This window comes from Oryzias latipes, chromosome 17 (genome assembly GCF_002234675.1).
Source record: "Oryzias latipes chromosome 17, ASM223467v1".
Lineage (NCBI taxonomy): Eukaryota > Metazoa > Chordata > Actinopteri > Beloniformes > Adrianichthyidae > Oryzias > Oryzias latipes.
In genome coordinates, this window is record NC_019875.2 from 7,010,241 (window position 1) to 7,082,329 (window position 72,089).

The 72,089-nt window shown below is 40.7% G+C and overlaps 2 long non-coding RNA genes across 4 annotated transcripts; both read right to left on the reverse strand.

Moving 5' to 3' along the window:
• Positions 1 to 12,921: 12,921 nt before the first annotated feature.
• Positions 12,922 to 18,678, reverse strand: LOC111949101. 2 transcript variants are annotated; one of them, XR_002875144.1, is made up of 4 exons: positions 17,533 to 18,678; positions 15,476 to 15,613; positions 14,928 to 15,057; positions 12,922 to 13,301 (listed from the first exon to the last, which is right to left on the reverse strand). It is a non-coding gene; the product is annotated as an uncharacterized LOC111949101 (long non-coding RNA). The 2 variants fall into 2 exon arrangements; XR_002875143.1 differs by lacking the exon at positions 17,533 to 18,678 and having other exon boundaries at positions 15,476 to 15,813.
• Positions 18,679 to 19,414: 736 nt separating this feature from the next.
• Positions 19,415 to 24,067, reverse strand: LOC111949092. Of its 2 annotated transcripts, XR_002875134.1 has the most exons (9): positions 24,053 to 24,067; positions 23,427 to 23,532; positions 23,214 to 23,285; positions 20,454 to 20,950; positions 20,289 to 20,371; positions 20,079 to 20,163; positions 19,885 to 20,001; positions 19,657 to 19,803; positions 19,415 to 19,574 (listed from the first exon to the last, which is right to left on the reverse strand). It is a non-coding gene; the product is annotated as an uncharacterized LOC111949092 (long non-coding RNA). The 2 variants fall into 2 exon arrangements; XR_002875133.1 differs by lacking the exon at positions 19,885 to 20,001.
• Between the last annotated feature and the right edge of the window lie 48,022 nt (positions 24,068 to 72,089).

Genomic DNA, 72,089 nt, shown 5'->3' on the forward strand with positions numbered 1-72,089 from the left:
GGGAAGAAGCTCAAAAACTAACTTCATTTTCCAATTTTTTTTTAGCAAACAACATTTTCTCATCATCAAAGAGCAAAATTTCCAATAATATGATTAGAGGAAACCTGTAATGTAAATAATTATTACTAAAAAATATGATTTCAAAGAAACTACTGACTTCAAATTCAAGTTTTTGTCCCAAGAAAAGAAAAAACAACTGACATGAAAAGGAAGAAAAAACTACAAAGATGAATGAATAATTGTTGCCCTCCGGTGATTTGACATGTGAGGAACGTGAAGATTCAGACTTCTGAAGAGATGAATAAATAGTGATGGAATTCCACGTAATGTTCAGCAAAACTGTGCAACAAGAACTGTTTTCCTTTCCTACCTCCATAGTTTTTTCTATTTCAAAGTATTGATGATCAAAAAACTGTCAAAATAGCAATCAATCTGCTTCAATCCTCCATATTTGCTCTTAGTTTTTCCTCAGGATTAACCCTCTTTTTTTCTGCCCTGGAGCACTTCTGCAAGATATTAAAATTCACTTGAAGATTCTTTATTTGGCTTAACAGCATGCAGCTCTTCTCTCAGCAAAAATTGACTCCAACTGCTGATCTCTGATTAAATCACTGATATGAAGGACAGCTCTGACGTGGAGCAAAAAGTAAAAGCTGCTTAATTAGAAAACGTGTTTGCGTTAATTCATTATGAGGAGGTGTTAGGAGGTCTTTTCTACAACAATCCAAAAGTTTGAAGTGTTCAACCCTTGAATGTTGCTCGACTTCATATGAATCCACTTAATGCTCGGAAACAGACATTCATGCGACACTTTCCATGAAAAACCCATGTAACCGTGCGAACAAAAGCATTTTGGGCTTCTCAAAACTTTGCACGAGTATCAGGTAGCGACAGTCCAATCTGAACACGGTAAAGCACGTTGAAAAATGCCTGTTTAGAGTGTTCTTGCTTGTGTACGTAGCATAAAAGGCAAGTGTCTGATTTTTCAGCAACTTCTTTGAACTTCTTTTGTTTTCCCCAAGTTGCCATGTTTGTGGTTTGCAGAAAATCAAACCTTGACTTATCATCTCTATTTCCAGTGTTGAAATTACCAGCAGGAAAAATGAAAGGGGGATGAAAAGGGAATAAGATCTGGGATACAACAGTGTGATCTATCTGTTACAACTTCACATGGAGTATAATCAGCTGGACATGAAACCACCCAAGATTACAGCATGCCCTTGTTTGGACACTAATGATCCAAATTTGAAGTTTTACAAAACTGGATAGTCTTAGAAATCTGCTGCTTGCATGTGATCTAGTGTCTGTGAGCAGAAATGTCAGAGTTTTGCAGATATTACTAGACTTTGCAAAGTTCTGTCACCAAAAGATTAGAGTCTCTGCTGTTGAATTCCCCGATGCAAACTTCCTTCAGTTGAAGACAGAAGAGATTTTGTTTTTCTGGGAAAACAAAGGAAAAAGTGAAGGAAATTGAGGAGCTGTAGAGCTGAGCTGCTGATTAGCTGACTCACGTGTCCCACATTCAAACCGACTGAACACCTGATCCAGGTAATCAACAACCAGCAGTGCAGGGGACCTTGAGGAGCACAGATGCTCTGATCTAGATGCAGAGAGACAAAAAAAAAGTCTTGATATAAAATATTTATACCTGAGTTTCAAAGGTCCAATCAAACTACCGTCGATATGCTTTTTTTTTATTATTCCAATCAAAGACTCAGAGTTTTCACGTCCAGTTCACAGGATTGTCATACACTAGGGTTGTGCATCTATTGCTCTGACAAGATTCATCTGGATACATGGTCCATCAATCGACAAAATACATTTAGCCAACTTTCTTGGAAACAGAATACATTCTAGTTCTTTGCCTAAATACGTACAATCTAGATAATTTTTTTAAATTTCTTTGGCATTTAAACTTTATTTAAAAAAACTGCCTTGTTGCAGAAACCTTTTTTTTCTTACTGGTACTTTTTATTTTAACCAACAAAAATCAGAATATCGGACACAACAGATTCAAATTTAAACCTGTCATTTTTGGTCTTTTAGACGGTTTATTTGGTGTGGTATTAAAAAAAGTGTCATATGAATTTATCCAGGTATTGTTTGGAGTGCTGTAAAAAAGGTTTGTGTTTAGTGAACACAACACAGCCCTTGCTAGAGTTTGCCTTCAGTCAACTGGAATTGACCTGATGTGGTAAAAGTGAGCTTGTGATTGGACGTCTTTTTGTTTGCATCACATAAATAGGCAAAGACAGTAGAGAGACACAACAGGAAGTGAAACTGACAGTATTTGAATGAAACTAATTATTAAATTCCTGATCAATTTCATATATCAGGTGCAGCTCAGGCGGACACAATGGTTGATGGAGTCAGGGAGTGGCAGAATCAGAGTCTTTAATATAAATCAGGGCAAAGGTTCAGGTCCAGGAGGCCATCCAAAAAGAGGAATAAGAACAGGAACTAAAGCACTAGGAACTCTGGAGAATTATGGGCTAGATTGCTCACAATGAAAGAAAGACAATCTGACTCTGGCTTGAGAAGAAGCACTGCTTACATGGGGAAGACAATGAGACACAGGTGGATAACATTGGGGAGAAAGCAGATCACACAACAGGAACTGGAAAGGAAGACAGGGGAAAGACAGGACTACAAATAAAACAGGAAGTAACAACAGAAAGCTAACTAGTCCTTACAGTTTATGTCTGTGGTTTTCAACTAATACTGCTGTGACTCCCAGATATGTACAGATTTTTTGATACAGAGAGTAAAACTAACCTGTCTCACGACTGTCTGAAGCCAGCACACGTTCCCTATCATTATTATTACATTCCTATTAAAAACCCTAAAGACGGATGAGCTTGGACATCAAGCACTGGATTCTGACGCCAGAAGTGTGAAGGGCACGGCACCCAGAGCTTTCTCAATGACCTTCTGCAGATGGCAATTGGGCGCGACACTCATTATTCCACCCACCTCTCGATCAAAAAGACACGCCCCTAAGTTGTGCAAATATGTGAGCTTTAACAAAATAAAAGGAAAGAAAGAAAAAAATCCAGGCCCCTAAAGTGGTCATAAATAAAGCAACAAACACCTAAAATCTTTAGAGCCAGAACGACTGAAGTAACCTTAATGTAGAACGTGTTGAAAGTGTTACACGGACAGATGGGGAAACAGCTTCTTTTCCTCATGTGACCATAATAGCCTTTATTTTCAAATACTGTAGAACGTGTGGTTCCCACTGTGTTCATAGACATTTTTAACTATTATCCCTTGATGTTAGTCATTGTCTGCTCGAAATGTTGTGCCATTTGGGCTAAAATGTCTAAATAAATCATCTAGAGAGAAGCATCATCTCACTTCAAATGGCAAAATGTGCAAAGGATGTTATAATAGCCTGTTTTCCTAAGATCTCTGTTCTTGTGTGCAGCAGCGGTTCTCAGGACTCCCAGGGGACCCGTGTTGCAACAAACCACTGTGCGCCATATAAACAGCGGCCCGGCTTAACTTGTGTTTACCCCACAGCCCGTTTAGGTCATTTGTGCGTCCCCCCCACATGGAAGCAGATGTCAACGCCGACAGGCAAGCAGGGGTGGAGCTCCGGGAAGGACTTCAGGTGAATTCAGAGCTGAAACGTGAAGTTAGAAAGAACTGTGTGTAACGACAGCTGTCTGCATAAGTAAAGCCAATGCATGCAGGTCATTTTTCAGCTAGAAAGGTTTCCACTCTCACAGAGATATTTTAGGGTTTCAGGGTCACAGGCAGGTCATTTTTACTCCATTAGTTTGATTGACATTTGGTTATTTATAGGTGTTTTTTTCAGTGCAGAAGCTAATGGAAATTTTTTTTACTCATAAGATCTTCCTGTTTTGTAATGCACCACTGATGGAAACCATCTGTCTAAATAAAATCGGAGTTTTTATTATTCTTTTCCGCTTTATTTGATACAAACTGTATCCTTGATAAATGAATGGTTCTTAAAGCAACCGGATGTCAGTATTTCAGTGTCATAATATGGGCACCACAGCTAAAAAAGCCCAACACAAAAGCTTATGCTGGTAAACATCTGGCTTCGGTTGCCACAGTTTATAGACTAATTCGTTCCCAAACCAAGGAATTCAAACCTACAATTGGATTTTGCCGTGGGAGGCTGTAACTGACAAGCGCAAAGCAATATTTTTGCTCAGCGCCAAAAACTGGCTGTGACTCAGACAGTGTTGTTTTTCTTCATGTATGCAGTCTATTCCACTGGGTTTTTGCTTCTATTTTCAACCAAAAAAATACAAAACAAAGTTCTTGTAAAGAGGAATTAAAACCACCAAACCAATGCTTTTTTTTATATCTTCAAATTTTTTTATGTCTTCTTTGTTTGTTCTTTCTATTTGGGGGGGATTATTTTGCAGATGTACCTTTGTAAACAGTTTAAATACACAAATATCCCTAATACAACTAAAGCACAGCCATTGTGTCATTCTCTGAGGGTCAGACCAACAAAAAGGATCTTTTTACATGTAAGTTTGCTGAACAAACACAACATTTTACTGTTGGCATCAAAGCAATTAGCTCAACAAACTGGATATTTCTGTGGAATTCATTAGAAACTATGACCTAGTTTTTCTATTGTGCATACTTGTATATGTAAACATTATTTTTTTATTGTTTTGGTTATTGGATTAATTGCAATTAAATAATTACAGACAAATTAGCACATCATTTTTTTAAGTCTCATTTTTAATCTATAATTGTAATCTATTATGTAAGGAATAACCGATGAGGGGTCCATTTTTATAAATTAAATAATGATCATCTGCAAAGTCCATTCATTTCCGATAATAGACACGTCATCTGGTATCAGCTCACTGATGATCGCTTACAAAATAAATAAATAGAAATCAATGACTAGAACTTTAATCTTATTATATTTTTAAGTTTAAATTATTATTTTACGGAAAGCGGACAATTCGTTCTGTGGTGTGACACGTTGTCATGGTAATGGCTACAGCACCTGCACCGCCTTGGCTCTGCAGCAGCGGAGGAAAGTTGTATACATGGTGATCTTCATTATAAGTTCAACAAAGCATCATTTCAGAGGGAAAGTTCACCTCTTATCGCTTTTTTTTATGCCAAACACGCAAACGAAACTAAGTCTAAAGTCTAAATTGTTTAATTCGTCTCATCTCCCCCATCTGATATTCTCTTCTCTTCTGTTGCATCCAAAAATTATCAAATTCACCAAGCAGGTTAAATGAAACTATAAAATCACTCGTCTTTTCTTCTGGCTTGCTGTTGTGATAAACTGTAGAACAAGGTATGTCCACATATGTATTATGTACATTAGTAGGAAGTTCATAATCAATCATTTTTGGATTGCTCAGAAAAGTGTTCCAACTGTTTTTTGACGTGTTAAATTACAGCTCTCTGCAGCTGGTGTTTTGATTTATTCTGAATTGTTTGACATTGAAAAAAATCCCTCTTGGTGATGTAAACCTAAAGGTTGGAAGTCTGTTATAGCAAAACCGAGTTCAGAAATCCACTTTTTAGTTGAATTTTGTACTTTTACTGCACCACAATGTCACAAATTTAAAGAAAATCATAATGAGGTCTTTCACAGCAATTGTTTGGTTAGATTAAGAATGGAATAAATAAAATAATCATTACAGGTCACAATAAATTAATCACACCAAAAAAATAATGCATGGCAACACTAGTTTTAGTTACGTTATAGTGTTTTAAAAAAAGAACTAAAACAAGTGTCAGGACTTAAATCCCTTTAGGTTTTTGCCTGTTGGCATTAGGTAAAAATCAAATTGTGCATAAAACCCCACAACGTCACACCTGATATTTGACCACTCCCACCTCAACATTTGGCCCCCATCTGACTGTCAACAGCAAGTCATGTTTCTGTCTTTTGATCTCAGTGTTATTCGGAGTGAACCTCATGAGGTTTTCCAGTGAGGAGTACAAGGTGCAGAGGCTGTAACGACACGCTTCGCTTTTCATCTCCATTACCCTTTGTGCTTTAGGATCGAGGCCGAGAAAGGGAATAATAAAACGACTGTCAGCTAATTGGCAAAAGAAGCGCGCTGTGGTAGATCGAAATAAAACCAAAAAAAAAACAACAAAGTGATCCCACATGGGAAACATATAAAAAGTACAGAGCAAGCTCATAGACACATGTGAGCAAAGATTTGGTTTAATCCCTAGATGAAGACTTTTATTATTTAATTTCTCAGTTCTCAATGTTGTCTTGCACAACACAGATGCCGTGTGCGTACTTGTGCTGCAGAAGTCTTCATCTAAAGACATTCAAACTTTTTTTGTGTGTGAAAACTTTCAGTTATGACTTTCCAAAGATTCTTCGGGTGCTGTCGTTTTCACTTTTTAATTATGACTAATTGGCAGGTCTGTTTGGAATATCAGCAGTTTGTTTTTCCCATATTTGACTTGAGGCTCTCCGCATTTCACTACAGTTTTCATGCGTTTGCAGCCCGAGTTAGAACTGTTAGGCAAAAATGCGGTCGCCTCCAGGGATGAAGAACTTCTCAACCTCTGCAGCATAGAAAACTCTGGGCCAAAGAACTGAGGTTTAAGAGGCCCTAATGATTCAGAAGAGAAAACTTTAAAATCCCATCAGAATTCAGGCTGGTTCTTCCTCGTTAAAAATGTCTTTTGAGGGCTGTTCAGGCAGAGAACAAAAGAAAATACAAGTTTCTCTCAGTAGGAACAGTTTTCCTGATTACTCTTCACAAATTAGACATTATATGTCCTTGTATGTCTTATGTAAGGGCGGGTGGATTAAATAAATAGTTGAACCTAATCATAAATCCAACCACCTGAATAAAGTTAAATTCAGTGGGTGTGTCTGTGATTCTAGTGGGTCAAACACTTAACAGGGTGTTCTAGAAAGACAGGAAAAGCAGGTTAGTAGCAGGTTCAAGGGGGGATGGGCACTCTAGAGTATGAGCTTACAGTGGAGGAGAATAGGGGGCAATTTACAGGAGTGTCCAGTGCAGGGGTAAGTGAAGAAGAAATAGCATTCTGTAGTCCGAGCCAAGTCCGAATCTAGAGATCCAGTAGGGAGAATCCAAAAGGTGAAAGCAGAGGCAGGCCTGGGGGACAGAAAGGGAGTCAAAAGGGTCAGAGGCAGACAAGGAGGATCCAGGGAATCAAACCAGAGATAATCAGAGCTGGAGAGTTGATGAAGAGCAAACAAGAGTTGCAGGAAGACAGGTCTATTTAAGTAGGGCAGAAACAGGTTAAGATAACAATAGCAGTGCAGCTTTGGTGAGATTTCCTTAAGGCAGATTTACCTCAATTCCAGGTGTGCTTGGTTGTTACGTCACTTCACACGCCATCATAAATTAGGTCTTCACTCTGAACTTATAGGCGCCCTTCTTCTCAGCCAATAAAATCATATTTTTGCCTTTAAATTCATAGATGTTTCTCTCGCTACCTTCCAGGTGTTTTCCCTGGCTGTTCTCCACATGGATCACTGCCTTGTCATGCTCTAGCCATGAACCAGCATCAGGCGCTGGGGTTTATACATCTATGGTCCGAGCTTATCCCATTACCCCCAAGATGTCATCAGTCCAGAGCCTCAAAGGTCTATGGACTTGTTTTATTCACATCTGTCTGTATCACAAATAAATCTTAATTTGCATTCTAAATATCTCTCCTGATTGAACTTGTGTTGGTAAAAAACAAAGCCACGTTGAGAGGGGTGAAACAGGAAGTCCGGATATCCTGCACCCAGCTTTTTATGCAAAAGACACAATTACAAATGTACAAATTTAAACTACTAAAAGTCCTCTAACAGCTGTGCAAAATATGAAATACAGGACAACAAAAACCAAGACATGGCATCAAAACGCTTAAAAATAGCAAAGGAAGAATTCTTGATTAGGAATTGCGTGTGAGTGTATATTTATTAGAGCAGCCAAGTTCATTATTAAAACACTGTTGGATTACAAAAATAAAGGAAAATTAAAAAGAAAATTATCACTTTGGTTTCAGTATTGACACTGCTCCAATGATGTGATGGGATTTTTGCACCTTCTCGAGGAAAAGATGGTTTGCTGTCCCTCTGCTGAACCCTATCAATGACCAGCTCATCTGTTTTATATTTCAGTTTGTTTTAAAATCAAATTGTGGAACATTTAGTCTGATTTTTTTTGTGTCAAAAATAATACTAAAGTAAATTTGAATTGTTTTGGTTGTCTGTACATTTAAGTCCCGGCTCACACCTCCCGTCACCTATCTGTTTATGTGCTCCACACTAGCTGCGGTTACATAGACAAAAGTTATCAGAACAAACGCCTGACCAAAATAAAAACGTGTTGTGTAAACAGGCCGTTCGGAATTCTCTGCCCCGATCGGACTCATTTGGATCTAAATTTCTCTCCGATCGAGATAGGTGGGGCTAATGCCGATTGCTGATCCGATCTTGGTGCATACAAACGGTTTATTCCAATTGTGGGTCACTACTGCGCTGATTTGACGTTATGCGTAGATGGTGTGGCGATTGAGAGAAGACTTTGGACCAGAAACAGGACCGGTGTGCGCTCCAGAAGAGGCTTTGGACCGCAGTCCGTCTGGCTGCTCTGTGTGAGTGAGCTGCAGGACTCAGGAGGACCGTGTCTCCCGTGAGAACTGTGTTTTCGAGCAGAGGAGCGACTTTGGGACGGGGCATGAGCTGGTGGAAATGAATGTGGAAATGTTGGTCCCGCACTGTCCTGAGGAACCGTGCAAATAATCACGTGAATTTGTGTTTCCAATCATGTCCAGAAAAAAATAAAGGCTGAAGTTATTCCCACATATTTACGTGCAGCCTAGATGCAAATTGATTGCGGCATTGCCCACACAGATTTTTTAAGTTCATCCACATCTAAATGTTGTTGGCACGTATTAACCTAATCCTAACCCTTCTTCTGGGTCCGTTCGGCCAAGAATAAAGCACTGGCCGCCTGGATTTGAAAAATTAGGAGCGAACAAGCCCTTAATAATAATCATAACAATAATAAAAGCATGTTTAGAAAATTATCTTTCTCAATGCCACAGCTTTGTTTGTTTGCAACGGAACTCGCTGTTTCTACTTCTATGGCTGTTTCCGGTATTTTAAAGAGCTGTGCGCATGTCAAAATGATTTATTCCAACCGAAAGCCTAGGGTGTGTAAACGTATGTTATAATCGGATAGAGTTTTTCTGGGATCGTGTACACAGTTAATTTCTAATCCGATCTTTGATCCGATAAAAAATATTTTGCAGATGTAACTCCAGCTACTGGCTTACTACTACTTTAAAACCCCAACCTAACATTACCAATGCAACAAAAATGGCGAGCAATATCAGAGCTATCCAGCCGTACAGTTTTGAGCCAAATGCCATCTCAGACGAAAACAACAAAGATCTACATGGATCCATTTGTCTGCAAGTGGATGCATCAGAATGGGGCGGAGCACAGAGCTTGCGGCCTGCGGATTATATCACCTACGTCTCAGCTGCAAGCTTTTACAAATGACATTTTTTTGTCTGCTTCTGAGTCACAACAATTTGCATAAAGAAATACTCAAGAACACAATTTTTAAGACTAACTTTTTTCATAAACATCCTCCATCATGAGAACAAATTCCACACGAGCATGTTAAAAACACCAAAGACCCCAATTTTCATCTTTAAAGATGTAGCCTAAATGTTTTGAGTGAATTTTTATTTTAGTTTATTTTTAAAAACCTTTTTATTGAAACCATTCTTGGACAAATTACTCCCCAGATGGGTTCAGGTAGTCAGTAGCTCAGCTCTTCTGCTGGTTTCCTGAATTTTCCCAACAACCCTGGCTATTTATGATATAATCGGAGTGAAGCACAAACGCAGCGCTCATGGTCATAATCTTCTTGTCAGCTGTTGGACTTGGCTGAATGACGTTCAGACACTCCTAGTCATTTGGCATGTAGGCCTTAGATGTGGGAGCTCTGCAGTAATTGGATTTTGAAATGTGGCTCCGCAGTCACCTCTAAGTGCACGCACAAATGCAACGATATTCCAGCACATCTGACTGTTTTCAAACAAGAGCAGGGGGTGAATGCACTTATGCATGAAATATTGCCGTTGTGAGAAAACCTCACAAACTGCATCTTTTTATGCACAAAGAAAAGCTGCTTTGATCTTGAACAGCTCATGTTTAGACTTGATTTATTTTTTTTTTGAAACTTGGTCTCTGACCTTCTGGATTTTTTTTTTCTTTGCTGAAAAGTGGAAAACGAAATAACTTCTTTCGTTTCATTAAAGATGCAGGGATGAAAAATAAATATAATAAAATACTTTGCTCTTTCGTCCTCTGGCAACCGGATAAAAAAAAGGAAAAGATAAAAAGGCAAAACTAAATAAATATGTAAAGACACAATTATCAATCTGAGAAAAAAACACGATTGTCCATTAAGGAAATAAATAAATAAGTTATAGATGAAAAGGATACCCCCCCCCCCCCCCCCCCCAAAAAAAAAATATCTTGGTGTTTTTGTTCATTCAAATTTGGTGAACAAAACCATTACTTTTATGTTATGCCCCTCTACCCCTAGACCACAAATGGGGCATAACACACATGCATGCTAAATATTTCACAAATGCACAATAAGTGTTTCAGACATGCATGCTGTTTCTCACAAATGTACATTATGTGTTTCACAAAATGTTGTGGTTCTGTTGGGCATGCCTTTTCTAGGGGCACAACACCTTCTGCTCATACCCACAATCAGCACCTCCACACCTGCTGGCCATCAAGGACTCTATTTATAAACTGAACTTCTTCTGATAGGCACCAAATCCACCCTGAGCAAGACCAACCATTTCTCTCTTTCCATTGACGGCTCCACCCTCTCTCCCTCCCCTCAGGTAAAGAGTTTGGGTGTCATCCTCGACAGTAGTCTCTCTTTCACTTCTCACATAAACAGCGTCACCAGATCAGCTTACTTCCATCTACGCAACATCCAACGTCTCCGGCCCTCCCTCAGTCCCCAGTCCACTCGTACATAGTCTTGTTACTTCCCGCCTGGACTATTGTAACTCTCTTCTATTTGGTCTCCCACAAAAAACCCTCCATAAACAAATGGTTCAGAATTCAGCTGCTCGTATCATCACACGCACTCCCTCCATCAACCATATCACACCTATCCTTCAACAGCTTCACTGGCTCCCCATCCCATTCCGCATTCAATACAAAATCTTGCTCTACACATTCAAAGCCTTTCACAACAACCCAGTCTCATCCTAAAATGTGTAGTAGCTACATTTGTCCACATGGAAATGCGTGAGAGTTTTACAAAAACGCCCCCTAAACTGTGAGGGGGATACGTTTCATTTTTCTATTCATTTTCTACGAGCCTTCTCAGGATCACGTGACTTTGGAGGTTTGGCCTGCCGTGAGCAAAAAACATGGCGGATGCACGTTCATTTTTCGGTGGAATATCCCATAAAACAAGATATTTTGAGGACTAATTTTTATTTTGACAACATTTCTAGTGAGAAATATACCATTTTCTTTTAAAATATGCTTTCATTTTGTACATACATTTTGTAGTTTGCTTGTTTCGTTCAACTTTTTCTCCCAAAGGCTCTGTTACGTTGGAGAAACACGTTAACTTTCATTCATATCTGCAGACGTGCGCGTGGGTCACGTGACTAATATGTTTCTCTTTTTTTCCGCAGAAAATGCAATAAAATAGGAGTGATTGTGGACTAATTTATTTTTGAAAACATTTCTAGCATTATATATCCCCTTTATTTTCATAATATCCATTAATTGCAGACATGCAGTTCGTAGTTTGTTTGTTACGTTCAACTTTTCCTCAAAGGATCTGAAGGCGTTTGATCTTTTCCATAAATATATGCGGGCTGACGTGGGTCACGTGACGTGACGTGAGTTTCTCTTTTTTCATATAGAAGATCTCGTAAAAAGGTACGTTGCTATTTATTAATTATTTTTATTTACATTTCTACGGACCCGTGTATAGGTTTCATGCTGTGTAGTTGCGACTTTGAAGGACATTTAAACAAACCGGAAGAATGTTGTTCAGGAACGGACTGGAGAGTTCTCTAAATTTACTTAGCGATTTATTTTATTCAATAATCTTTTACATGTTAAAGTATTCACACTACAAGTCTAAATGCTGTGTACAATGTCTGATCTTTCCCATCATATCTGTGGGCTGACGTGGGGTCATGTGACACGAGTTTCTTTTTTTTCCCGTGGAAAAAAAATCTCGTAAAATAAGATCGTCTTAATAAGATCTTAATATTTACGTTTAATAACATTTCTAGGGACCGATGTACTCTGTCGTAACGTCCATGCAAGCGTATTTTTTCAACATCAACTAGTTGAGTTAAGAAATACACTGTAAATAATAAAAAAAAGACGTTTGGCTCAAACTGGTTTTGTGATTGCTCCCACGTTTATCGGGAAGATTAAGTTTTAAAAATAAGCCCAGCGACAAACAGGTGTTTATTTTTATTTTTTACAGAAATTAATGTTTCCATTACTAATGCAAACTTTTTGTTTTGCAGGTACTTAAAGAAACAAAACATCAAATGTTTTTCAGAGCGAAGGTACCTTGTCGCATGACAGATTGCAGTTGTTTTTTATTCAAACTTTATTGACTGTAACAATTCAAAACAACAATTCCAAAAAGCAACAAGAAAGAAACAAACCAGGGGATTATTATGAAATTTTTCACAAAAACATTGAAACTGACGCACAGATTGAATGTTTTAAATGCTTTCTCATTGTCAGAGTTTCTTATTGTGTTCATGTTTTGTTTGAACTCATTGATAAAGTTAGAAAAATGGGGGGTATGATTTATAACTTTGTATTTATGAATGTGCCATATGAATAAAAATAAAAAAAGGTTAATGATGTAGAATTGTTCTTTTTTATGGGATGGACAGTGGGTGAGGCACGACAGATTACAGTAAAACAGTCAAACTGCTACCACAATAGCGTTGAACTTCTGTTGAGAATAATTCATTCATAAATCTGTCTATATATTAGAATATCTGCATCTGGATCATTTACGTCTATTTTAACATAAAAGGGGCTAAAAATAACTAACATCAACAAACAACAACTACTAATAAATATTATAGGAAATAAGGAAACTAAGTATAAAAAAGTAAAACAAAAAAAATGTACATAGTATATTATTTATTATTGTAAATAAAAAAAATAAACATGTCTGACTAAGAGTGGGGGTTGAGGTCGGGGGGGTTTTTTGTCTCTTTTTTGGAATCCAGCGTAGAGGCCATGACCCCCCCCCCTACAAGAAAAGTAGAGAAGGTTCAATCAAACAGTGATAGACAATGGGCTACAGTTTGTTCACTCAGTGCTTACAGGACGACTGTTTTAATTTGATTAGTGTCAATTATCCTTTGTAGGAAATATTAGTATTATTCAAATATTCATGAATTATTACAATATTACATTGATTTTTAACGCATAGCACAAAAGCATCAAATAATCAATATCTAACAACTTGTAGAACATGAATAATAAAACTTGGACATGCATCCATCATCTACCCCTTTTGTCCTTTTATTGACAAAATTAGAAAAGATTTATATAATTTTAAATAAACAAAAAAACAAATTAGGCTGATTATTATTTGGACTTATTTATTTGCGACCAAGCAAAAAAACTGATGGAAATTCATGTTGAAGAGGCACGTTGCTGGATTGTCCGCACGTATTTTAACCATAACCCCGCCTTCTTTACTTGCAAATAGGCACTTCAAAATAAATAAATAAATTCATTAATAATATATACAACATAAAACATGACGAGCACTCCATTAACTCCATCTGGGTTTCATAAATAAAATAAAAACGTTTACCACTCAAAACAATCATCAGAACTCTAACACAGTAAATATGCCAAACAAATTAATAAAAAAGCATTTATATACATTAGAGTTCTACTTTAAAATAGTAATAATGTAAAATAAAAACTGCTCCTTTTTTCTTTAAATGTCCTCATTGCATATTAATCTTATCCTCCAATCACACGGCTGCATTCTGAAAGATGAAAAGTGTAAACTTGTTTAAGAGACGTTTAGGAGAACTACTGTAAACTAAGATAAATGTGTTAGTTAAAATAAAGTAATAATGCATAGTTATTTTATAATAAAAGACTAAAAAAGGCAAATTAATAATACAAAATCCAAATCTTTACAAATTCTGCAAGCATTTTGTCGTATTACTTTTTACTGGTGGAAATGCAAAGAAAAGCGACAACTTAGAAGAACTGGTTTGAACATGAATTATTGCACAAAGACGGAAAGGTGGGCGTGTCTCCAGGAAAGAGATCCTCATGACAACCAACATGATTTTTGATACGGAGGCTGATGCTTCAAGGAGAAAAGAAACATCAACAGCCAGTGCTGATCAGAACACAATCCAATGTTCTCATCATTTGAATAAATCCTGAAATGTTCATCTGCTGGTGTTTGTCTGCATTTCTTGATGAAATTTCGCCGCAAAATAAACCCATTAACCATCACTGTGCTGTCTGTGATGGAATAAACGCCAGGGCTACTATGGGAAGATATACGGTAGTCAACATTTTCTTGGAAAGGATTCTTTTTAAATAATATTTTATAGAATCTTTTAATAGTGTGTAAAATGTTTTTAACTACAAAGCATTTTAATTGCATGTTATATGTTTTATATCAACTGTAATGCCCATTAAAAAGAAAAGCTAAAGTAAACTTGAACTGAATTATTTCTTTCTTGTTAAAGATTTGAGGAAAATGTAAAAATAACCACCAGATGAATAATTCTGTATTTTCACATTTCTTTGGAGAAACATTTGTTGAGGATAAAAAAACACAGGAATATCTTAAAAAACATATCATTTTTGCTAACTGTGCAGAAAAATAAGATTGTACCAGGATAGTAAAATGTCAGGAGTTGGGACACTGGTGGACGGCTGTGGGGCTGAAGTGGTGGGAGGATGGATGTCTGAAACGGTTGATGGTTGGACGGCTGAAGCACTGGAGGGCTGCTGGTTTTTCCAACCTTAATGGATGAAAATGATAAAATGATTAGTGTGGTTGTTTTGGTGAGACATGACCAGATCTGCTGACGGTTCACAAATGACAGTTTCTAATCAAACTAGAGTTCAAGCAGATTGAAGATGTCGTGTCATCAAGCTTCCATGAATAATGAGGAACAACAACAGACTGAGGTGAATGTAAAATTATTATTACCAGTATACCTGATACAAGGCCTTCATCCAGTCAAAGCACGTTTCTGCTTGATCAGGGAATTTAGGGCAACTTAGGGGCACAACATGTGTGTGGTGAGAGACGGGACTTTTTGGCAGGTTGGGCAGCAATTTTTGTATCGTCATCGTCAAAATTTAAATTATCATATAACACTGTGAACAGATCGACAATTGGTTAATGACTCTGAGTCACAGATGGTAAATACATACCAATACAGACACTTCATCACATGTGAGGCGTTCTCTTTTGGCCTGAAATCTTTGTAGCCCGCCTTACATTTGGATGTTTTGGCGGCCACAGCGTTCACAGTTGATGGAAGACGTTGTCGAGCCTCGTGGCAGAGTCAGCTGAAAATAGGAAAAGCAGAATTTTTATGTCTCCAGTTCCCCATTCTGATAAGATTTGGGGAAAATATTGCCATATTAATGACAATGGTTGTTAGTTTTACAATTAAATTAAGGTAGCAATTGAAGTCTAACAGTTTTGTAAGAATGTGCAGGTTATTATTTCTGAATTTTAAAAAGAAAAGTTATAAAAAAGGTCATGAAGATTTGGTTTTGAGCTGAAGATGTCTTTCCTCTTATCCAAAATGATTTCTGGAATAAAACTGGTAAAAAAGCAGTTTGACTGGATCAGAGAAAAGGTTTGAGCGAGTGTGACGTCACCCATTTCCTTCCAGATCCATCATAACAAATTCAATTCTGTCGTCGTTTCTCTGTGATAAAGACGTCACCACGTTGGAGCCAGTTGACAGTGATTGATCTGAGTATCAATTCTATGGCAACTACTGTCGCCAATCAGGAGTAAGCTTGTTGAAAGTCCACACTGCTTCCACTGAAAGTGAGCTTGGTGGAATTTGTCAAACAAACATTCAAGGTGGCATATGCTATTACTGAGGCATCTGTTGGTCAGTCTATAATTTGAATAACTTGTGATAAAGAAACAGTTTTGTAAAACAAATAACTGGAATTAGCAAAAACATGTTGAAAAGGGTATCACAACAAGAATAGTTAATCTGACCCATAGAATGACTGAGTAACAGCTGTTTGTTTCTCTTTAGAAGTCTACAGGATTTTGGCTCCTTGGAGCCAGCGGGTACTTCCTGTTTGGAACGTGAGGGGGAGGAGTCAGTCAGTCCAGGTCTCTGAGACAGAGACTGTTTTAAAATATTTACAAAACCAAGTCGAGATGATCGTTGTTGCAACGTTTTTTGTGTAAATTTGGAGAAAAACCCTAAATAGGTCAATCATAACACTTTAATATATCAGTAAATTACTGTTCCTTTTTTTTGCCGGGAAACCGGCGGTGGCGCGAGCGCTGCCATAATTATTAGCTAATGTAACCCCGATTCTCACAAACCTCCCTTCCTCTGCTCCACCACAATAACTATACAGTCGAAACAAATAATTAATACATTTTTCTATGACGATCATAGTAACCTGCAGTCGTGTTACGTTCAGTCTCTCGATGGAGGCCGTTGTAGGTACCGGATGTTCTCGGGTTGCCGGATGTTCTCGGGGTCTTTCAGGGTCCTTCCAATGAGTTATATCACTAGAGGAGACATCACGTGGTTCCTCATGGGAGGAGAGCACCGCCATCTTGGTGAGGTCAAGTTTTGAAGACCAAACCACTTTTATAACATTTAATAAAGAGCTCTGTTTTTGCTTTCAATCACTTCATTATATGAAAAAGAAGAATGGCTTGAAATTGCTTAGTTTTGTTCAGAAATAAAAACTTCACGAGTACCCCTAACTTAACTAGTATTAGACTACTTAGATTTTTTTCTATGTTCCTTTATTTTATTTTACTTATGTTTTTATTTATTTGTGTGTTATGTTCATTGTTTCTTTTTTTCCCCTTTATTCTTTATTTTCTATGTCAATATGTTATATTTGGCAATGGTGACTGATCTTCGAGGCAATATTGATTACATCGTTATTGTTCGTTGTTAACGTTTATGTCATTGTTAATGTATGATACCGCAATTGTCAATAAAGTTTTTAAAAAAACTTAGCGACGTTAACTCATTGGTCGTGGCAACTTACAGCCAATCAAATAGTGTGACGTCATCATTGGTCGAAGGACCCCGAAGGACCCCGAGAACATCCGGCAACCCGAGAACATCCGGTACCCACACCGTATTTTTCAGCACCGCTCTTCTGTCACACTCAGTGATAACAACAGCGGCATTCATCTGTCAGATGAAAATACATTCAGATGACCATAAAGTATTTTCATTACTGCCTCTTGTGTTTACATTTCTTACCTTTGAGACTTCTTTAGCTCGTGCAGAGATGCAGAACGCGCGACAACCAGATTACCTTTATTGACGCCCAACACCAACCGACCGGCGCGCGGATACGTGGGGGTGGGGTGGCTTAATGTGCACGGCGCGCACGCATGCGTATTTGCACTAAAATTTTCACATGGCCTCTTTGACATATAAACCTAACATTTCTATCATTTGTGTCTAAATTACGAGCATTAAATAACACAACTTGATGTGTGTCTGTCATAAAATATTCCATGTTGGGTCTAAATCAGATAAGCATTGTTCATCACATCAAATATTTACATATTTACTGTATTATACTGTTTTCATATATTTATTACTTTTATCATCTAAATTGTCCTAAGATTTATGAAAAAATGAAAATCACACACTGAAAAATAGGGTTTGCTTTATGAGTTTATTCTGCATAATGGAATGTTTGGCTCAAAACTGAGCTCTTTGGCATCAACTCAACCATTGGGTTTGGAGGAAGAGAATTGCTACCTATGACCCCAAGAACAGCTTCCCCACTGTCAAACATGGAGGTGGAAGCATTATGCTTTGTGGCTATTTTTCTGCACAGAGCTACGTCACCACGTTGATGGAGCCATTAATGGAAAATCCTGAGTGAGAACTTCCTACCCTCCTTAAGCCAGGACCCTTCAAATCAGTCATGGATGGGTCTTCCAACAGGATAGTGACCTAGAACCTACAGCCAAGGCAACCAAGGAATGGCTGAAGAACAATCATATCAAGGTCATTGAGAGGCCCAGCCCATGTCAATCCTATGGAGAGATCTCAGAGTCGCCAAGCAACAGCCACCAAATATTCATGATGTAGAAGGGTCAAAAGAAGGGCAAATACATTTATATAAATTCTTTCAACTTGATTTCTTTCTAGGTTTGCAATTCTGCACAACAAACAAAGGACAAAAACTTTTTTTCCTCCAAATAAAGGGAAAAACCTTGAAACTTCATGTGAGTTCTTGGCAACTGCCATTTCCCAAATCCTGCTCATACTAGACCCACATCTCCATGTCTTGGATATAAGTAATTAACTTGCCAATAACAAAGACTTATTAAAGGTCACTGAGGTGAACTTTGTAGACAAGTGCGGAAACTGTATAGTGTAAGGCTGATCGGCAGATAAAAGACCATGAAAGTCATCTTGGACTATAGTAGGCACAGAGGAAGGTTCACAGCTTCCCTTTCCTGAGCATCCCCATCTCAGCTGATCTAACTTGGTTTCCTAACATCCAGGACGTTATCAACAAGGCACATCAGCACGTCTGAAGCTGCTGGCAACCTACCGCTCAGCCAGTCCAACTGCATCATGGTCTGGCTCTCAGATCAAACTGAAGAAGAGCAGTAGAAGCTTCAGTGCTGAAGATACTGGAGCAGATCATCGGCTACCCCCTTCCCTACCTGTCATCCTGTCTGAGTAAAGGAACATGTCAAGGACAGCACCCTTCCTGCAGCTAACATACTGATAAATACACGTATCACTCCACACTTCTAATATTCTTAATTTCTCATGTCATTTACCCCTAATTTAAGATAACTCATTGTCATTTTGTTACATTTTACTTCAGTCTTGCTACAATTAAAATGTAGTCTGTATCCTGACAAAGGATTTGGATATGCATAGCACATTTATTATATGAGTTTAATAGGACAGTGTTTCATTCTAAGGTGTTGGACATACAAATCAAAGGCCAAACGTTTGAGTTAAAATGAGAAGTGTCTTCAGCACAGGTGTGAGCACTGAAATGTTTAGCTAGTGTTGTAGAAACTTGAACGGAGGTAAAAAACAATGTAATTGTTGAAATTTAGGTTGAAAAACCCTTCATTGGTGCAGTTCAGAAAAAAATCTCTCATTTCAATTAAAAGTCATTTATTGGTACAAAGTTGAAATGAGGTTTTCCTTTATATAAGCCTTTTTTTAGGGGTGGAGCTGGGGCTTGAACTGCAGAAAGTCTCCTCCTCAGCAGACAATTAGTCCCTCATGTTCTCTCTCCATCAATGACTCTGTGCTGCCTAAAAATGAAATGAAGAAGAAAACACATAAATGCCACAAGCCCCGGACATCCATGCAGATCACAAAGAGAAACCTCCTGACTTTGCGGGGCAGAACCTTCCAAAAGCTGGGAGGAGAGCTCTTCAACCACACTTCAAGGACCTGCAGTGCTGCTGGACTTCACCAACCACAGTCTGGTCAGCAGCATGACATCATAGAGCCTTTAGTTCTTTACCATGGCACCATAACCTGCAATCCATCACATCATGCTTGATCAGTTATGCAACAACTTTAGAAAGTGTAACCCTTGTTCTATCCTAGGCACTTTACCATTGGAAGTTGGGTCATCTAGACCCACTAGACAGTGCTCTTAACCTTTTTTCTTCAATGATTTGTGATCTTCACTGGTGTCCATGGATTCCATGAAATCTTTCCACCTTTATCCACCTTTGTCATGGTAGGGAGAACACGTCAATGTGAGGGTGGGGTCACAAGATAGCACAAGGGTTACAAAAGATTTTTACCATATGTTGATGACAGCTGATTCTTGTTTTCCTGATGCTCAGACAAAGCCCTTCAGTGTTTTTCTCTGGGTCATTTTGATTGGTCCTTGTGGGAAGAGATTAATGTATTAATAATACTGAAGAAATCAAGAGATATTCCACATCAACAGCATGAGAGTAACATGAAAGAAACAAGCCAACATTTATCTACAACATTACCACAATCTTTACCTGGAGGTATCATTCTGGTCACGTCTGCTCCAGCTTTTCTGACTTCCGCTTGTTCCAGCCACCGGCCTGAATGGTGAGGATGTCTGTGCAGAATGAAAGGATCAAAATGTATTAAACTGAGAAAACAAACTACACAAAAAGGATGCATCTTCAATGAGTATTTACCAGTTTTTGACACATATGTACTCGGAACATGTGTCTGCTGAAGAGAGGAAGCTGTTCAGTCGGTTCAGTCCCTTTCCCTGATGTTGTCCCTTCTTGATTTCATCCTCGGATCCTCATCATTTCAACCAAAATGTATGTTTGCAAACTTTTGAAACATAAGGGGTTAGAAAAAAACTCCAACAGGAATAAGGGCAGAGGCCCTAAGGGAGACCCAGGACACGCTGGGGAGACTACGTCTCTCAGCTGGCCCCGGGGTCCCCCAAGAGGAGCTGGAGGAAAGGGAAGTGTGGGCATCTTTGCTTAGACTGCTGCCCTCACAACCTGGTTCCTGATGAATGGAAGAAGATGGATGCATGGATGGAACATGTTCAGGCCTTTCAGCAAAACTCCACGACGGTAGACTGCGATCCTTCCTCATTTACTTTGCCAGAAGACTTTTTGGAGGACTCTGGTGCTGCCACAAACTTTCCTGCTCCACATCTCCCATCTCCAGGATTCTATCAAAACAAATAAATGTCGTATATTAACATGATGATATGACACAAAATACAATAAAACATATATGCAGGCATATTTTATTTCCCCATGAATGCAGTTCACAAAGGAGGTCACCACAGTGTTTTTGGTCAAAAACGCATCTTCCAAATAACCACTGAGCCTAAAAGAACAGAAAAGTTTACATAAGAAAAACATTTATACCATCAAAAATGTAGGTGGAAAAGAATTTTACACAACCCAGTTGGCTCTCAAAACAGTACATTTAGCAAGTTCCATCCACTGCTACAGCCAACATGGAGGGAGAGCATGCAGGACACTGAAACAGATGAACCTGACAGCCTCTCCATCTCAAAGTTAGCAGAAGATCAGTCCAGGAACTATTTGTACATGTTGTCTCCAAATAACTGACCAGTCTGAGAGAGGAAAGGGAAAAAAACACGAGGTTCTTTTATGTATATACATACATACAAGAATCAGGAATCAGACATTCTGTTGGAGTGGGACTTTAAGTCCCACTCCAACAGAATTTTTAGCTATTATAAAATCGTTCCCAGTGTTTCTTTTAATTACGATCATTTTGTTTTTTTTAAGACATTTTTCTGCAGCACAGCAGCTCATAAGAATTTCACCTCAGAGCTGTGGTGCAGATGTTTGCCTCTGCTAATTTCCCATAAACCATTTGTTGATTCTCTCTCCCGCTAGCTTATAGCACCTCACAAGCCCTAGCCGACATTAGCATAGCAAAAAAAAAAAATCAATGAGCAACATTGGAGCTATCCATGTGTACACTTTTGAGCCAGATACCAGTTCAGACAAGGGAACTCAGGACATTAATGGATCTACCGGTATTTGTCTGCAAGTGGATGCATCAGAATTGGAGTGGAGTAGAGACTTTGGCCCATTCATGGCAGTTAGAGCGTCACAACTATAAGCTTTTTGAGACAATCAGTTTCATCTTCTCCTGATCCATTGAGATTTGAATAAATACTCAGAAACAGTTTTAATCTTATATTATTGTGTATGTGTTTATATTTTTGTTAATGTTCTCAATAAAGAGAAAAATGTTTGATCTTAAAAACATGACTTCCATTGGAGCGGCTCTTTAACTTTGTTGACAATGCTAGGATAACTACATGTGGTCAGCCAAATCAGCCATAATTGTTTAGACCAGGGGTCTGCAGCCTGAGGCTGCACAGCCACAAGTGGCTCCTTGACCCCTCCTTTGCGGTTCTCTGACAAAAAATAAAAATGTTTTTAATTCAAACAAATATCCTATTTTTCAGACGACACAGGGCATCACGCAAAACAAAACAGTCAGATAAGTCAAACTTTACTCAACTTGGTGATCTACTCAACAGTTGAAGCAAAGTATTACTGTGCCAGGCTTCTGACTACAGTACCCATAATGCTTCAATAATCTATCAAGCGGTGATGCACAATATTTTAAGAAATTCCAGCATTTATGAAGAATTTTTTTAAACCTGACAACGTACCACAAAAAATCAATTTGAGGTCAATACGCACAATTTAGAGAGCCTATCCCATGCTAGCCATTTAGAATAAACTAAACCTCGATCTCTGAGGCTCCGCCTTTCTCTTCTTGTGGGTGTCGCCTATTTCATGACATCAACCTAGAGTCGGCGTCGGCAGCGTTTCTGCGTTTCTTCCATCCAAACTTTTGCAAAGATGGATGTGCATATTGTGCAATGAAAGCATTTTGCTGATCACCACTAGCTCCATTGAGAAAGTGGGCGTGTCTGTTAGCCTGGAGGCGGTTTAGCTGCACAGGCTCTTCCTAGAAGAGGCTGCTCCTCACTTATGATGACGTCACAATGTGAGGACCCTCTTATTGTGAATTGGGAGGGGCTGGTGCTCAGAGGGTTTCAGAGGAATGCTGAGAGATGCGTGAATGGATCAAAATACCGCTGTGGATTAGTTTTTGTGAGGAATTAACATTATAATACACTTTAAAATTTTAAAACGTTGATGTTGCATGATATAGGCCCTTAAAGAAATACTGGCTGAGATGTACTAACAACATAAAATCTACAATGTGTAAAAAAAAAAAGCCTTTGTAAACCCCAGTAGTTATCCAGTTTCCAAAATAACATAAATGCAAATGAGTGTTTGATTTTCTGAAGGCTGAAGAGAAACCTTGTGTGTCCTACTGAGTTCTGGACAGTGAGACATTTGAAAGGCTCTTAGCTGTTTAAAGGGCTGCAGACCCCCGTTTCTGGCTAAATGACCCAAAAGGAAACTTACCTCTGCGGAGACCACGTGACGTTTCCGCCCCCGTCCTCTATACATAAGAGGCCTTCACCGTGATCCTGCTGCCTTTTAAATGTAAGATGGAAAAACGCCTCGTCATTCAACGTTAATCCTAAACAGCCAACACGTTTTTACTAAAAACCCATCTCTGGTTTCCCAAATCTAAACATTACATTTCTACAGAGAAAAGTTCAAAGCATCGCCCACCTTCCAGCTGTCCAAGAGTTCTTCAGCCGCGCGCCTTCCTGCGGGTTCATCCGGGGGTTTCCGGGGGAGTGAGGTGGGGGTGCCCGTATGACGCTGCGTTCACTGGCTTTTCGAAATGCGCAATTCATGTCAATTGGGGCAAATTGAAGGCTTAAAAGCCTGTTTACTTTAGATAATATATCCTATTTAATATATCCTATTTAAAACTTTATTGAGAATTACTACAGGAAACAGTGATGAAACCTTTTTTAACAGATAAATTAGAGCACTTCATTGTAATACTATAATATATGAGATACGTCAAAAAATTGACAGTTAAAGAAAAAAGAATATAATAGATCCTAATATTTTATAAACTCCATCAAAATAATTGTTTCATCTCATTTATCATAATATTTATAGTTTTTTTTTTTATCACACACCATTAGACTCGTAGTGTAAATAAATTAAAATGCAGAAAAATCAATTTAAAGAACTCTTTGGTCCGTCCCTGAACTCAACATTTTTCCGGTTTGTTGTCACATGTCAATCAAAGCCTGATCGCCGCAACAGCAACACGGAACGAGAAAACCTATACACGGGTCCCTAGAAATGTAAATAAAACAAATTAGTAAATCGCAACGTACCTTTTTACGAGATTTTCCACAGGAAAAAAAGAGAAAGGCACGTCACGTGACCCACGTCAGCCCGCATATATGAATGGAAAAGATCAGACGCTTTCAGATCCTTTGAGGAAAAGTTGAACGTAACAAACAAACAACTTCATGTCTGCAATATTACGAAAATAAAGGGGATATATAATGCTAGAAATGTTTTCAAAAATAAATTAATGAATTATCACTCTTATTTTATGGCATTTTCTGCGGAAAAAAAGAGAATCATATTAGTCACGTGACCCACGCGCACGTCTGCAGATATGAATGAAAGTTAACGTGTTTCTCCAACGTAACAGAGCCTTTGGGAGAAAAAGTTGAACGAAACAAGCAAACTACAAAATGTATGTACAAAATGAAAGCATATTTTAAAAGAAAATGGTATATTTCTCACTAGAAATGTTGTCAAATTAAAAATTAGTCCTCAAAATATCTTGTTTTATGGGATATTCCACCGAAAAATGAACGTGCATCCGCCATGTTTTTTGCTCACGGCAGGCCAAACCTCCAAAGTCACGTGATCCTGAGAAGGCTCGTAGAAAATGAATAGAAAAATGAAACGTATCCCCCTCACAGTTTAGGGGGCGTTTTTGTAAAACTCTCACGCATTTCCATGTGGACAAATGTAGCTACTACACATTTTAGGATGAGACTGGGTTGTTCACAACCTTGCACCTCCATATCTCTCTGACCTCCTTCATGTCTCCATACCTGCTCGCTCCCTCCGCTCCTCTTCTTCTATCCAGTTTTCTGTCCCTTCTGCCCGTCTTGTCACCATGGGGAACCGGGCATTCAGTTGCTCTGCTCCCCAGCTTTGGAACTCACTCCCCCCTGACCTCCGCAACACTGACACACTCCCACATTTCAAATCAAAGCTAAAAACTCATCTTTTCCAAATGGCCTATTCACTTTAACATTAACCTTTTCAAGTTTTTATATATTTTTTATTTAATTTTGTATTTATTTAAATTGTTGTTGTTGTTTTAAGTGTTTATTGTATTTTATACTGTATACATGCTGTGCGGCGACCTTGAGTGCCCAGAAAGGCGCCTCATAAATAAAATGTATTATTATTATTATTATTATTATTATTCCTGAAGAGGACCTCCAGCCAGCGCTTTGTGCTAACAGTCTTCTGCTTCTAACATTTGGTTGCATCAAAGATCTACTAAAATCTAACTTTTGCACAATCCCTTCCAGAAAGACCATCCTATTAGCCTGCCTATCTACCTGCCTGTCAGTTTGACCACCTGCAAGCCCCTCTGCCAGCCGTGTCTCATCCTCTTTCCAGCTAAGACATAATAAATCTATTCACTTCTACCAGTTTGTGTCAGCACTTGGAATCAGTCATCCACCACCTTCTCCTGTCACAATAACACAATAAATGTTTCACAAATGCACAATAGATACTTCACAAACATAATGTTTAGGTACACTTGGAGGATGAACTCACAGATCATGCCAATTGCAGAATGTGCATTCAAAAGCCCCCTCTCATTTGTGAATGTCCCCACATTTGTAAAAGATATCCCCATAGTGAATTTTGAGACTCTCCTAATGCAGCAGGTCAACAAATGTCCTCATTGGCTAATGAATGTGTCAATCAAACTCATCAGCAAAGCAGGCTTGTTTGCTTTCAGCCAATCAAATGGCCCCTTAGGCTTTCTCCATACTTTCAAACTGATGGTAGAACTGTTCAGCAGTTGAAGGTACAGCAAACATGGCAGAAAAGATAAGTCCAGGAGAGGCAAAGTGCACTAAATGGCTGGCAGTTAAGGCCTATCAGAATTTCTGTCACGTCTGTTAAAAATGTGAGGTGCCATTTATATTCTGGGTCAATAAGCTCTGGGACCGTTTTGCCTTTCTAATAAAGCAATGCGTTAATTTCCGGTAGCAGCTCATAAAAAAGCCTCAAAACTCTGCTGCAGCTCAACCATCGGACCTCTGTGTGGTACAGCACATCTCTGTGGGCAGACTCCATTCAGACAGGAAATTGTTGGAACTGGCTGTGTTTAAGCCCATTGGCTCTGATGAAGTTTATGCATGATACAACAACCTTCATGACAGAGTCCCACTTCAGCACTTTTTGCAGCACAGCGCCTGCGGGTGAATTAGGCAGTAGACTGGTCTCGAGGTGGGAAGACCGCGTTTTTCCATCTCCTCGTTCAGACGTCCTATTAGACCCCGAGACGCAGCCACCATACATGGAGCTCCATCAGTCGTGATGCTGGGAAGCTTTCCCCGGTCCAGATCCAACTCTTCCATCGTTTGACATACTTTGTCAGAAATAATAAAAAGATGAAAGAGGCCTATAAAAAAATAAGAAAGAAAAAAAAATCCAGAAAATCAAATTGTCTGATTTTTAAAGAAATTCTTTGTAAATTAAGGTGGAACATAAGTATTTAGTCACCTTTAAACAAGCTAAATTTCTGGCTCTCACAGGCCTGTAACTTCTTCTGTAAGGAGGTCTTTCATTTTTGAGTGGGATAACTTGCACATTTGGTAGCTGAGTAAATACTTTATTGCCACACTGTATTTGCACAGTAGTTAATTCTGCTTTACTGAGGCCTTGTGACTACGTTTGTGGAAGGTTAGCTTAAATATTACATATGGTCTTAAGAGGCTAGCTGTTCTACACAATAACTGTCACAAGAACTGGAAGATGGCTGGATCCAAGTGCAACAGGTTTATTAGCTCAGCTAAAAGTCCACAAAGCTAAATCAGGGTCAAGCAGGCGGGAATCGATAACAGGCAGGAATTACATCTTCAGAGAAGAGACCGGTTGGTCAAAATCCAGGCGAGGGTCAGGGCAGGCGGCAGGCAAACAGGGTCAGGGTCAGGAGACTGAAAAGCGGAAAGAGAGACAAAAGCTCCGGAAGTGAGGGGCCCTCCAAAGCCAAGGTCGACCCAGAGGTCAAGGCGCTGGTCAGTATGGGTGGCAGCGGTGGAAGTCACCGATCAGGGTCAAGGATGTCGTCAGCGCCAACCCAGGAGCGTTCCTCTGGGCCGTACCCCTCCCAATCCACCAGACATTGTAGCCAACCCCCCCAGCGCCGGGAATCTAGGATCTCCTTGACGACATAGGCCACCATCCACCATGGTGACCCACCAAGGGGTCCATCCCGACCCCCCATCTGAGGTCCACCGGCGGGCTTCTACAGGGAGACGTGGAAGGTAGGTGAGATGTGGTTTTCAGGGGCCAACTGCAGAAAGTATGACACAGGGGTGATTTTTTTTTAAGGAATTTGAACAACCCCACTTGCCTTGGACTGATTTTCTTGCAGGGAAGCCACAGCCGGAGGTCTCAGGTGGAAAGCCAGACCCACTGACTGGGAACCAGATTAGGAACTTCCTGTCTGCACCGGTCGGCCTGCTCTTAGGTCCGGCGGACAGCTTGTCGGAGCTGCACATGAGCTGCCTCCCCTGTCTCCTCAAAGCGACAGAACCACTCGTCCACAGCTGGTAACTCTGTGGGTTCTCCTGCCCAAGGAAAGAACAGGGGTTGAACCCCCAGCACACACTGAAAGGGCAAGACGCTTTCTTCAGGGAGTTCTGAGCGTATTCGGCCCAAACCAGAAATCGGCCCCAATCCTCCTGATGTTGACTACAATATGTGTGGAGAAACCGTCTAGGGTGGGGACCGCCACTCAGGCGTCACGAGTGAGCAAAAGCCAAGTCAATGAAATTCCCCGGCACCCCATGGTCAATTATAGCTTTTGATTCCACTACGAGGTTTTTAAAGCGTAGGGTAACCGGCAGAATTAAGGTGAGCATGGGTTCACTTAGCTGATCTGCAGAAAGATGTGGTTGGCGAATGGGACAGGTGTTGCGAACGTGGCCAGGCTGGCCGCAGTAGAGAACAGAGATTCTCCAGGAGAGAGGTGGGTGGAGCAGAGTTGCATGGGCTCGTGATCGGAGCCAGCGGCTGCTGGTAGAAAGCTATGAGACGGGCATGACTTTCGCTGAAGCTGGATTGCATGTCTGCTGGGATCCCTGCAGGTTATCCAGTTTGATGCAATGAGTTGATTCAACGATAATCCATTGTTGCGGCACGCCAGTTCCCACTGCAGCTCTATTTTTCTATTACTCTTGATTTGGAGGGGTGGGGAGAAGCCGTAGGGGTAGGGGTAGAATTCAGATTCCATCAAAGTAAAGGTTGGAAGTTTATTATATGAGGAAAACTTCATAAAGCCAAAATGTAAATTGTATTTTGATCTCTTAATGCAGTACAATGTCACAAATGTAAATGAAAATACCTCGAAATGAGGCTTTTCACTGCAAAAAAAAAAGATTAATTTGATTAATAACAGGTCATGATAACTCATTTTCACAAAAAAATGAACTGCATGTCAGCACTAGTACAAATATATGCCTTTTACAATTTATTAGACCTTATTAAGATAAAGAGGACAATCTCAATGTTAACAAATATTTGCAGGAGAGTGAACAAACAAATGAAACCAGAGGGATGTTCATCTGAGGAACAGCTGTGAGGATTAGAGGAGGAACCTGGTGTGAACAATCAAGAGAAACACCTGAACACAAAGGCAGCAGAAAACAGACCAGGAGGGGAACTGAACACAACAGAAGCCGCAAAATGCCTTTTCCATCTGATCTGGCTTGATTTTAGAAATGATTAATTCACCAATCAAAATTACACAAAATCATTAGTTTAAAATAGTTTTCCCAGAATTATTCAATAATCTTGCAATAAAAAAAATCCCAAAACTTTTTCTTAACCTTCAAACAAACCAAATCATCTAAATTGAAAAGAGTTGCCTTCACTTTTGCATTTCCCCAGAGCTGGTGCCCACTCTTGCATGCATCAAAGTTCACAAGCTCTAAAATGAAAGGTATGAGATAGCTGGGTGGAGGTTTGCCAAAGTGTGAGATAGAGGTGGATGCTCCACTGCCTCTCAAAGAGACAAAGGAGCATGCGCCTTCTCTGTGTTCATCCAAACAGCATCGACTGGTTTTTACTGATTTCACCGTCCCTGCTGACTCAAAACTGGAGTCTGTGAACCTGACGGAGGAAGACGGATGACAGAATTTTAGGCTGCTGCGTCACAACATTCAGGATGCGGTTCTATGTCTCCACAAGAGAAAAGTGGAAATCCACAAAAGGTACTTGAGAAAAGAAAGGTTTTCTTTTTTGGAAATAGGTCATGACCAAAGGCCAAAGTTAAAGTTCTGAGACAATGTAAGTAAATACAGATAAATACATATATAAAGCTAAAGTTTTGAATCATTTCTGTAAAAACTTCCCAAAAAGATTTCAGTGGTGTTTCATGCTGCTTTCAGAAATAGGATTGCTAAACAGGTCTAAAAAACTCATTTAATGTGGCAAAAGAATTTTGCCCCTTTGAAAAATTTGAAACTTTTCAACCAATAGGCAGAAGATGGAGATTAATGGCAGTTGTGTTTAAAAATGCCCAAATATTTTCAACTGTATTTTAAGTCAAACTTTTATATAATGTGTATCATTAGGTTATGAAGTTTTTATTAACGAAAAAAAAAAGAAACTGAGAAGGTGTTATGAAGATGTGGCAAAAGTAAAATTCTTCAGCCTAATAAATGTCCAACTTTTTAATGATGTAATGCTGACAGTTACCATCAGTTGTTGTCATAAACTAAGTCATGATACCCTATTTTTTTACTATAAGGTAGTGTTCCCCAACCTTTATGTGGCTGCGGATCGGTCAGCCACTGGGGATTTGACCGCGGCCCGGTGGAAAAGGGTGGGGGTTGCCAGGGATGCTCAATTTTGGTCAGATTTTAAAAAGAAAAAAACCTCTGATCATCACTAAAAACAAATGTTTTAACAATAATAGTAACACCAGTGGAACATCAATCTCTAGTAACATATTTTGGCAATGAATTTTGTGAGTACTGTGTAAACAGGCTCCGTGTGGGAAATCTCCTGTTGCAATAAATCCATATTTTAAGCAGGACTCCTAGTGGCCTACTGTTGTTTTGTTGTCGTAGCCCGTTCTTCTGTCCCTGCACTAATCCCTTAACCATTTGCAAGGAAACATTCCACCTACAACTTTTCTCGTGTAGCACGCGCTACTTTTAGCGCTCAAGTGACTGAAATGTAACCAACAGATATCTGTCGATTTTCAAACCCTTTTTTTTCAGAATAAAAGATCGTTCAAATGTAGTCATCTTTCCTCCCCTGACCAGACTTTACAGCTCAAGTGATCGAAGGTGTAGCTGAGAAAATCCATCCATCCATCCATCCATCCATCCATCCATCCATCCATCCATCCATCCATCCATCCATCCATCCATCCATCTTCTTCCACTCATCCGGGAGCGGGTCGCGGGGGCAGCTGTCCAGACTTCCATCTCCCCAGAGGAGCTTGAGGTCCCCCCAGACAGGCCATGAAGGAGGCCTTCACTGAATGGTGGCACTGGCTGGAGGGGGCTGCTCAAGCCTTATTGGTTCTCACTGACTTTTTGCCAAAGCAAAAATATTTTTTGAAAGCAAAAAAAAAATTTGTTTGAAAGCACAAAAAAAAATTGAAAGCAAAAACAATATATTTGTAAAGCAAATATTTATATTTTCATTTGCAACTTAGAAAGTTTTGTGTGCAACGTGGTGGCAGAAATATCACTCCATAGTAATCTTTATCAATGGATAAGATGCATGGAAAGACAAGGAGTCACAGACTTTTTCCCAACTTTCCCCAGAAGCTATGTGTGTTTGTTTGAGTATGACTGCTGTCAGGTTGCTGTGATAGACACGTAAACAAACAGGAGGATTGCAGCTCCTTATCTCTGCTCATTTCTCCTCCCCAACAAGACAAACACCAGCAATCCTGTCATGTTGACTTTGTAAGCATGTGCGATGCGGGAGCTTTGTGTGCTTGTGTCTCTGTGTGTGGTACTGTAAAGCTTGACCAAAAAAAAGATGTGCATATTGTAAGGAGCATGATGCAAATCCAGAGAAATGGTGCTGAGGGGCTGCTGGGTCCAAAGTGCAGAGAGAGAGAGAGAGTTAGAGATGCTCTAGTGGAAATCTAGTAACTTAACATGTAAGGCCCTTTTTCCATCAGAAAAAAATATGCAGAATGGGAAATAATACATTCACAAATGTGGATGTGTAACAGTCCACTTTAAGTGCATGATTTATTGGACGTTAAAAGTCCTTTTTGATATTTTGCTTTGCAAAAAAAATATGAAAAAAATATATAGAAACAAAGGAAAAATGACACATATCCCATCAGTCTCACCATCTCTTTCAAAGTAAAAGAGACATTTCATGATTCCTCCACAGGTTAAGCTGCTTATTATATTCATAAGTCTCGTTAAAAAAAAGTTTGAAACTAAATGTAAATTTGCATGTTGGGTAGTGAACTGCTGTTGTTTGAAGAAAATAAAGCTCCATTTGCCATATGTCTGCAGGTCTCCACCCACACATGCATGCAGATTATATCAGTTGTCATACATTGTGCCGTTTCTGCATCTGGATCTTTTCTTCATCTCATGGCTGCAGAAGAACACATCTACTGATCCAGTCTGCACGTGTTCCTGAACGAGTTTGTGTTAGAATTCTTGGACTTTAAATTTGGGGATTAACACAAAGTCTTAAGCATCATCATAAAAGTTTATCTTTCTTTTTGTTTTTGTTTTTCAGAAACAACATGTTGCTATTTCAGGAGCTATTGAGAACATTATATAACCATTGGTATCATATTTGATACAGGTATTTCTGAGACTCTAATCTCATGAGCATGATCCAAACGTTCCTTAAAAACCCACTGTATATAATTGTAGATCATCATTTTTCCACTAAGGACAGAAGAAGGGCTTTTCCTGCTGATTTCAAAATGGGTGCCTCCATGAAATCTCAAGAACACTATTGGCAGAAAAAAGTTCTGCTAACTTTCCAAAGTGTGTGGTGATAATATTGATTGTTAGTCATTTTTTCAAATGACTATTTGCTTTATTGAAAGCAAGCAATTTTTTAAAAATTAATTCATTATAAAAAAGTTGAACCGAGTTCAATATATGTGGATCAAATTGGAGATATTGGATGAATAAGGCCTTTTTTCCTGAGCGCACATGTCGATATTTTTGTATTTTAAACTAACATTATTCTAAGCAACTAAATACATACTAAATAACCCTCTGGATCATAACTCACTTAATTAAAATGACATTATAAACATTTTTTGTGAATATCATCAAAATATTTACAAAGTTGAATATTCTGTCTAATATTTAATATAGTGGGCTTTACAGTGTTAAATAAAGCAAAAATTAAAATGTTATTTAAAAAAAAGGAGATTAAATGATTTCCTTTACCCTTTGAAAAGCATAACCCAATGTATTCCTTGTCAAAAGAGACATGTTTAAACTGGATTCAAGTGGGTTTCATCATAGCAACCACCTCAATATTACCTGCTTCTAAGAGCAAAAAGACAAAAGAAAAAACAAAGATTAAGACAGACTCACAATCACACCAGCTACAAACTGGATGCCAGAAGTCTGAAATCAACAGCGAAACAGACTGGCAGCGACAAAAAGTCAACAGCAGTTTAATCAAAAACACACAGTACAGACCAAAAGTTTGGACACACCTTCTCATTCAAAGAGTTTTCTTTATTTTCATCACTATGAAAATTGTAGATTCACACTGAAAGCATCAAAACTATGAATTAACACATGTGGAATTATATTCATAACAAAAAGTGTGAAACAACTCTAGGTTTTTCATAGTAGCTATCTTTTGCTTTGATTACTGCTTTGCACACTCTTGGCATTCTCTTGATGAGCTTCTAGAGGTAGTCACCTGAAATGTTTTTCACTTCACAGGTGTGCCTGTCAGGTTTAATAAGTGTGATTTCTTGCCTTATAAATGGGGTTGGGACCATCAGTTGTGTTGTGCAGAAGTCAGGTGGATACACAGCTGATAGTCCTACTGAATAGACTGTTAGAATTTGGGTCATGGCAAAAGAAAAAGCAGCTAAGTACAAAAAAAACGAGTCGCCATCATTACTTTCAGAAATGAAGGTCAGTCAGTCTGAAAATTGGGAAAACTTTGAAAGTGTCCCCAAGTGCAGTCACAAAAACCATCAAGCGCTACTAAGAAACTGGCTCACATGTGGACCGCCGCAGGAAAGGAAGACCAAGAGTCACCTCTGCTGCATGGGATAAGTTCATCCGAGTCAGCAGCCTCAGAAATGGCAGGTTAACAGCAGCTCAGATTAGAGAGCAGGTCAATGGCTCACAGAGTTCTAGCAGCAGACACATCTCTACAACTGTTAAAAGGAGACTGTGTGAACCAGGCCTTCATGGTAGAATATCTGCTAGGAAACCACTGCTAAAGAAAGGCAACAAGCAGAAGAGAATTGTTTGGGCTAAAGAACACAAGGAATGGACATTAGACCAGTGGAAGTCTGTGCTTTGGTCTGATGAGTCCAAATTTGAGATTTTTGGTTCCAACCACCGTGTCTTTGTGCGACGCAGAAAAGATGAACGGATGGACTCTACATGCCTGGTTCCCACCGTGAAGCATGGAGGAGGAGGTGTGATGGTGTGGGAGCACTTTGCTGGTGACACTGTTGGAGATTTATTCCAAATTGAAGGCATACTGAACCAGCATGGCTACCACAGCATCTTGCAGGGGCATGCTATTCCATCCGGTTTGCGTTGGATCATCATTTCTTTTTCAACAGGACAATGACCCCAAACACACCTCCAGGCTGTGTAAGGGCTATTTGACCAAGAAGGAGAGTGATGGAGTGCTGTGCCAGATGACCTGGCCTCCACAGTCACCTGACCTGAACCCAATGGAGATGGTTTGGGGTGAGCTGGACTGCACAGTGAAGGCAAAAGGGCCAATAAGTGCTAAGCATTCTGGGAACCCCTTCAAGACTGTTTGAAGACCATTTCAGGTGACTACCTCTATAAGCTCATCAAGAAAATGCTAAGAGTGTGCAAAGCAGTAATCAAAGCAAAAGGTGGCTACTTTGAAGAACCTACAATATGACATATTTTCAGTTGTTTCACACTTTTTTGTTATGTTTATAATTCCACATGTTAATTCATAGTTTTGATGCCTTCAGTGTGAATTCACAATTTTCATAGTCATGAAAATAAAGAAAACTCTTTGAATGAGAAGGTGTGTCCAAACTTTTGGTCTGTACTGCACATTATTGCAAATTCTTTTTTCAAAACTAATTGGGAGTCCAGAACACGTCAAAGGTTAAAGGGCCAAGATGGCAAAATGAGAAATTGCTGCCATTTCTGAGGCAACATTTAGCAAACAAGTGGCTGTTAATGAGCGAACCTGTACATGGCACACGGGTGGATCACATGAAATCTTCAGACTGTGACTGCTTAGAAGAGAAAAAATGTTCATGCACATTTTTTTTAATGGGCCTGCTGTGGGCATCAGGTTGGATTGAACACTTCTGGTAAGGGGGATGTAAGGGAGACGCAGGCACATTGAACAGATTTTTTATTATTCCAATCCCCCAAACCCTGCACACTGACCCTGTTAGAGCAGTTCTTGTGTTAAGTGTGTGCTCCTGACTGATAGAAATGTGGAAATTGGACAATCAGAGCATTTGTTTGCTCTGATTGTTTGTGTGGGACACGTATACGGGCACTTATATATCCCCTGCACACCACATGCGTGCAGAATTCTCAAAAAGGGTCCAGTACATGAACCACACTAATGACTAGAATGTCGTATAAGGGCACCGTATGACAGCATCTTCCAAAAACAAATTCCAGAAACCAAAACTAAAAAAAAACAAAAAAAAACATCTTGGAAAACAAAAGTAATTTACAGAAAACAAAAATTAAATGTTGAAAAATAAAACATTTCAAAAAACAATACTATACTTAGTACACTTGATATTATCGTTTGAACAACGATGTCCCATAATAATCCTTTAATTTCCCATTTATGTATTGAATCAAAAATGGAGGAAATACGTTCAAGTTTTCGTTGGAAACAGGTCACCCAGAAGTAGTATGTGTGGATGTCCAAGCTGCAGGTAAATAATAGAAGAAAAAGACGAGAGAATAAAATGTTTACTTAAAGGCTATGATCCTGGAAGATGTTGCAGATGGAGTGACTGAACGTTTTCAAAGAGGTAAAACACATGCAGTAGTATCAGCCACCCTTTACACCAGTGTCACAAGAACAGGCAGACGGCTGGATCCAACTGCAGCAGGTTTATTGGCTCAGTTAAAAGTCCACAAAGCTAAATCCAGGCGAGGGTTGGGGCAGGCAAACAGGGTCAGGGTCAGGGTCAGGGTCAGGGTCAGGGTCAGGGTCAGGGTCAGTTATAACCCTTGATGAAGGGTGATGAAGGCAGAGTGTCACACACAATACTTCACACTGAGCTAAGCTCAGTACAGCGCTTAAGTATGCTGTGGTTGATTGAGTAAATAAGAGTCAGGTGTGCAGCATTCAGGTAGCGTGGCTAGAACTCTGGAGATGGTTCCCGCTGGTGACCAGAGGGGGAGACAGAGTTGTGACGTATGACAACCAGCTAGGTTTACAAATGTTCTGAAAGGTCTGAGAAAGGATTCTGTATGAACCAGCAGCTGTGGAAAAAAGGACATGTTGAAGGAGAACATCTAGAAAACAGTCCCCTCCTCCACTGATAAGGTATGGATGTACATTTGTTTGATCTAATGCAGCAGTCGTGCAGCGTTAAACGTGATTTCTCTGTTTGTGTTCACAGACAGACCATTCTTCAGTCATACGTTAATGACAGTTTACATGTCATCAGTCAGGGTTAGGGAGGGTCAGGTGGGCAGGATTCTCAGACAGGTGTACAAGCTGGAAAACTATTGCTATGCTGTCAGGTAAACTGCAGCAGTTTGTGTCTCAGTATATAACTAATAACATGTATTAATGCTTCCTATTCACACCTATTAAGATCTGCGACTTTATAGTGTGTGGCATTACAGCAACTAGACAGACTTTCCCTGACATGGCTTCTTTCTGATACAGTCATTAACCACGAACACAGACTTTTTCCAGTTTCATTGCTTCATCTAATAAATGTGACTGACAGGTATGTGTAACGGGGTGAAATTTTAATTTTTGCTTGTTTTTTATCCTGAGGCCCCTGAAGGGGCCACCTAATTATTGGACACAGGTGTGCACTGGAGGCGTGCCCATGAGACTGCATTTAAAAACAGTAGGACATGAGGCAAAAGGAAGCTGAGCAAAGAGGCTCTGAAGGAGCAACTCTGGAGAGAGGCTCGGAAGGAGCCGCTCCAAAGGAGCAGGCTCTGGACAGCAGCAACACGAGAGCAGTAGCTCTCTACAGCGAGGAGACGGCGGGGGGTGCTTCTTCCAGCGGTCGGTTGCACGGACCAGTGGAGCCAGCGCAGCCAGCGCCGGGCCGACGGCAGAGGAAACGCGCTTGGAGTAAGGCAGCTCCGAGTCAAGTGGCGCTGGAAGACGACCAGAGGGAGCCGCCCCGCGTAGATGGATGAGCGCTGACCCGCACCGCAGGACCAGCTGAGCCAGGAGCCAGACAGCGTTCAGAGGGGGAAGCGACGTTGGAACGCAGAGGGGTGTGGTTGTGACCCGCCCCTCTTCGAGCTAAGTACCCCTCTGCTGTTTTATCTGTCTTCTTTGGATTACCCAAGAAAGACTTTTATATAGTCGCCAGAGCCATATTTTAATTGCATGCTATTTATTTTTTACTAATTGTGTGTGTGTGTTTTTGTGGGTTTGTTTTATTGAGCCTGGTGTTTTAGCTTTTTTTATGGACTTCTTGGGTTTTTACTATAGACGCAGGCTCCTGGCTCCAACGGATGGACAGAGCAACGGACTTCTCAAATATTGCCCCCCGAAATAAACTTTTTTTGTGCTCCCTGTTGAACTGTGGTCCTGGGTGTCCTGTCTCCACACAGATCCAAATCTGAGAATTCTGCGAGGCTACATATGCTGAATGTAAACGGAACATTTGATCGAATGCATGAAGAAGCCCATAAAGTAAAATCCCCAACTGTATCTTTATTTCCGTTATTGAATAACCTCTTAATGTTAAATTTGTAATAAATGTACAGCATTGCCGTGAAACAATTGTGGTTATTTTTACTAAATACTAACTCCTAAATAAGGCAAGTTCAATATGAACATTTTTAACTGCAGTTTTGGATAAATGGACATTAACTTTTTAGGAGTTGTAAATGTTTTTGATGCAATTCCTCAGTAATGTGGTTTTCCAGGTCACTTTAGACAGGAATCACAGCTCCCCTTTCACTCCCTTAGACATCCTTTATAACCAATCAGGCTTACGCAGCAGGTTGAGGAAAAAAATGGCTTTTCTAAAAATGTTGAGATTAAGGTCAAATAATATTTAATGATTACATTGTGCAACTAATTCATCATGGTCATTTGCCTACATACTGCATTGTGAAATAACTTTAGTCTCCTTTGGATTCCCATGTAGAGCTACCATCTGTTCTTCTGGCATTGCTCAAACCTTTCTGGAACTTTGCTTCTAGAAAGTTTTAACACATTTTAACTCGACATACCCTGCGACTGACTGGTGACCTGTCTAGGATGTTTCTGCCTTTGCCCATGAGGGCCAGGATGGGCTTCAGCAGCCCTGTGACCCCAAATGGGATGAAACGGGTTCGGAAGATGAATAATTGAATCAACTCAACATAGTATTTTATGTATTATTGTAGGTCATCACTTTAAGTGACAGTTTATGTATATGTTTAAAAAAATCTACAATGCACTTTAATGTTGATATTGTTTCACATATTCTTCTGTCATGTTATCACCGAAAACGGGAACGGCTAATCATGTCAAAACAGTTTGTCTCCATCGAGTTCCTTTAGCGCATTCACAAGTTTCAAATAACAATTGTCTTGTCAAAAAAGCACTTCGAGCAAATTAACATCCTCAGACTGAAAAAAGAAAAGATCCTAGAATTGATCCTTACCTGAAAAATGATAATTAAAAGCATGAGCCGTGCAGCCATAGACATTAGCGTGCAGCGACCACGGTAAGGCTCCACACAAACCAGGTGACACTTGTGTGTCAGGTGAAATTTCAAAAAATGAATTTAAATGTTTATCTGCTATCGATTTAAGAGATGAATAGGAAAATAAAATAAAAAATGACTTGTTTTTCGGCAAGGCAAGTTTATTTGTATAGCACAATTCGTACACAAAGTAATTCAAGGTGCTTCACAAAACAGAAAAATGCATTAAAATCACAATACATCATAGAAATAATCAACGTAAAATTTACTTTAAAAGAAAAGAAAAAAAAAATATTGAAAATTGATTTAAAAATAAAGGAAAGGAAAGAAAAGTGCAGATAGGACCTTTCAGTCATATACACGGCTAAACAGAAATGTTTTAAGTCTTGATTTGAACATGAACACAGAAGAGTCCTGTCTTACTACTTCAGGGAGGCTGTTCCAGATTTTAGCTGCAGAATATTGAAACGCTGATTCCCCTTGTTTAGTTCTGACTCTGGGCATCAACAGGAGGCCGGCCCCTGAGGTCCTCAGAGTACGAGATGGTTCATATGGCACTAACATGTCAGAGATGTACTTTGGTGCTCGGCCATGGAGAGACTTGTACACAAGCAGAGCTGCTTTGAAGTCTATTCTTTGAGGTACAGGGAGCCAGTGCAGAGACCTGAGCACAGGACTAATGTGATCTTACTTCCTGGTTCTGGTCAGGACTCGAGCAGCAGCATTCTGGATGTACTGAAGCTGTTTTACAGCTCGTTTGGAGAGGCCAGTGAGCAGGCCGTTACAGTAGTCTAACCTACTGGAGACAAATGCATGAATAAGTATCTCCAGGTCTGGCTTTGACACTATGTTTTTGGTTTTGGCAATGTTTTTCAGATGGTAAAATGCCGCTGATGTTACTGACTTGATATGGCTGTTAAAGTTCAGGTCAGAGTCCATGATTACCCCTAGATTTCTGACTTGATTTGAGGGTTTAAGAGACAGAGAATGAAGGTAGCTGCTGACACTTTCTCTTTGTTTCTGTGTCCAAAAATAATAACTTCGGTCTTGTTTGAGTTTAGCTGGAGAAAGTTGTTCTGCATCCACGCACTGATCTGTTGGAGGCAGTGGCTGAGTGAATCCACCGGCCCATATTCACCTGTTGTCAGTGACACATAGATCTGAGTATCATCTGCATAGTTGTGATAAGATATGTTATTGCTGCGTATTAACTGCCCTAGTGGCAGCATGTAGAGGTTGAACAGAAGGGGTCCCAGGATCGATCCCTGGGGAACACCACAAGTCAAGGCCATGTAGTCTGAGACACAACTCCCAATTTCAACAAAGTATTTCCTGTCTTCTAGATAAGACTTGAGCCAACTTAGGGCAGATCCAGAGATGCCAACCCAGTCTTGGAGTCTGTGCAAAAGGATCCCATGATCAACAGTATCAAAGGCAGCACTCAGGTCTAGCAGGATTAAGACAGTGACTTTGCCATCATCAGTGTTCAGGCGGATGTCGTTGGTTACCTTGATAAGAGCAGTTTCTGTGCTATGATGGGGTCTAAAACCTGACTGGAAAACATCAAATGAATCGTTTAATAGGAGAAAATCAGTGAGCTGTTGGTAGACAACTTTTTCAAGGACTTTTCCTAAAAATGGCAGATTAGAGATAGGTCTGTAATTATTCAGTACAGTGGGATCAAGACCGCTTTTCTTCAGGAGAGGTTTAATGACTGCAGTTTTTAAGGCCTCTGGAAATATTCCAGATTGAAGAGACATGTTAACTATTTGAGTAATTGATGGCAACACACTGTTCAGGACAGACTTTAGAAATCTTTAGAAATCATCAAGGCAGCATGTAGACGAGCTCAGACGGGTGATGGTCTCTTGGACAGTTTGGTCAGTGACAGGTACAAAGTGAGTCATCTTAGAGTGGGTAGGTGGCCGTTCGATAGTTATATGTGTTGTGGAGTTGATGGCTTTTTTAATGCCCTGAACCTTGTCATTAAAAAATACAGCAAACTCATTACATTTGGGTGTGCAAACCAGTTCTATTGGTAGCTGGGTTGGAGGGTTAGTTAATCTGTTTACTGTTGTGGAGAGGACACGAGAGTTGCTGCTGCAACTTCCAATGATTTCAGAGAAGTACTTCTACAGAAGTTTCTACATTGATAATCAAATAAAGCAGTTGTTTTTTCAATTTTATGTGTAGAAAACAAATGATTCTGTCATGGTGGAGGGTGGCTCGAGAGCCGGTTGGACCCAGACGCAGAGGTGGAGGCATGAGGATCAGAGTCTAGAGGGTTTAATGAACAAACAAAAGGCGCTGCAGAGCAGGATGACAAAACTAAACAAAACTCACTGTGGCGTGGAACAAGAAACGAGGAACATGGCATGACAAGGACAACCAGGACAGGAATACTAATGGACCAACACAGGAGGAAGGCAGAGACAAGACTTAAATACAGACAGGGCAGACAAGACACAGGTGGACACGATCAGGGCTGATGGGGACCAAAGGAAGTAAAACTCAAGAAAACAGACAAGACAGGAGACTTTCAAAATAAAACAGGAAACAGAAACAAGACAGAACAAGGACCAAAAACAAGACAAGTTCAAATCATGACAGTACCCCCCCCTCAAGGAACCGCTCCGAGGTTCCAAAAGTCACATGAGGGGGGGGCCCCCGGAGGATAAACCTCGACGGGCACAAGAGTCCAGAGGACGGCCGGGGGTCCGCGCCGTCCGGCGAGGCAGGTCCGGAGGACGGCCGGGGGGCCGAGCGGTCCGGCGAGGCAGGTCCGGAGGACGGCCGGGGGGCCGAGCGGTCCGGCGAGGCAGGTCCGGAGGACGGCCGGGGGGCCGAGCGGTCCGGCGAGGCAGGTCCGGAGGACGGCCGGGGGGCCGAGCGGTCCGGCGAGGCAGGTCCGGCATGAGATGGGTCGGGCGTGCAGTCAGGCTCTGGCGGGTCGGGCCAGCAGTCAGGCTCTGGCGGGTCGGGCGTGGAGCCAAGCTCAGGCGGGTCAGGCGTGGCAGTGGAACCGGGGACCCGTCGGGGCGCAGGCGGCACCCCCCTGGGAGCCGGGACGGGTCGGGGCGCAGGCGGCACCCCCCTGGGAGCCGGGACAGGTCGGGGCGCAGGCGGCACCCCCCTGGGAGCCGGGACGGGTCGGGGCGCAGGCGGCACCCCCCTGGGAGCAGGGACGGGTCGGGGCGCAGGCGGCACCCCCCTGGGAGCAGGGACGGGTCGGGGCGCAGGCGGCACCCCCCTGGGAGCCGGGACGGGTCGGGGCGCAGGCGGCACCCCCCTGGGAGCCGGGACGGGTCGGGGTGCAGGCGGCACCCCCCTGGGAGCCGGGACGGGTCGGGGTGCGTCCGGGACCACCACTGAACGTGGTTGTGGTGCATCCGGGACCACCACCGGAACATGACGGGGATGGGGTGCATCTGGCACCACCACTGGAAAGCGATGTGGTGCGTGCCGGACCACCTCTGGAACAGGAAGGGGACGGCGGGGACGACGGCGACGACCCCCCCTCAGGGCAAGACGGCTCCCTGTGAAGTCCAGGTGGCTCCCACTCCAGGCATACGAGGCAAACTGGGCCTGGTCAAAAACCCAGTAAGACCTCGTGCGCTCGGCTTCCTGGCAGTAAGCCTCTAGGAGCTGCATGTCCCGCTCTGCTGGGTCCAAAAAATATGGTTGGTCCATTCTGTCATGGTGGAGGGTGGCTCGAGAGCCGGTTGGACCCAGACGCAGAGGTGGAGGCATGAGGATCAGAGTCTAGAGGGTTTAATGAACAAACAAAAGGCGCTGCAGAGCAGGATGACAAAACTAAACAAAACTCACTATGGCGTGGAACAAGAAACGAGGAACATGGCATGACAAGGACAACCAGGACAGGAATACTAATGGACCAACACAGGAGGAAGGCAGAGACAAGACTTAAATACAGACAGGGCAGACAAGACACAGGTGGACACGATCAGGGCTGATGGGGACCAAAGGAAGTAAAACTCAAGAAAACAGACAAGACAGGAGACTTTCAAAATAAAACAGGAAACAGAAACAAGACAGAACAAGGACCAAAAACAAGACAAGTTCAAATCATGACAGTACCCCCCCCTCAAGGAACCGCTCCGAGGTTCCAAAAGTCACATGAGGGGGGGGCCCCCGGAGGATAAACCTCGACGGGCACAAGAGTCCAGAGGACGGCCGGGGGTCCGCGCCGTCCGGCGAGGCAGGTCCGGAGGACGGCCGGGGGGCCGAGCGGTCCGGCGAGGCAGGTCCGGAGGACGGCCGGGGGGCCGAGCGGTCCGGCGAGGCAGGTCCGGAGGACGGCCGGGGGGCCGAGCGGTCCGGCGAGGCAGGTCCGGCATGAGATGCGTGGAGTCGTCAGGCGTGGAGTCGTCAGGCGTGGAGTCGTCAGGCGTGGAGTCGTCAGGCGTGGAGTCAGGCGTGGAGTCAGGCGTGGAGTCAGGCATGGAGTCAGGCATGGAGTCAGGCATGGAGTCAGGCATGGAGTCAGGCATGGAGTCAGGCGGGTAGGGCCAGCAGTCAGGCTCTGGCGGGTCGGGCCAGCAGTCAGGCTCTGGCGGGTCGGGCCAGCAGTCAGGCTCTGGCGGGTCGGGCCAGCAGTCAGGCTCTGGCGGGTCGGGCCAGCAGTCAGGCTCTGGCGGGTCGGGCCAGCAGTCAGGCTCTGGCGGGTCGGGCGTGGAGCCAAGCTCAGGCGGGTCAGGCGTGGCAGTGGAACCGGGGACCCGTCGGGGCGCAGGCGGCACCCCCCTGGGAGCCGGGACGGGTCGGGGCGCAGGCGGCACCCCCCTGGGAGCCGGGACGGGTCGGGGCGCAGGCGGCACCCCCTGGGAGCCGGGACGGGTCGGGGCGCAGGCGGCACCCCCCTGGGAGCAGGGTCGGGGCGCAGGCGGCACCCCCCTGGGAGCAGGGTCGGGGCGCAGGCGGCACCCCCCTGGGAGCCGGGACGGGTCGGGGTGCAGGCGGCACCCCCCTGGGAGCCGGGACGGGTCGGGGTGCAGGCGGCACCCCCCTGGGAGCCGGGACGGGTCGGGGTGCGTCCGGGACCACCACTGAACGTGGTTGTGGTGCATCCGGGACCACCACCGGAACATGACGGGGATGGGGTGCATCTGGCACCACCACTGGAAAGCGATGTGGTGCGTGCCGGACCACCTCTGGAACAGGAAGGGGACGGCGGGGACGACGGCGACGACCCCCCCTCAGGGCAAGACGGCTCCCTGTGAAGTCCAGGTGGCTCCCACTCCAGGCATACGAGGCAAACTGGGCCTGGTCAAAAACCCAGTAAGACCTCGTGCGCTCGGCTTCCTGGCAGTAAGCCTCTAGGAGCTGCATGTCCCGCTCTGCTGGGTCCAAAAAATATGGTTGGTCCATTCTGTCATGGTGGAGGGTGGCTCGAGAGCCGGTTGGACCCAGACGCAGAGGTGGAGGCATGAGGATCAGAGTCTAGAGGGTTTAATGAACAAACAAAAGGCGCTGCAGAGCAGGATGACAAAACTAAACAAAACTCACTGTGGCGTGGAACAAGAAACGAGGAACATGGCATGACAAGGACAACCAGGACAGGAATACTAATGGACCAACACAGGAGGAAGGCAGAGACAAGACTTAAATACAGACAGGGCAGACAAGACACAGGTGGACACGATCAGGGCTGATGGGGACCAAAGGAAGTAAAACTCAAGAAAACAGACAAGACAGGAGACTTTCAAAATAAAACAGGAAACAGAAACAAGACAGAACAAGGACAAAAAACAAGACAAGTTCAAATCATGACAGATTCACAGGATGGAGTTTTGTTTTTTAAAAGTTTTCTTAAATGTTTTTCAATTTTAACCATTTCATTTTTTTCTGGACATGTATTTTCTTGTCTGAAACGTTTTTCCTTTTTTTTTTCTCATTATGTTTTCTGAAAATTAATTTTTTCTAAAATGTATTTCATTTTTTACCATTACATTTAGTCTTCTGGATATTATTTTGTTTTCCGAATTGTGTCTTTGTTTTTTTTGTGAAAGATTTTCTTTTTGTTTTTCTGAAATTGTTTTTTTATTTTCTAAAATGTAATGCTATTTTTTAAAATATATTTGTTTTTCTTTTTTAATGGTCGTTGTGCTGTTTTGAATTTTCTTGTGTCCAGTTGTTTGTTGATGCAATTTTGCCACCGTACAGAATGGCTCAAAGGTTTTCTTGAGGTTTTATGCAAAACCTCAAAAATCCTCAAACCAGGCCTAACGAGAAATCATAACAGCTCAAGATTTTTATTTTTACTTTCACATTTTACATCCTAATTGAAAAATGGGTATTTGAGTGTATGAATCCATTTGGTTTATCCATCGGGGGGAAAAACACCTTTTTGTTGTCTTTTGAGTCAAAATGATTTATCATGAAAAGCAAGACAGAAAAATTGAACCCCACGTCCATCAAAATGAGACGGGAATAAATTAGGTCATTTTTAAAATGACTTTTACTTTTTGGTTGATCAGTGTGTGATTAGATGAGATCCTAAATAAACATGAGCATACAAATAAAACCATAACTTATTACTGTTATTTTGAAAAACAAAAATTGTAATTCAGAATCTTAAATGAAGCAGATAAAAAATGAAAAGCATCCGGTCTGTGTTGCAGTTCTTGGTTAAATACTTTTTTCGTTATTATGGATTTTTTTCTTGTTTTTTAGCAACATTTTAGACCTTTATTTATTATGAGTTTTTATTTCTGATATTTTTTAATAATCCCTTTGACAATGACTTTTGGTTTTTTTAACTGCAGCATTAATTATCTGCAGCTTTATTAAAAGTACTGGAGTGGATTGTAGCACATGAGATAGGACTCAGGTAATTTATGCATTTCAGTTTTCAAAACTGTGTGTGTAAATACCTGAGCGGGGGGGTGTGTGCCTTCAGAAATATCTGTAATAAAAGCTTGCTCAGAAACAGGTCTGCTCTCTCCCTGTGAAGGCACATCGAGGGACGCCACCATCTGCAATTCAAATGACCCATTCGCTGATTAGTTAACAGAGCCGAAAGGTCTCAGTACAGTCAAGTAATGACTAAAACGCAATTTCCATTCAATCAATGTTTTTATTCATAATGAGCGATATGGAACTCTGTAGCAAAGCAGGGCAACCGCAAACACACACTCAGAAAACTGCACATTTTGCTCTGAATATGAGATAATTGGCAAGACATTTGGTTCTTGGGGGTGGAGGGACTTTTTTTTTTTTTTTGCTTCTGAGCCTAATTATGGAGAAAACAGTTTTATAGCTGCCAACAAGAGCAGACAAACCGAAAAGTGCACGAAGAGAATTCGGGGCTTTCTCCCTTGTGACAGCGAGGAGTTCATCTGCTGCTGCACAACAGTAAAGACGCTGACAGCTCTGCCACCTAAAGATTCGGATTGCAAACTTTAAAGTTTTTTTCCGCAGGAAAACTTGTAGATGAAGAAAGGCAGTGAAACACAGACAAGCCTGGTGCGAGGGATCAATACTTTAAGGCTTGCTTCGATCTATGGGAGGTGGTTGACGGCACTTTTGATGAAGCACCGCAGGTCAAAGGTCTCTGTTGGCATTGATCATTAACAAGTGCAGATCATCAGAGAGCCTTCCTGTTAGATCAATGGGATCTCTCAAAGGGATGATTAATGGGGGACATTTTTACTTGTCAAAGCCTCATAGCGAAAATAAATGTTAGAAATGTGTGTGAGGTGTTATACACTGTCATCTGGAGTGAATGCTGCGGGACTTCTTGTTTTAAAGTTATTCAAAGTTTTTCTGTTAAGCTGCTGGCTTTGATTGGCAGAATCTGGAAGTCTAACCTAAAGGAATCTGACTGATGTCAATCATGCGGGCGAGGAAACAAGACCAGGCTCCGAAAAGGGCAACAGTGATGGACTAGTGCTGCTTTTGACTTTTACATCCACAGTGAATGACCTCTTGCCACCAGCTGCAAAAGTGCAGTGAGTTTAGGGGAAGAAAAATTCACTTGAATGAAGAATTAAGAATTTGAACACGAACCGGGGCCAGGAATCGATGCAAAGTTAGAAGGAGCAAGGACAACACCATACGTCAGATTCAGCATAGAGACGTAACCCTTTAATAATAATAATTATAATAATTGATTTTATTTATAGTGCGCCTTTCATTAAATGAAACCTCAAAGTGCAACAAGATGTAAAAAAATAAAAAGAAATAAAAACTCAATAAAAATGTGCACATTATAATACAAAGCTAATTTAAAACTAGCACTGAACAAGCACAAAACAAAAACCATCAGCAATCATAGGCCTTTTTTTAATGAAATATCTTTAAAAGAGCTATAAAAGAGTCAGGGCCTGTAAAGTACTAAGATGGATAGGAAGGGAGATCCAAAGCCTTCGTGCAGCAGAACAGAATGCTCTGTCTCCCATCGTGCAGAGCCTGGTGGTGGGGGGGGACCTGAAGAAGGAAACTGCCTGATGAGCGGAGGGTCCGGGTATGTTTCTGTGGAATAAGGAGTTCCTGGAGGTATGGTGGTGCCTGACCGGCCATGCATTTGTAGGTGATGATGTGAATTTTATATTCACTCCGGGATGAAATAGCATCCCAGTGCAGGGATTTCAGGATGGGGGTGATGTGCTCACACTTCCTGACCCCTTTTAGGATTCTGGCTGCACTGTTTAGGATATACTGAAGCTTTTTTTAAATATTGTTGTTGGGAATGCTAAAAAAATGGAGTTGCAGTAGTCCAGCCTTGAGGAGATAAAGGCATGGACAAGTGTTTCTGTATGGGGAAGTGATAGAAGGGCTGGAGTTTGGAGATGTTTCGTAGGTGGTGGAATGAGGTCTTGTATTGATCCTTCATGTGGTTGTACTCCAAGGTTGGTGATTGAGGAGGAGACAGTGATGGAATATTGAGGAAGAATGAATCTGCTGGGGGGTGCCAAAAAGGAGTGCCTTGGTTTTGCTGCCGTTTACCTGTAGGAAATTGCTGTTCATCCATGACTTTATCTCCTCAAGGCATGCGGTGAGATGGGATGGAGCTGCAGTGGAGTTTGGAGCGGTTTTTATGTAGATCTGTGTGTCATCAGCATAACAATGGAAGGACAACCCATGATTACAGACGACACATCCAAGGGGAAGCATATGATTATGAAAAGAATAGGGCAGAGAATTGACCCCTGCGGAACACCGCATGAAACTGGAAGCGGTCTGGACTTGCATCCTCCCTCAACACCAGACTTACTTCAGTGTTGCCGTTTTTGAATTACCATAACTCTTTAATGGTCTAAGCCTCATTCACATGCACCCGTATGGGTGTTTGGGCCGATTAGGGATCATAGAGATGAGCAGCGGCATATTAAGGGGAGCACAAGGGTGTCATGCAGTTCCCCAATGGTACTTTCCATGAAAATGGAAAGTACCATTGTCGTGTGTGTTCTTAATATATTGTGAAGTATTTGTAAGGATAATGTAAGCTACACACACTAATGACGTAACAGTGATGTTGTAATTTGGTGTCCTTACACCACACTCTAAGTCAGGGGTCGGGAACCTTTTTGGCCGAGAGAGCCATAAACACCACATATATTTAAATGTAATTTCATGAGAGCCATACAATAATGTAGTGTCCCTTTCCCACATTGAGGCACGGAGACTTAACCTCTTTTAAGGTTCTTTATTCTGGTTACTGCAGGCCGTAACCAACGCTGTACAATTAATTCAGCAACTCCTCAATCTCTCCCGCCGAGAGCGCATCTCCCAACTTTGGACCCTCCCTGCTGCACCATCTCTTCCCTTATTCGGCCCATAGCTGAATCCCATTGGTCCACACTCCCCAACGACAGGCTGAGCGACAGAACTGAGGGCCAATCAGGATCTCTGCTTGATGCGTTCAATGAACTCCGGCATTTAGAACAGCCCCACCCAGTCACACTCAGTCAGCTACATGTTTAAAAGTAAAAAAATACAAGTGAATGTGTGCATTTGATGTAATTTCAACACTTTTAAAGAACAATAAGTCTGTGGATTCTTTTAAATAACATTGTTATGCTGTTGCTAATAAATGATGAGTATTTATTAGCATTAATGTGACTTCTGGTGCTGCGTGGTGGTTTTGCTGATGATCTTATCTGGTCGATACGTGGTGAGTTTAAGCTTCATGCAGGCGTTTAGACTTCCATCCGTTAAACGTGATCATAGGTTGGTCTGAATGTTCTTTAGATGTGAGAAAGACTGCTCACATGCATACGTGGAGCCAAACACACACTCACACGCTGCAGTATGTGTCGGGGTGCGTGTTTTAAGTTATGACAATCCGTGCGCGATTCACCTTGCTGCCTGTGCCCACTACCCCCCCCCCCTTCTTCCTCACACATCCCGTCCCTGCAGCTGCGCACTCTTTCTCAGATTCATAATAACTATTAAATTCACAAGTTTCAGGCCATTACAAAATCTGTGCTATAACAGATAATAATAAACGAATAATGCAGCAGATTTTTCTTTTTCCAAGCACCACTACTACGGCGCGCCCCTCTGGCATCGCATCGCGCCCGAGAAGGACTGGTCTAAAGAAAAAAAGATTTTATAATTAAATATGAGTCTGCGAGCCAGATGTGACCATCAAAAGAGCCATATATGGCTCGCGAGCCATAGGTTCCCGACCCCTGCTCTAAGTCATTAGTAAACCTGGACCCTTCCTGACCGTGCGAGAATGTTGCATGTGTTACATAACATTTCAAGTTCACCATGATTTGGTTCAAGGATGTAACATATGGTTCGGTTTTAAACCCAGAATTGTGGCATTCTATCTGCCAGCCATGTAGAGCTGTAGCTCCTTCCGCCAAATGTTTACCACCAATTAAGAAAAAAGAGAAACAGTCACTTCCCGGAGTGGTGTTTACAGCATGAGAAAAACAAAAAAAAACAGGAACTTCATTTCAACACAAAGCAGACACAATTTGTTTTCACTCGAGTGAAAACTTTAAACGTCAGTTTTTAAATAGAGCTGTTTATGCAATGGCTGCGTGCCACTAAAGCCTGCAGGATTATCAAAAATACCAGCCACTGCAGCTGTAGACCCTCTCAGCTGTCTGGTGTCAGGCAGACTTACAGCCACAAGTGGGGAGGTGGGGGTTTCTACGTGATAATCAAGCGATATGAGAACAGTTGTTGGTAATTGGAGGTGGTGATGGAGCCAAATGCAAAACCGGCCTGGATTCTGGCAGGAAGTGAAACGTTAAAAAAACTCAAACATGAAAAAAAGCAAAAATATAAGCAAAGCTCACAAAACTAAAAGCAAAATCCTGTGACAGAAACAAAATAGTCACAAAAAATTAAACTAGAAGGTGACATGACTTACAGCAAGAAGATCTGGCATAGTGCAAAATGAAACACATAAAAATTGAATGTATTGGGGGCAATTGCCTAGCGCAGCTGTGTTTGCAGCGCACCGCTCCCCCAGGGGATGGGTCAAATACGGAGAACAAATTTCACACACCTAGGTGTCTGACAGAGAGTGGGGCTTTTCTTTTTTTTTAAATAGGCAGAAAAAAACAAAATTTAAGTAACCAAAAAACTAAAAACAAGTAAATTAATTTAAAGAAAACACCAAATTTCAGAGTAAAAAAAAAAATTCTTTACAATTCTCTTATTTTGCTACTTTATTTGAAAAAACATAATGAAAGAGTAATTAAACTGATTATTTAACCAAAAAACACAAAGAGATATGTATATTAATGCTGTACATATAACCAAAGGCTTTTATTTGGTGTTATTTTATTAAAAGGTCACAAAAGCTCTGAAAATATTGAAAATTTGTAATCATCAAGTGGCATTTAACGAACATTCACTGGTTGGGGTTTTGACATTTTGCTTGGCAACATGCCGACAGAGTTCCATTCTTCCATAATTATAAGACTCAATCACATCTTCCCCCAGCAAATGGTAGTTCATTTGTGTTATAAAAAAGAGAGTTCATGCATTCAGATTCATGTAAAAGACGACTTGTTCTGATTATTTTGATTCTTGAACTTTTTGAGTAAAAGTCGTGTCAAAATTAAGTACACCGTCTAAAAGGGTTTTCTCTGAAACATAAAATTTTATTATAAAATAGTAAAAGATTAAAACAAATAGTAATTATCGTAGACCACACTAAGTTTGTATAGTATGGTGGTGCATTTATCTGTTGACATGTTATACTTCATTTTTTCTGACTCATGGCGAGATTTGAGAGGATAAAATAAATATCCTTGCATCTTAACAGATTTAGCTGTGTTTAAAATATGCAGACGGGTAGTGTGTCATAATTAGACAGAAAAAACTACAACGGGGTATGGAGCTCATCTACTACACAGCCATTTCCTGACACCTCATCATGTGATTCCCCTATTCGTTTTCCAGCTTCCTCCACTTGCGAACCGTGGATTCATTAAACATGAATTCTCTCGCAGCTGCTCGATTCCCATGTTCGTCCTCATGGCTGATGGCTTGCAGTTTAAACTGTCCTTCATAAGCGTGTCTCTTTGCATTTTCAGGGTTCCAAAATGATGTTGTTCTGGATAATGAACATACCGGCACCTTTGCACTATTTGGGGGGGTGTTTCCTTTCACATCCACACTTCCCTCTTTACGGTTATTATGCCGTCCTCTTTACCGCAGTCACGTAAGAACACATTAGGCGCACTGCACCATAGGGCACACCGTACATTTTGGAGAACATTTACGACTTTTTCATTCTATACTGTCCTGTTGTAGAAGAATGGAGAAGATGGAGATGGATTGATAAAGGTCCACAGCCAGTCAGGATGTAGAACACAAGCATGCAAATGAGCCCGGGAGCAGGAAAGACATGACACAGATCTTCAAAATAACTCAGGTTTAATAAACCTTAGTGTCTAAACAAACAGAGCATAGGGCCAGGAGAGTACAAGGAATGAACACCAGAAATCCACACCTTATATTGGATCCTAATTAATAGATGGCAGATTTGACCACAAGGAAGAAGAGGACATCTAGGATGAGTCACAGACTACCAGACTAAACAAAACAACAACCACAGGCATTTCATCACATAGCCACACAGGGGCTACCAGCTGGAAGACAAGGTTGGTCAGGGTGTTCCTGATGAAAATGATAAGGTTCCGGTCGAGGATGTGGCGATCTGGGACTGTAACCTTCCCAGTCCACGAGGTACTGCATACCCCGGCCAACCCGTCTGGGAGCAAGTAGTTCTTTCACCATGTAGACCAGATCACCATCCACGAGACCAGTACTGGAGGGGATACTGGAGTGGGCTGAAGAGGTGAGTCTTTAGCAGGTTTCAACTTACTGACATGGAACACTGAGTGGATGCGTAGCATGCGAGGAAGGTCCAGTTTCCCAGCCACAGGATTGATGATTTGAAAGATGGGGTAGAGACCAATGTAATGAGGGAGTAGTTTCTTATTTCCTCCTTTCGTCAGCAATTGAGAGCCACACCCTGTCTGCAAGGCGACCTCTGACAATTAGCTATGGCAGTGAGTCTCTCCTAGTTTTGTAGGAAGATATCTACTCCAGATGCGTCAACAGCGCCTCACAAATTCTGCAGGAGCAGTGGAAGAAGGTAATCGCTCCTGGTGGGGAAACAAAGAAGGTTGATAAGAGAGAAACAGCCCCAACACACATGCTCACTAGATGCTCAAGTTAATTCCTTTATGTGTTTAACAGAGTGACAGATTATGATGCATTCATATAAATTTTATTTTCAATCAATCCAGGAGTAAAGATATAAACTCTTTGATTATTCTATTACTGCAGCATTAATCTTGTGTAAATGAAAGCAATGAGTGTTTGAGCAGAAGAATATTGATCCTAATGGATATCGAGCCATTGTCCAATTCCAAAAATGCATATTTAATATGGGGTAGTTGTTTCCACATCTAATCATTTTCATGAATCACTGTTTGCAGAGGAAAACAGAAGTAGCTGTTGTGTTGTTGTGATTTTAGTCTATATGAATATGAATTGAATTGTTGAAACACACAAATTGTAGTTGTTGTTTTTTGTCATTGGATCTCAAAGTGTTTTATCACTGCGAAGCTCAAAGACGAGGATTCCGCTTGAGGACAAACATTCTGTTCATTTTGTATTAGGCCAAGCTCACATGGATGCAACATCTGCCTCAAAATTCACATACAGTAGTTTATGTGTATGTAGCTCACTGAGTCCTAACAACACCCCATTTAGAATTAGAAGCAGAAAAGTCTGTATGTTTAATATTGTCATCTATGGATTTATTTATTTTTTATTTTTTGCAAGTAAATATTCCCTCCTATTATTTTTTTTAAGTATAACATACATATAACATAATATGTGTTATACATATACGTATAACATCTGTATAACATCTATGTCTAACATATATGTATAACATAATAGTCTGGCCAACATGGATCCAGCGGACATTTCTTCTTCCCTGGACCCCGCTCAACAACCTGCTTCTCCCAACTCAGACCTTTTGGGACACAAGCAAAAGATACTAGCTCTGGACGACAAATCTGATGTAATCGTCGGTCAGGTTTCCCAGCTCTCACAAGAGTTTTCCCCTTTCTCTCTCACAGCAGTCCAACCTACGCCGGCCCTGCCCACTTCCGCTCCTCCAGTGAGCCTGCCAGGAGCTGCAAGAGAAACCCACATCCCGGACCCCAAACCTTACACGGGAGACCTGGGTAAGTGCAGGGGCTTCCATCCTGCAGTGTGCTGTAGGTTCTGAACAAAAACCCCTCACTTATGCAACTGACCGAGCTAAAATCTGCTACATAGTTAGTCTGCTAGTGGGAAAAGTGCTGCAGTGGGCAGAGTCTTCTTTTGATCAGCATGGCTTTGGACAACTTTCATCCACTGATTTTTTGAATAAAATAAAGCTGACTATTCCGTGGACTTGGGACCAGATCGGGAGCTTCTGGCTGTAAAACTGGCACTGGAACATTGGCGACACTGGCAGGAAGGAACAAAGACACCTTTCCTTATTTGGACCACAAAAACTTGTCTTACCTGCAAACTGGTAAGCAACTGAATCCCCGACAGTGTTGCTGGTCTGTTGGACTGTTGTGATTCTGTGGGTGTTCTCTCCTCGTCCAACGGGTGTTTACGTAAATTCGGATTTGAGTTGTTCAAAATATTTGGTTGGTGAGAATTACGCAGTTCACGCCTATTTTACATACTTCATATGCAATTACTATGTACATCGTGCACAATCATGTGTGATATACAGAAATGTGGGATTTTCCACGACCTTTTCATGTATGTTCATATATATCTAGACTTTTTATGCATGTACCACCGATATATAACTTTCATATCGCATATACGGCATACGTTTAAAATATTTAATCCGCAAACGAAGCAAGAATCAATTGCACATAAACAGTGCAATAAACACGCGTGGTTCATGTTCTAGGTTGATTTACGTGTTCTATGCGTGGTTTATTCATACTTCTTCCATGTTTTTAACGTTCTTTTGTGATACATCTTTGAAAATTTCATGTAAAGGCCAAAATTTTTCTCACTGTTTCCATGTTCACGTATGACCAATTTTCACCCGTGCAAAATGTACAAAATGTACATACTGGCTGTGTGACATTATTGTCTTTACACCATTAAACTGAATCGTGGGGAAAGTGAATCGTCGAACTTTTACTGCATCCCAGTATGTTTATGTTGAAGGTGCCAAACAATTGTACTAAATTGAAAAAAGGTTAAGTATCTATTTTTTTATCATATTACACCAAGCCTAGTATAAGCCAACTGAAAGGACTTTCTTTCTTTATTGTTACCTATTAGTAAATAAAAAAGAATTATTACAAATGTTTATTTTTTTCTTTGTTCTTTATAATACAAATCATATACTAAATTAAAACAAAATCATGACCCAAAAACTAAGGTTTAAACTGAGTTGTGGGGGAAGTGAATCGCTGCATCCCTGGTCTGATACTAATCAGGATTTTCTTCTTTTTCAGTGTTTAATTTGATTAAAAGTCAAACTCCAAAGAGAATACAAACTAATGAAGTTGCTCATAACTGACTCATCTGTCTCGGCCTTATGCTATGTTCACACTGAACACAATTTACACGTTAAATTTTTGTTGTCCGCCTGTCCCTTCAAAAACGTGACACTCCAGAAGCCCAACATGAAGCAATGTTTGTGTATATCACATTTACAAAACATGGAAGACACAAATGACGTTGGGAGATCAGGTTTATTTATTTTGAAAAGCTCTACAAAAGCATTGGTAAAACACGTCTCCATGTCTGGGTTTTATGAGATCATTCATAGACTCTCCCAGTACGGTGAGGATCACCATCTACTGCAGGAGGTGAGCATGAATAGCAGCCGCTATCACCTTTACTTTTGTCTCTTTGGGACCCAGTTTGATGTCCCGCATTAATCTGAGAAAGGAGAACAATAAGAATAAAGTTAAAGAACCTTTTCATCATCGTCACAATGCAAATAAAATAAAATGTAGTCCCAAAAAAGTCCAGTCCCAAAATATATATCGCATTTATCGCATATGTATATATATATATATATATATATATATATATATATATAAATCTTAGAAATACGATCAGTTTCAATGTTGGTTTTGAACTCCACCCAACGATCGTGTCATTGAACACATCACATGCCCAAAGCTGGGTCCGTGATTTGTTGACACGACACATCGTCTTGTCCAAAGTTTGGATTTTTGAACCGTGGACGCAAACACAAATCGCATTTGGTGTGAACATAGCTTTAGTCAATAACTAACAGTTTCAGAAAAAAACTTGAATGTTTTCAGACAGTATTATAGACTAAAATCCCACTAAAAAATGTGGTTTTGGTGTTTTTAACAAGTTCTTATGGCAGTTTTCTCATAATGATGTATCTAAAGAAAATTAAGTTTAAAATTGCATTTGAGTATGTCTTTACATAAATTGTGGTGAATAAGGAGAAGACCAAAAAAACTCATTGGAAACAGCATGTTTGTGTCATGGAAAATGTGCGGGGCACAAGCTCCCCGCTCCGCTCCTTTCTGATGCATCCACTTATAAATGACTAGACCCATGTACGTCTTTGTTTTCCTTGTCTGAGCTGGCATCTGGCTCTAAACTATAAAGCTGGATGGCTCCAACATTGCTCGCCATTTTTGTTTTACTGGTAATGTGAGTTTGGGGTTGTAAGAGACTGTGAGCCATCGGGAGAGAGTGTGAACAGATGGATCATGGGAAATAAAGGCTGGATTTCTCCACACCAACAGTCCCGCCCACAACTCATAGGCAAATTTGTAATAAACTGTATTCAATTGCAGAAACTTATCCTAGAAAATGACACAGATCTTTTTAAATCGACATCATCATAATTAAAAGACCACTGAGAACACTTTACCATTGATTAAAAAATAATCAGAGTGGGACTTAAGTGTTAAAACATCATGCAAATGAAATTTATAGTTTGTTATCACCGTTAGAAATGTATTATCATTTGTATTTCTTTTATTGCTACAGATCATTTAACACCTCATTCCACAGATTTTAAAAAGAGAAAATCACACACAGATGAGTAAAAACTACAGAGAAGAAGCTGTGAAGGGTTGAACCTACAGAAGAAGAAACATTCCAAAAATGACTTCCAGAAAATAACAAGGACCCAAGCACAAGGACATAAAAGAAGCAGAACATGTGGTAAACTCAAAAACTTGTTAAACTTGTTAAAAAAAAACAACCTTTGGACAAATGAAGATGAAGGATGAACTTTCTGAATATTGTGAGTCACTTTAGTTTTTCTTAAAAAAAATGCAATCACATCTAAAGATGCTGGTTGTGGTGTGTAGTGATGGTGTGGGCTTGCTTTGCAGTCATGTTTTGGTTTGTATTTTCAATTTCTACGCTTTTGCCACATTCAATGATAAAACATTATGCAGATTTAAAAAAAAAACACAGGGACCATAGCAGTGTTGAGATTTCTGTTAAAGGAAAACCGTTTTCAGGTTTGTTATCAGTCAAACTTCTTAACTTTAGTAATAAATGTCATTTTGTAATATGAGCCTTTGACATGTCCCTTTGTTCAGCATGTTCATGCTTTGTTTAGATCACTTCTCAAAGCTGTAATTCTCATATTTTCGGAGTATATGACATCTGCTGAAGCTGACATGGAAGGGTCGTCCTTGACAACAGCCGCAGACATGGTAGGAAAAAAGAAAATCCCCAAACTACAGTTCAAACAAAGAGGAGCCAGGAATTAAAACAGAAGAACAGGCATTATTCACACGACTACAAGTTTTCAATGAGCATCCATGAAGCACTGGATTCAGGTTGGACACCCCCCCCCCCCCCCCCGCCCCCCTTTCTTCTTACAGTATAACGTTTGAGCGATGATAAAAGTGCATTAGCAAGACGGATGTGTTTTCAGGATGAAGATTAATTAAACAAAGAAATGCTGTGGGAGAGGAACCTGCTCGTGATGGAGCTGCTTCTGCCTCTTTCCTCCTAAACCTACTTAAAATTCAACGTCAAACCGAACTGCTGTGCCCTATAATTACAACATCAGTCATTATTGATCATTGTCACTTTAATCAACAGCTCTCGACATTTCTAAGAATTTGTCAAAGATAACATGCAAGGCGACAACGCCTTGTGTTTGCATTTATCTTGAGGACATGCGCTGAACGGGACCATCAGTGAGCATTGGATTTCAGGGTCCACATTCAAAGGCAGGGTTTTGAAAAGAAGGAGCGCTGGGTGTTTGTTTGGCCTAAAGAAAAAGGCTTCAAGGATTCGGCGCCTTTGTCTGCATTGTAAAGTGGATATGCTCGTGGAAAATAGCTGAAGGGAAATGTCAGTGTCATTCTATTCTGCAGGGAAAACCGCTGAAGGATGAGAATTTATGAATTCCGGTCTGAAACAAAGGAAAAACCTGTGGGAAAAGTGGTTTGCGTTTTTTAAATAATTACGCTTAGTTTCTCAGTTAGGATTTTTACATTACTTTGGAGTGCTGTGCCAAGGGAAAGAACACAAAACAGTTTATCAATCAAACAAAATTTGGTGAAATGAGTTTGGTCATCACTGCAGCTGTGAAATAAACTGTTCAAAAAGTGAATTGTGACACTTTTTATTTTACCTCTCTTTATTGTAATTCTAAGCATTTTATTATGTGTGAAGCATTTCTGACACAGAGAAAAATAAAACCTTCAAATACTCAAAATAAGTTTTTCAGTAACGACATTCTTTTTCTTTGCTTCTCTGCCAAGGTGACATACCACATTTTTTTATTTTTTCAAACAAGATTCCACAATTAAAACAAAAAGGCAGCTTTTGTTATATTACAAATTTTGATCTTGAACTTACTCCAACAATTTTTTTTCTTAGCCTTCAGGGATGGCAAATTCTATAGTAATTCCTCTAACCCAATTTTTTTTGAGCATTACAGGTAAAAACAAATAGAGGTAAAGTTTGATGACTTTTAAAAGCTTGAAATATTTTGAATACCTTTCACTGCTTTAAAACCAAGGTACACCTTTTTTCTTGATGAAAATCACACAACTCACCACCAACCAAAAATGTTCAAAACAAAACAAAAAAGTATAGTAATAATACTGATGGGTTATGCAGCAATTCTAAGAACCGCTGGGTGGTAGGGAGTTGACTAGTAAGAGTCCACTCTCAAATGATGGGAGGCTGTTTTTTCTTTTTTTTGCTGTGTACTATCTACCTGCTTGGTGAGTTTCAATGTTAGGTCAATGGTACAGACGCAAACTGAGGTCCAGGGGCAGTCCATCAATCTGGCATGTCTGGCATTAACGCGGATTTGAGAGTTCAAAAATCTGAAGATTGGTGAGGTGGCCATGTTGCATCAACCAATCAGGAACTCAGCTTTGGACATGTGACATATTCAGTGACTCCATCAGTGTGTGGAATACATGGAAGATCAATCCAAACACTGTCATCCTGAACTTCCATCCATTTTGGCCATCTTGGCTACCGTTGGGCTTAGGTGGGTTACACCCTGGACAGGTCGCCAGTCTATGGCAGGGCCCATGAGGGTGGGACCAGTGCGCCCTCTACGCAGGCCACCAGGAGAATGACTGGCGGCGTCGGGAGCCAGCCTACTCGGGTCCCCTGAACTTTATGATATTTTGCTTATTTTCATCAGACAATAATAATGAGGATCTTTTTTTATCCTCAAGTTTTAGTTTTGTTTTTATTTTTTCCCTCTCGAGTTAATGCAGGACAGCAAGTCTTTAAACTGGTTAACTTGTGAAATAAAAAAGTTTTGTTATTTTTTATTTATTAGATCTTTATTTCATGTATTTACCCCAAGACAATATAAAAATTATTACACTTCTATAAATGAAGAGGAGCATAAAAATGTTATCTGCCTCTGTTGTTTACCCCTTAAAACAATAAATGAAAAACTTAAATAACAAAAAGTAACTTTGACAGTCTCAGGGTTTAATTTAACCTCATTCTTATAGGACATATTAATGTTATAAAAGGCAGTTCCACCCTTTCACGTGTTACAAGCTGTATTATTTCCTTTTTTTATTGCTAATAAGTATCATATTGCTTCACATTAAATCTGGAAATCAGTTAACCTGGAAAATGTTGGGGACTTGTGAGTCAAAGTAAAAAGTAACAAGTTGGATTGGGATTGTGTTCCACCTCAGCCAGTTAGAGCAGCACTAGTTCAACTCATTAGAGCCATTTCCACACTGTCTAATATTTATTCCATTTAATAAACCAATAAAAAAATGAAAGAAGATAATATACAATTTAGGAAACACTTACCCTATACATATTTATTTGAAAAAATTACAATTCCTCATCTGTTTTAATTGAGGATCTCTAGAAAATCGCCTTGTCTGACATTTAAATGTTAAATTCCATTTTGAGAAAGTCATATAGTGGTTACATATTCAAATAGCACATCTAGTTTGCTCAAGGTGTGTGCTAAATGACTACATACAAATATTGCAGGTTTTAAATTAATAATTTTACCAAAAATGCTGTAAAATTCGTGCTGCCTTTTAACTAACATCTCATGTGGCAAAAGACAAAACACAAGGTTGATTTGTGCAAAACTTCAAGACTTGAAATTTAAGAGAAACACAGTTGGACACATTTGAAAAAAAGCCAGAAACTGTAAGCAGGATCGCAGAAGTAGCCGACCAGCAATAAGTTTGGCAAGGAGAGCAGCTCTTCGAGGAGGTCATGTATATGCGGGTTTGGATCAAATGAAAAAAAATGGACAAAAGTTGAGAACATTTAAATTCTGTATGCTGTTATGTTAATCATATTTTATTGCCTTTATTCTGAAACTGACAGTATAATGGAAAAAAATTCTTACCTTTTTTTAAGCTGAAAAAAGGAAACGCAACAAATCCAACATGACAATACTTTCCTTTGTCATTCTCTGTTTGGTGATACTGGCTATTTGAGGACACCATAAGCCTGTTGGAGAGACACAGCAGGGTTTAAAGAGAAATGGGACAACTGTAGTTTGGAGGAAGACTCCAGAATGCATTATGACATTGGCATACAAGTCTCCCATATATATTCACTGACCAAAAATATAAACGCAACACTTCTGTTATTGCTCCCATTTTTTATGGTATGAACTCAAAGATGTGAAACATTTTCCACACACACAAAATAACCAGTTCTCTGAAATATTGTTCACAAATCTGTCTAAATCTGTGCTAGTGAGCACTTCTCCTTTGCCAAGACAATCCATCGCACCTCGCAGGTGTGCCATATATAGATGCTGATTGGACAGCACGATTATTGCCCAGGTGTGCCTTAGACTGGCCACAAGAAAAGGCCACTCTGAAATCTTCAGTTGTGTCACACAGCACAATGCCACAGATGTCGCAAGTTTTGAGGGAGCGTGCAATTGGCATGCTGATAGCAGGAATGTCCACCAGAGCTGTTGCTAGGGAATTGAATGTCCATTTCTCCACCATAAGCCGTCTCCAAAGGCGTTTCCGAGAATCTGGCAGCACATCCAACCGGCCTCACGACCGCAGACCACGTGTAACTGTGTTTCACGATAGTTGGTTTGAATGCATAAGTATGCGTTTGTGAACATTATTTGTATTGTGTACATGTTGACATGTGAACATTTTTTGAGCCAACATGTATGTTTTTAACATTTGAGTGTGTGTGTGTGGGCAGGCCCCGCCCCTTCTAGATTTGTATTACATCTGAACCTGACTGTAATATTATGAACATCCAGTAACTTGTTGCTGTATGCTGCCCCCCCACCCCCACCCCCTTCTATCATCACCCTCCCACCCACCCTAATATCCCTCTCTCCTCTTCCATCCTTTCTTTTTCCATCCGGTCAAACACAAAAATGTTACAAATATGATTAAGATGAATAAAGTTAGGCCTAGATTACAAAAGGGGTTTATTCAGACATACCTCTGGTTTGTCTGAAGATTCATAACCCCTGTTGTTAGAGTAAAAAATGTCCAACACAAGAGGCCTTCAGCTATCATCTGTTTGCTCAGCTGTTGTACAGGACAAGTTAAAAAAAGACCAAGCTGCACTTCTTCTGTGTGAATGTCGGTAGTAAATACTGATAGACTCATCTAAAGCACCCTCAAATGGTTGTTAGCGGGAAAATAAATCATGAGCCTTCTTTTTTGTAATTGTTTTTTAAATCATATACAGTGGTGGACAAAATTGTTGGTACCCCTCAGTTACAGAAACAAGTCCACAATGCTCACTGAATTGACTTGAAACATTTAAAAGTAACAATAAATTAAAATTTATTGAAAATTAAAAAAATCAAAATCAGCTATTACTTTTGAGCTGTTGATTACCAGAATTATTTAACCCTTGTGCTATCTTAGATGACCCCACCCTTACATTGACGTGTTCTCTCTACCATGACAAAGGTGGATAAAGGTGGAAAGATTTCATGTAATCCATGAACACCAGTGAAGATCACAAATCATTGAAGAAAAAAGGTTCAGAGCACTGTCTAGTGGGTCTAGATGACCCAACTGCCAATGTTAAAGTGCCCAGAAGAGCACAAGGGTTAAAAAAACAAACTAATGAAATAGGGCTGGACAAAATGATGGTACTTCCATAAAAGACTGAGAACTAATTCATGATGAACTCAGGTATGTCCTTTAATTGACATCACAGCTGTTTTCAAACCCATAATCAGCTCTGCCTATTTAAAGGGAGACAAATAGTCACGTTGCTGTTTGGTGAAAAGGTGTGTAGCACACTGAACATGGACAACAGAAAGCCAAGAAGAGTATTGTCCCAGGACATTAGAAACAAAATTATAGACAAACATGGTAAAGGTAAAGGCTATAAAACCATCTCTAAGCAGCTTGAAGTTCCTGTGACCACAGTGGCACATATTATTCAGAAGTTTCAGACCCACGGGACTGCAGCCAACCTCCCTGGATGTGGCAGGAAGAAGAAAATTGATGACAAATTGAGGAGACGGAGTTGGACCTGTATCCAAAGAGCCCAGAACAACCTCCAAAGACATTAAAGGAGAACTCCTAGAGCAAAGTACATCAGTGTCAGATCGCACCATTCGTGGTTGTTTGAGCCAGAGAAGAGTTCATGGTAGACGACAAAGGAGAACACCACTGTTGAAAGGAAATCATAAAAAAGTGAGACTGGAATTTGCAAAAATGCATTTTGACAAGCCACAAAGCTTCTGGGAAAATGTCCTTTGGACAGATGAGACAAAACTGGAGCTTTTTGGTAAGGCACATCAGCTCTATGTTGGTAGACTCAAAAATGAAGCATACAACCAAAAGAACACTGTCCCTAATGTGAAACATGGAGGAGGCTCAGTTCTGTTTTGGGGCTGCTTTGCTGCACAGGTTGTCTTGAAGTTGTACAAGGTAAAATGAAATCTCAAGATCATCAAGGCATTCTGGATAGAAATCTGCTGCCTAGTGTCAGAAAGCTTGGTCTCAGTCGCAGGTCATGGGTCTTCCAACAGGACAACGATCCAAAACACACAAACGAAAACCCCCAAGAATGGCTAAGAGAAAAGTGTTGGACTATTCTGAAGTGGCCTTCTATGAGCCCAGATCTGAATCCCATTGAACATCTGTGGAAGGAGCTGAAACATGCCATTTGGAGAAGACACCCATCAAACCTGAGACAACTGGAGCAGTTTGCTCATGAGGAGTGGGCCAAAATACCTGTGGACAGGTGCAGAAGGCTCATTGACAAATACAGAAACCGTTTCATTGCAGTGAATGCCTCGAAAGGTTGTGCAACAAAATTGATTGATTAAGTTATGGGTACCATCATTTTTGTCCAGCCCATTTGTTTTTTTTAAATAATTCTGTTAATCAACAACTTAAAAGTAATGGCTTATTTGGATTACTTTTGAACATTTTAAGTCATTTCAGTGAGCATTTTTGACTTTCTTTCTTTAACTGAGGGGTACCAACAATTTTGTCCACCACTGTATAAGATACACCTAAGGAGAAATCACAGCCCACGCCAAAATATGCAAAAAACTGCAACTTATTCTCCGAAACATCCGTCCATCCATGTTCTAAGCCCGTTTTGTCCCTTATGGTGTCACAGGGCTGCTCTGGTCTGTTACGGCTACTCATTGGCGAAGGCAGTGTACACCCTGGACAGGTGGCCAGTCTGATGCAGGACCACACAAATCACACATCCAAACACCAATTTAGAGTAACCAATTAACCTATGAAACATGTTTTTAGACGGTGGGAGGAAGTCCCTGGAGAAAACCCACACATGCACAGGCAGAACATCCATTGTTAAAGCACCAAATTTACATGAATAATGAAACAAAAGCCCCATCATTCTAAGTTGTTTGTTTTTTGTGCTGATGTATTTTGTTTTTTTCTAGTGAAGACTGAACCAATGAGGCAACAAAATAATAAAACAGGAACTTGAAAAACAAATTATTTTGATTAAATTCTAAGGATTGTGAACTTTGGTTTGCTTTTTGGTCAGTAGTGTTATTGTTTGGGTTATGATTTGCTTTGAAATGTCTCTGTCACCAGTTTCAGATGTATCATGATTCATATCTGTCTTCATTTCACCAAATTGCCCTAAGTCTATTTATGTGTCTGGTTTTCAGATCTTGCTTGTCAAGTCACCCTTTTTGCCACCAGTTTTGTTGTTCCCTTGGTTCTGTTATGTACACATATTTACTAAATGTGTAATTTTCTGCTGCCAAGCCCAGTATCCTGCATAATGGAGCTTACACAACCAGTTCCTGATCAAATCAGCTCTTCTCCTATTGGTTAAGAATGGTGTATTTCTTATGTAATCAACTGGGATGTCTGGAATGACATATCAAGTAATTGTTCAGATATGAAGTGACAGATTTCCCATGAATATTGTTTTCAAGCCATGTAAAGTGTCAAGACTGTCAAAGAGGCTATGACATGTCATTCCAGTATATCCATGTAAAGTATCAAGTAAACAAATCCATAAACAAAGAGAGAAAACAAAAGTCCCTACTGGGCTCTAAAGGAACTAGAGCTGCAGCCACAAATGGAAACCAAGAAAAAATGTCTTCAAAAAGAAATGTCCCAGACCTTATTCAAGCCTCATGCCGCTCCGGAGCGCCAGATGCACCGGGTGACACACCCCCAAAAGCCCGCAGAAGAAGTGGGAACCGGCTCATAAGCCACTCGTCCTCGTTTGCCAACAAGTTTCCTTGCTGTCTAAAGATGCGTTCACTCCGAATTCTTCCATTTGCCACATCTTCTAAGAGCGCAAGATCAGCCATTGTGCGTCATTACGCATTGTGATGGGGCATTTTATTTCCATCCATTTATTACATCTGACAAGCTACAGATGTCGGGAATAATCGACGTGGAAATGGTACATTGATCAGCGCAAATGTAATTTCTTGTTGCTTTCTGAATGGTTGAGACATACGCCATACATTGTTTTATCAAAAATAAAACAAACTGAAGGCATATGCATGAATACCATAATTCCGTAGCTTATGAAGAAATCTTTTACTATGAAAACAACTTTCCCCAGTGGACAATTAATGCATCTCTCTCTATCTATCCATCTGTCTGTCTGATTGCACCTATATCTGCTCCGCCAGGCGGACACATTGACGAGAATATCAGTTTTGTACATTATTTTGTTCTGTTAACTATATTATTTATGAGGATGAATTGCACAACATGCCAATATTGCAGAACATGTTTCACTTTTCTTTTTGCAAATATGTGTTCATTTGAATTTCTGTTGTAATTTCCGTTTGATTTTTTTATTTGTTTCCCTGCTGATCGATCAAACGGGTGTTGGTGTAGCTGTTAATTGTAAGACTTGCTTTGTGAAGTTTTCATGTTATTTCTGAGAGGCAGTATTGTCATTTTCACTTTCACGTGTTTCTTCCATCTGCCGACGGTGTCGCCGTTTCTCATTTCATCCGTTTTTGTGCGCTCGCCTGGGTCAGAGCTTGCGTGAAGGACCGCACATTTTCCCGTCAAGTTTGCTTTTTATAAATCTCAACTATTGCGTAGAGAGTGGCGTACGCCTTCTTTTGTACGTACGCAACATTTATAAATGAGGCCCCTGGTGTTTGGCTCCTCTGGAATCTAATAATGCTCATATATTGATCCATGTGCCTATTTATCTTGGTTGCAATGATGCCTGACATGAGCTTCCATGTTGTGGAGAGACAGGTTTTTGGCTGATAGTTAGATGGGTCTCACTCCCAGAAGGAACAATAGCAGACATTGAGAACGGTTACATGTACCTTGGAATGCCACAGACAAATGGCAACCTGAAACAGGCAGCAAGGAAAGCTGCAACAGACAAATACCTCCAATGAGTAAGGAAAGCCCTGAGAAACCAGCTCAATGGCAAGAACAAGACCCGGGCAATAAACAGCTACGCACTGTCAGTTATCAAATACTCTGCAGGAATAATAAGATGGCCAAAGGAAGAGATACAGACCATGGATGTTAAGACACGAAAGCTCCTCACCATACATGGAGGGTTCCAACACAAATCCAGCACCCTGAGACTGTATGCTAGCCGCAAGGAAGGAGGCCGAGAACTAGTGAGCGTGGAAGCCACTATCCAGGATGAAACATCCAAGATGCATGAGTACATCAAGCTCAAGGCCCCAACTGACAGTGTGCTCAGTGAATGTCTCAGGCAATGGAGAGCAGAGGATACAGTGCTGGAGGACAGATCCTCATGGGAGGACAAACCCCTGCATGGGATGTACCACCGGACCATAACTGAAGTGGCTGATATCAAGAAGTCCTACCAATGGCTAGAAAGGGCTGGCCTACAGGACAGCACTGAAGCGCTCATCATGGCAGCTCAGGAACAAGCCCTGAGCACCAGAGCAATAAAGGCTCAGATCTACCACACCAGACAAGACCCAAGGTGTAGGCTGTGCAAAGAGGCGCCTGAAACAATAAATATATAAACTCAGGACCAGTTAATTCGTCCAATGCTTTTCTATGTAAACAGTATTTTATTTCAACACTGCCAAAAGAAAGAAAACACATTGTTGACATCTTCTAGTTCCTTGACCTTAATTTGATGTTTTGTTCTTGTTAATGGTACACAAAAGGAAATGACAGGAGTAACATGGGAAAAATGCTGGTGTGAGTCATGTAAAAATATGTGCCAACACTGTGATGTCAGCATTCTCACAGACAGATAAGGAGTTGAACAAACACCTTTAGACTGAAGGTGTTCCACCGGTTTTGTTTTGATGTCGTGACAGAACTGTAAAACTGCACAGGAACATCTGTCTGTAGATTGAGACAATTTATAGTTATGGATTATTAAATAACACTCATTCTCTTCCAAGCCTTTTAATTGTCCAATTGATACGTTAGAATTTGAACTTGTTGCATTCAGGAGAATCATTTTTTAAAAGCTTCTAAAGCAGCTCTTATGGAAAAAAAACAGCAAATAATAGAGAAGAGTTGTTTTTTTCCTGAGTAATGATTTATTCTGGCTAAATGCCATTAAATAGAAGAGCTTTATAGAAAGTAGACAGAAGCTAATGGACAAAAAAAAGATTTGTGGAATTAAGTGGATTGGCAAAACTTCAGTTGAGGAGTTTTGGAGAGTTGATCTTAAATCTTTTCTGAGGCATTTCATGCAATAAATGGAAGGCACCGAAGTAACTTGAAAGCCTTGCTGTGTGGACTTAATGTAGTTTCTATTCTGATAAAAAAAAATGTTAACACCTTATCATACAACATAGTTTGCCAGAGTCCTCTAACATTGTTACAATAAACCAGCACTTTCATTAAGTCAAACATTTGGATTAACTGAATGGCTTTTATGTTACAACTTGGCAAAAACTGAGGTCTTGTGGTCAGGAAGAAAGTCTTTCTAACTCACACATACATCAAAGTGTTGATGCAAAGCCCCATGGGGTTAACTCTTTGGCGCTTGAATTTATTTACAACTATGGGGAAAAAAAGCAACTATTTTTTTTCTTACAAGCACATAATAAATCAAGGTGACTCAGGGGCTGAAGTGGTTTGATGCATATTTTGCATCATCAGGTGGCAATGGTCGTGTAAAAGGAAACGGTGTTTCCCATGAAATACAAAAATATATGTTGACATTAAAGTTGATTTGAACTAGTTAAAGTAGTTATCACAACAACTTTATAACTATGATCTCACTTTCTGGTGAATTCCTTGACTTTTTTGGGAAAGTTTTTTTTTTAAACCGCCTGAAAAAATATAAAAGGATGCAGTTGGTTTATCTTAGATTTACTTAGAATACTTAGGACCTACTTACAGCAATACATTTTCTCCATGACAGAGTGCATTTGACCCCAAAGTATAATTCGGTTGGTTGTTTTAATTTTTCTGAATCCATTTTTTGGCACAGAATGCTTTCAAAATTGCGCCACTGAAAAGTTCCCTGGATCAGAAAATGCTATGTTTGGGTATACCAGGTCTGTAACCAGTGTTGGGTATCTTTTGGATTCGACGTCAATAGATTGCAAATTTAAAGGGCAGTTTGTTGGCAATGCAGACAAGACAAGTAATCTTGTGAATTACAAGATGAGTAAACACTGCCACCTACAGTACTGGTATGCATAATAATTGTGCCCAGTCACGTAGGAGGTGATGACATTTTGTTTCAGCGGCCAGGGGTAGCACGGAATCAACCACCTGTCGCGTTTATGCCACAGTCTTTTATATATTGTTCAGCCCTTCTCACTACCCCTAGTGTTGACCCTCTGACACGAGCAATGAAGACCAGCCAATCTTAATCTGGGAAATCCTCGCAGTTGTCATAATTATTCTCAAGGTTGCATAACCAAGAGCAACATGAGCTTGCAGGTTTCCCAAAGGACAATCTTCTGACAGAAAAGCCTGAATGTGAAAGCATCTCTAGGACCAGGGAATTGTCGGTGTTTGTGAATTTTTTCCTATCACAGTTTGTTTTTGTTTTGCTCAAACAGGCTAAAGAGCAAATCTATCATTGCTAGGGTTGTGATCCAAACCAATAGACATTTAACCCTTGTGCTTTCTTAGATGACCCCACCCTTACATTGACGTGTTATTCCTACCATGACAAAGGTGGATAAAGGTGGTTAGATTTCATGTAATCCATGGACACCAGTGAAGAACACAAATCATTGAAGAAAAAAGGTTCAGATCACTGTAGTGGGTCTAGATGACCCAACTCCCAATGTTAAAGTGCCTAAGATAGCACAAGGGTTACAACATATGGTTATTGTAGTCCCCACGAAAACCCATGTATACACAAGGAGAATATGTAAACTCCACACGGAGAGGTCCCAGTTGGCATATGAACCAGGGCCTTCTCACTGTGAGGCGAAAATGCTAACAACTACACGTCTGTGGAGCATTTATGAATCTGTTTTACATGTTTAACCACAGTAGTGTTATTCTTACTTAATACTTTAAAATTAATTCAGGATTAAGTAGATAATAAAGTATTAAAGGTTGCTTGACATTGTTCAGACAAGATTTATGCATATTTAAGGGTACATGTGGTTAGCTTTATTAATCTGAAGCTAATAAAAAATCTGCTGCTGCAACTTCTAACAATAAAGAAATTACATTAGGTCTGAATCAAACAGTTGGTCTTTTTGGAGCATTAAGAAAATGGCAACAATTTATTAAGTGGAGTTTTTTTTCTTTTTTCCTCACTTATGAATGTGTCTCCTCTCCCTGCCCCACCCTCCCTGAGTAAATGGCGTTATGCCGGATGGTAGTCAAACAAAAAACACCACACTTTGACTCTTTTATTGTTGTTCCCTCATATCCCAGTGATTCATCGCCAGGCCCTCCTTGATCCCCATTGCAAATAGGCTCTTATCAGTCAAGACCCCCCCCCTCTCTCCATGTTAAAGAATCCATCCTTTTCTTCATACTCACTTGTAAAGGATTTCCAATAACACGGCGTAAATCAAGGCTAACGCGCCCCTGTTCTCAAGGCTCTGGCAGAATCAACAGGAGCTTGGCAGCTGGCCTGAAAGCAGGAGCTTTTTGTGAGGCAGCGCTTGTAAAATGAGTTATTTGATTTGGCCGGCTAGGCACAAGCAGTATGGTTATGTTCAACAATCTTTAACTAATGGCCCATGTTACAGCCACTCTGCGCTTGAAGAGCTTTAGGAGGGATGGATGGAAAAAAAGGGTCAACATTTTGGAGCGGACCTGTTCTGCCTTTTCAGACCACGCACTGACCTGTAAAAAAGACAGTTCAGTATGCACACATTATCAAAGAATCAGTACAGAACGTGATGTGAGGTGTGCAGGTTTGAGACTGCGCAAGCACAGCGTGTCCGAACAGATAGTTACATTTTCCAAAGATGAGATGAGTTGATTAATTGTTATTAGTATTATAAAATTTACGGCTTTTGTCACAAAAATGATCACTAAACTGATAAAATATTCTGATTAAAATCTAAGAGCGTGCTGTGTGAATATCCAATGCATTAGGATGGTTTTAATGAGGAGTTCAAAGGCGTAAACCTTTGTGAAAAGAGCAACATGTAAAACCGTGTTAAGATAATGGAGCTGAAAAAGTAAAAGGAAGATAATGATGCGATTCAACATTTATCATTTAATTAGACCTGCAATATATATTTTTCACATTTCTCTTCTAACTTCGGTAAAATAACCTTTTCAGAATATAAATGACCAGAACCAAAATCAAATTTGTTTTCTTAAAGGAATTCACCAAGACTGTCTCATGTGGTTAATATTAAAGTTCCAGAGCATAAATACCAATAATGCAGCAACTTTGTTTTTTTTTAACTGGTCATATCTTTTTTTTATTATGTTTGGATCTTTTGATCAAGTTTGTGGTCATTTCAGGCGACCTTCGTGTGTCTTGGACAGAGCTGTCCCCTTATTCCTACCTGCTAGTGAGTTGGATTTGCTGGTGAGGTAGGAGGCAGGGAAGACTTGGCAGTCTTAAGTGTACTAAGGGCATACTCAAGCCTCCATCAGGGAGGTCTTTAACTCCCACATCCGGGGGGGGGGGGCTTCAAACAGGTACAGAGGCAGGCCAGGTACTTTGAGTCTGATTGCACCATGTTCTCCACCTCTATTGCCTCTACTGCTGTTCAGATCTGCGGTCGCAAGGTCTGTTGCGGTGGCAATCCCCAAACAGTGGTGGACACGGAAGTAAGGGATGCCGTCAAGCGGAAGAAGGAGACCTACCTCACAGAGGTTCCGGCAAACCATCTGGCGCCTCAGAAGGGGAAAGCAGTGTTCTGCAGGCACTGTTTTCAGTGCAGGTGGAGGGCTTTTGACTTTGACTGGGGACATGTCTCACTGGGTAGAGGCTCCAGGGAAGACCCACGAAGACACGCTGGAAAGACTACGTCTCTTGGCTGGCCTGGGAATACTTCCAGGTCCCCGAGCTGGAAGTGGCATGGAAGACGGAAGTCTGCGCATCTTTGCTTAGAATGCTGCCCCCCCCCCCCGACCTTGTCCCGGATGAGCGGAAAAAGATGGACGGATGGATCTTTTGATGCAGGTTTTCAGTATCAAAGTAACATTGTCTTAAGGTTGAGTCATGGCATCTGGACCTAAAGCCTTCTCTCTTGATACACTTCACTGCACATCCAATTGACTTCCATTGACTGAGAGAACTGGACAGAGTGAGTGTGATGTCACCCATAGAAAATATGTTCCTTCTGGCTCGAGCAAAATTAAGTCAGTTTAGTGAAGCAGCTATGTTTTAACCAGAATATGTCAATAAGCAGTGATTGGTCAAAGTGAGTCACCATTTCTATGGCACACACTCTGACCAATCAAGACTGAGCTTGTTGGAAGTCCACCCACCTACCGCTTGAAATTGTGTTTGAAAGATTCTATCAATCAAACGTTTTGAAAGTTTCAGGTGGGAGCCATCAGGCACCACATACTTTTATTGAGGCAGTTTCTAACTGAAGAGGTTGCACTACAGAAATAATATCATGAAAAAAAACGATTATTAATAAGGATACCATGTTAAAAAAGGTTTCAGAGCAAGAATGGTTATTCTGATGAACAGAATGACTGAGTAACAGCTATCTATTTCTCCATAGTTATTGGAGTTTTGCTTTTTTTTAACCCCTTCATGCCCCCTTCATGCCAAATGTCAATAATATGCGACGTAACATTAAATCAAGGACTTCACTTAACATTTTTCCCCTAATTAGGGTTATAAACTATGAAATCATTTGGGTTTAACCATTGGTAAAAATATGAATTGCATCTATAAACAACAGTTGTGATATATTGATGAAAATCAATGCAGTGCGTCAGAACATCATCTGTCACTGAGAGTGCATTCCTCAGGAAAATGCAAATGAGACTATTCTAGCTCCTGCAAAACATGTCAACATATTATTCAGAATAGGATCTTTATTTAATTTTCATAAGTGGTAAACATAGTCAGTTTTGCTGATGTAGACTCTTCTACTGTGCAAATATTCCCAAACGAAGCGCCACCAGCTGTATAATCAACTGATTAGTTTCTATTGAAAGCAGAACCTCTAAGGCAACAGTAGGAACAAATGCAGCCACTCTGACTTATTTCAGTACCAGACATCATCCATTAATGGTCCAGACGGATTGTCAGTGTCCTGCGCTGACACTCAGAAGAAGTGTTGGCAGCTCGCCATTCTCACTGAGAGCGAAGGTTGGTGAAACACTCCCATGCTCCGCTCTCTGGTGCACGCTCACAACTACCATTCATCATCTGGATGAGTCTTTCTGTGCTCGATGGTGCAGTGGCAGAGCAGACAGAGTAAGGGGCTCTTAAACCACTGGCCACTCCATTCAGTTGATATAATAACACAATTTAGACCCCCAAATAAAGTGTCAAGTACTACAGAGGTTGTTGTGAGTAAAGACTCTAATATGCTGCACAGATGGTGACTGACTCTGGTTTCAGAATCTAAGCAGGCTTGCACCATTTTCACTTCATTTGGCTTATCATAAGCCAAGAAGGTTTTTTTCTTTTTTTGTTTTGCATGTTGTTCCTTCTCTTAAATGTGTTTGTTTTAATGGATTAACGTTCTTTCATGTTTTCTTTTAATAAAATGATTGTTTCTTCACTGTTGTGAAGAAACAATCCTCTTTACCGGTAGCTATGATTAAGTGTTCTACTTGTAAATCTTGAGTTGAGATAAACTGGGTTAAGCATACCTAGAACAAGAAATACAATTTATCTTGTAAATGAAAAGAAAAATAGTTCTTGAATCCACATAGAATGACTGAAATAAAGTGTTTTACAAACATTACATAACACACTCATCACATAGATTCTATAGTCCCAAAACACCTTTTCAGGGTATGCGTTGTCCACACAGAGAGAGACAAAGACTTTAGCAGAGCTGCAAATCACAAAAGGAATAGCTTGAATTGTCCCACAAGTGCACACCAGCACAGATTATTGCAACGTAGTTGGAAAAGATGTTTCTTTGTCCTTTCCTGTGGAAAAAATATGTAATTTCAGGTTGGTAAAGGGCCATTGTCCTACAGTACCCTCGAAAGAAAAATCAATGATTCCCAAAC